Raw genomic sequence first — 65,881 nt, forward strand, 5'->3', positions numbered from 1 at the left:
GTCACCGCACCGTCTTCCTCACCGTCACCATCACCGTCTTCCTCACCGTCACCGCACCGTCTTCCTCACCGTCACTGCACCGTTTTCCTCACCGTCACCGTCTTCCTCACCGTCACCGCACCGTCTTCCTCCCCGTCACCGTCACCGTCTTCCTCACCGTCACCGTCACCGTCTTCCTCACCGTCACCGTCACCGTCTTCCTCACCGTCACCACACCGTCTTCCTCACCGTCACCACACCGTCTTCCTCACCATCACCGTCACCGTCTTCCTCACCGTCACCGTCACCGTCTTCCTCACCGTCACCGTCACCGTCTTCCTCCCCGTCACCGTCACCGTCTTCCTCACCATCACTATCACCGTCTTCCTCACCGTCACCGCACCGTCTTCCTCACCGTCACCACACCGTCTTCCTCACCATCACTATCACCGTCTTCCTCACCGTCACCACACCGTCTTCCTCACCATCACTATCACCGTCTTCCTCACCGTCACCGCACCGTCTTCCTCACCGTCACCATCACCGTCTTCCTCACCGTCACCGCACCGTCTTCCTCACCATCACCGCACCGTCTTCCTCCCCGTCACCGTCACCGTCTTCCTCACCGTCACCACACCGTCTTCCTCACCGTCACCACACCGTCTTCCTCACCGTCACTGTCTTCCTCCCAGTCACCGTCACCGTCTTCCTCCCCGACACCGCACCGTCTTCCTCCCCATCACCGCCACCATTCTGCTCGCCCTTTCCCACATCCAAACAAAGCTGCAGAGTGCAGTCCATGTTCCTTCATTATCCCATTTTGACCATCGCTGCTGCCATTATTCACTCTTACAGTTAAGGATGCACTGGTTCAGAGAGGCCGAGGGGCTAACCCAAGTCACATGGCCTGATGAGGTGGAGGTGGGGGAGGATGGATTGGGAAATCTGCCCTGGAATCCCTTTTAGACAGTGTCAGCAGGGCACAGGTGGGGTCTGTGTATGCACTTGTGTAAGTGTGTCTGTCCTGATCATCTCTATGCACCTGAATCTGGGTACATCCTGAGTGTGCGGGGTGCTTGGGCAGTCTGTGGTGCCTTGGTAGGTGTGGATGTGCGGAGCTGTGCTGGGGGTGTCCTCAGGGTCCAGTGTGTGTATGTGGCTGGGTGCTGATACATGCATGCACATGGTTGCTCCACCCCCTTCTCAGATGCCTTGGCTCCGGGTTTGACAACTGAAACCCAGCTGCGCTCTGGCCGGGAAACCTAGGAGGAGTCAACAGTCCCTAAAGAGGGGCTCCACATGCCGCCAGCAAGCGCGCCTGGCCCAATGCCTAATTCCCTGCAAATGCTCTTTCAATCTGTTTCTAATTTGGACTCTGCCTTCCCCTGCCCCCACCCATCCCTTCCCACCCTCTCGACTTGCCTGAAACCAGTCAAATTATGCTGAATAATGGCTGCAGAGTGGGGAGAGTGCTAAAGGTCGCCAATGGGCTGTCGGAGGGTGTAATAATGTCACATTTTAATTTACACAGGGAACGGCGCACGAATCAAAACCAGTAAATAATTTGGGCTTCACCAGCAGCTGTGGCCCACAGTAACTCCTACAGGTCATGCCACTTCCCGGGGAGAAATCACTAACTGTCACACCCTGAAGTCCACCATGCTTGAGAAAACCCATGTGCATATGTACAGATGTAAAATACCACATTTTCTCTCTGCAAGGGGACCATATTTGGAGACTTGCAGCATCAGCAAGAATCTCTCCAGTTGTTTGAGTATTACCCAGACGTTCTGGGTATTAAGATTCTAAAACAAAATATGCCTTCTGTATATTTTGCTGCCCTGTGAAATACTCAGCTCCAGGCTGACCCAGATGCATGGGAAAGTGTATACAAAGCAGAGTGAGGAGCGTGGAAAGCAGGGCTGTGTGTCCACATTGACAGCAGCTCTGAAAAACCAATCTACATGCAGAGAAAGGCGGGAGGGGCTGCTGGGGAGACGTCTGTGGGAGCTTTTTCATGCTGAGGGGTTGGGGGTATGATTTGAGGTACAGTTGTTTTAATAATTAATATGATCTTAAAAAGAATGCATGTGGTTGGGTGCGGTGGCTCACGCCTGTAATCCTAGCACTTGGGGAGGCTTAAGTGGGCAGATCATGAGGTCAGGAGTTTGAGACCAGCCTGGCCAACATGGTGAAACCCATCTCTACTAAAAATACAAAAATTAGCCTGGCGTGGTGGTGGGCGCCTATAATCCCAGCTACTCAGGAGGCTGAGGCAGGAGGATCGCTTGCACCCGGGGTGTGGGGCAGAGTTTGCAGTGAGCCGGGATAGCGCGACTGCACTCCAGCCTGGGTGACAGAGCAAGACTGTCTCAAAAAAAAAAAAAAGGAAAAAAAAGAATGCATGCATTCTTCGAAGGCAGGGGACTTGCTCTACTGACCCCTTTTGGTCCCTTGCGGACCGATGAGTTAGCTGGGAGCCCCAAAGTGGGGAGGTCTTGAGATGGTTCTCACCTGTGTTTTGTGGCTGAGTAACCCGGGAAGGTGGAAGGCGGGAGGAGGACAAGCTGTAGGTTTTCACAGCATCTGGAGGCCTTTGCTGGGAGGCCCTGCCTGTGGTGTTCTGGTGAAAACCCCGTTCCCTCCCCCGAGCCTCCGGAGCATCCGCAATTGGTGTGTGCTCCAGGGGCTGCGGAGGGGGCCTGGCGTGCTGCCCACCTCTCAGCTGGCTCTGCAACTGCAGGAAGGTGGGGTTTGCACCCCGCGGGGCCACTGCCTTGGAAGCTGTGAGGCTGTCAAGACTCTGGAGCTGCAGCTTCTCCATCTGGCTGGAAAGGAAGCAGGGGAAGAAGCTGCTGGGGTTGAATGACACCCTGAGGACTTTGCTCCCCTCTTCCTACCACACAGCAGACCCGGGCCACCAGGATGCCTAGTGAGAAAGGGGCGGGGCGGGGGGCCCACACTTGTATTGCACACCAGAGCCTGTCTCCTGTTTCATCCTTCAAGGTGCTTCCCATTCATATACTTTTTTCCATTTTCAAACTGTTACCATCTATTTAGTTGTGTGTGACACTAAGGACACTGCCTGTGCCAAAATCCTCATTTAATACTTAGAACACACCTGCGAAGTATGTGTGGCAAAGAAGGCTAGCTGTCCACTGGCCAAGGGCGGACTTCTCCTTCCTTTAGGGTTGAGTTTCTGCTAAGGAAATAGCTGCAATTTTCCAATTCCCTTATAATTAGGTCCAGCCCTAGGATCGAGTTCCGACCAATGGAAAGTGAGCAGTGGAGTGGGTTGCTCCATTCCAGAGCCTGCCCTCTGGAAACCTCCCAGAAAGCTGTCTCCAAGTACCGCCCCTTCTTCCTGGATGGAGCATGGGCACCCCACCATGACCTTCGAAGCTATAAACTTAAAATGGCGGAGCATCTGCCACCTTGGGGATTTGAGTGACTGTGTGGAGACAGACTGCCCAGACAGCATGTTCCCAGCCTTGTCCTGAGCAAGAAATAAACTTATACCCTATTGTTTCCCAGTCATTATACTTTTGGAGGTTTGTTTTAGCAGTGAACATACCCTAAGTAATTGATTAGAAATTTTCCTCCCTGTTGTACAAATGAGGAAATCGAGACTCAGAGAGGAAAATTCATTGCCCAAGGTCACATATTCAGTCACTAGCAGAGTCACGATGCCAGCCTAGGCCTTCCTGGCTTCAAGGTCATGCTCCACTTATGTGAGTTTCCCCAAGTGTGCTCCACAGAGCGCTGCTGAAACCCCGACACCATCACGACAGCGCCCCGCAGCTCCCATGCTCAAATAAGTTTGGGAAATGCCAGCTTCAGGTCAACGGGTTTCTTCGACGCAGTCCTTTTCATGTCACCATGCTAATGATACCTGTGTATTACCACCAGGGCATCTAACATGAAGGATTTTCCAATGGGTTGAACTGTGTTACTCTCTCAACTCTCTGAAGGATTCATTGAAGTCCTAACCCTCGTATGTGACCTTATTTGGGTACAAGGTCTTTGCAGATTTAACCAAGTTAAAATGAAGTCATCAGATGGGCCTTAGTTCAATATGACTGGTGTCCTTAGAATAGGGGAAATTCTATTTATATAATTTTAAATATAATATATATGTGTCTCTTTATAACACAGAGACAAGCAGACACAGAAGGAAGATGATGTGAAGACACACAGGAACACACAGCAGATAAGCCACAGGAGGGGGAGGGCTGGAGTGGTGCGTATGTAAACCAAGGAATGCCAGAGATTGCCAGCAAACCCCAGAAACTAGAAGAGGCAAGGAAGGCAGAGCTTTCCAAGGAAGCACAGCCCTGCCAGCACGCTGACTTTGGCCTTCTCACCTCCATCACTGTTAGAGCCCATGTGTCTGTTGTTGAAGCCACCCAATTTATGGTACTTTGTAATGGCACCCCTGGGAAATGCATACATTGCTTGGGGCTCCTTTCAAAACCAAAATTTCTGGGCAATGTTATCTTACTGATAATCATCCAAATGACAAACAGTGGTGGCTTTGGTTTACTGACAAACAGAGGAAGGAAAGGAGAGCCTGGAGGGACAAAGGGTAGCACCACAGAGCTGCTTGGAGCTTCAGCTTTGGAGCCGAGGAGGCTGCTCTGCACCCTGCTTTTTTCACATCCTGGGGCACAGTCCTCCACCGCTCTGGACACAGCTGCCTTTTCTATAAGGGTGGGGCTAACACGTATGTCATAGGTTGGCAGGAGGGTTAAACAAATTAACATACCCTAAATGTCTAGTCTGGTACCTGGCAGATACCCAGTATCTGTTCCTTTGAATCACACAAGCAGGACTGAATCCAAACTCTGCTATTTACCAATAATGTTGCCCTGGGCAATTTGCTCAATCTTTCAAAGTCTGGGTTTCACCATCTAAGCAAAGAGAAAGTAATGCCTGTTGTTTAAAAAAACCATTTTAAAACAAGGTAAAATTCATGATTCTGAAATAGATAAAAATGAGCACATTATCATTATGAATGAGTGAACCAGTGACATTACAACTGATTCAAAGAAGAATCCAAAGACCAGATGTGTTTCTAGTTATGGAGTGTTGATGTTCAAGTGGCTGCGGTGATCTGGCTTTTGCACTGTGTGGGAGGGTGGATGGAGCTCGTTTGCCGGTCCACAATTCAGGGTCACTGTGCGTCCTCTGTTCCCTTGAACTTTCAGAGCAGTAAATTAGCCCAAAGTCTAGAATTAGATAATCCAGAGAGTACGCTCTCAACAATAAATAGTTTTCTCTTGGAGAAACCCTGTAATCTTCTTTGCTTATTTCAGATTTCCTTATAGTCTCATATATTTATATGCGTAGGATTGAGGAGAGATGGATACATGAAAAAAGGAAGTTGCTGAATCAGGTATAATCCTATTTTTATAAAAACAAACAAACTGTGTGTATGGGTATACATATGCACACACATGAGTGGGTGTGTATATGTAATGTTGATTAAATATAGACAAATGTCAGGAAGTATACACAAGGATTGTAAACAATGGCTACTTCTGGAGGGCAGGTCTGGTGATGGTGATGGTGATGGTGGAGGGAGACTTTCATGACTTATTTTCTAAACTTCTGTGTTGTTTGAATAAAAACAAATACCTACTCCACAGTATATTGTGAATAAGGAATGTCTGCGTGAGAAAAAAGAAGTGTCCATTGTGCTTCACACAATGGGTAGCATTCAACAAATCACAGGTTTCATCATTGTTCTTATTTTACATTCAACTATCCCAGAGCCCCCTAAGCCTATTCCAGGGAAGGAAATTACAAACAAGAACAATGCTATTGTAGCCCAAGGACCTCTCCCTTTGTGGTAGGCTAGTTTTGAAATCCTTGACTTGCATTTTGACTCCCTGGAGGTGGGAGGAGGTCTCCATTCTCCATCCTGAGATACAGCCTTGGAGTGGCTCCTGTCTGTTTCATTTCCTTAGCCCCCACCAGCAGCCCCACTCTCAGGCCCACCCAGTGTTTAGCTGTGACAAACTCCTTGGCCACAGGAGGGAGGCCTGACTGGGGCCAAACTCTAGGGTGAAGGGTTGTCTATGCCCTGTGCCATCTTCTTGCCCATACGGGAACTAGGAGACACCTATTTGTTCCACTGGAGTCTGGTTACCATCCCCTACCCAGGGAGGAGGTGCTGGTCACAACAGGTGAAGAGACAAAATAAAGTTTTTTTTTTTTTTTTTTGAGACAGAGTCTTGCTTTGTCACCCAGGCTGGAGTGCAGTTGTGCGATATCGGCTCACTGCAACCTCCCCTCCCGGGTTCAAGGAATTCCCTGCTTCTGCCTCCTCAGTAGCTGGGATTACAGGTGCCTGCCACCATGCCTGGCTAATTTTTGTATTTTTAGTAGAGATGGGGTTTCACCATGTTGGCCAGGCTGGTCTTGAACTCCTGACCTCATGATCCACCAGCCTCCGCCTCTTAAAGTGCTGGGATTACAGGCGTGAGCCACTGTGCCCAGCCTGAAATAAAGTTTTTATCACATGAAGCTAAGGATCTAATTTCAACCTCTGACTCATCCTCCAAAGGGCAGCTTTGGTGCTTCCCAAAGGGCTTGAGATGGAGTCAGGAGACCCAATCCTCGTGCAGGTTTGGCTACTAACTAGCTGCATCTCCATGGACTGTGTCTCAGTTTCCCTATCTGCCTAATGACAGTAAGAGTAAGGTTTATCTCCAAGGGCTATCATGAGGCTCAGCCAAGGTGATGTCTGTGAGCTGTGGGGTTCTGTAGAGATTTAGTTTTCACTGATGCAATGAGGTACTCAGGATGTTTAATATGCTTTAATAGCAAATGTTACATGGCACTTACCATGGCGTGCAAGGCCCTGTTATATCTGATTTACATATGTTTAGTCATTCAATATTCACAGCAGTGCTAGGAGGAATGCACTGTTATACAATCCCCATTTTACAGATGAGAAAATAGAAACAATGAGTGCCGAGTAACTTTCCCCAAACCTTCCCATGGCAACAGTCACATCTGGACAGAACCCTTCCTCAGGAAGTCCTCTCTCAAACTCACAGACTCCTGGGTTTTCTTTTCTTTTCATTTTTTTTTTTTGGTCCTTTCACTGTAGAATACTTCAACTGTATGAGAGTAAAAAGAATATTATAATAAATTTCCAGGCGTTCCCATTACCTAGCTTTATTAATTACCAATTCATAGCCATCATCACTCCCCTTCACTCCCTGAATTATTCCACAGCAAATCCCAGACATCATATGTACATATAATTTATTTTCTATTTATTTACTTATTTTTTGAGCTGGCCTCACTCTGTGCCTGGCTGGAGTGCAGTGGCACCATCATAGCTCATTACAGCCTCAAACTCCTGGCTCAAGCGATCCTCCCACCTCAGCCTCGCACGTAGCTGGGACTATGGGCATGTGCCATCATGCCTGGCTACCTTTTTAAATTTTTGTAGAGATGAAATCTTGCTCTGTTGCCCAGGCTGGTCTTGAACTCCTGACCTCAAGCAATTCTCCTACCTTGGCCTCCCAAAGCGGTGGGATTACAGGAGTGAGCCATCACGCCCAGGCTTTATTTTCTATTTCGATAAGACAAGAGTCTCCAGAAAACATTTAGCCATAAGGTCATTAGGCCACTTAAAATATTTTAACAGTAGTTCAGTAATTCCATAATATCATTGACTATTCAGTCATTATTCATATTTCCCAGATTTTCTTATGCATTAAGAAAAATTGGTTTTCTTTATTTGAATTGAGATTCCAAAGAAGTTCCCATATTGTGATTGGTGGATAGGTCCCTTAAGACTGTTTTAATCGACAGGTTTCTCTTTCAGTTTTTTCCTTGCATTTTTGTTTGCTTATTTGTTATTATTGTTCTGAAGAAACTGGGTCACTTGCCCTATGGAGTTAACCACAGTACAGATTTTGCTGAATGCGCCTGTATGTTTTGTTTATAGGGTTACAATTTCTCTGCAACAACAGCAGAATAGACATTCTTCTCAAGGTCACATGGAAAGATCACTTGAAATCAGGAGTTTGCAACCAGCCTGGCCAGCATGGCAAAATCCCGTCTCCACTAAAAATGTACAAATTAGCCTGGCATGGTGGCATATGCATGTAATCCCAGCTACTCAGGGGGCTTGATGCAGGAGAATTACTTGAACCCAGGAGGCAGAGGTTGCAGTGAGCCAAAATCATGCCACTTTACTCCAGCCTGGGTCAGACTGAGACTCTGTCTCACAAAGAAAAATAGGAAGTTCACCAAGATAGCATTCTGGGACATAAAGCTCACCTTAACAAATTTAAGTGAATAGAAATCACACAATGTTTTGTTTTTTTTTTTTTTAATGGTAGTTATATTTAGAAGGCTGCCCAGATTCAATCTAAAAAAAGAATCTAATTTTTATAGTCGTTTTAGGTTCACAGCAAAATTGGGCAGAAGGTACAGCATTTTCCTATACGCCTCCTGCCTCAACAGATGCATAGACTTCCCCGTGAACAATATCCCCCACCAGAGTGGTATTAAATACATTTGTTTCAATTGATAACCCTGTATCGACACATCCTTATCACCCAGAGTCCATAGTTTACATTAGGGTTCACTTTTGGGGTTGTCCGTTTTATGGGTTTGGAGGAATGTAAAATGACATGTGTCACCATTACAGTATCATACAGAGTAGTTTCCCTGTCTTACAACTCCTCTGTGCTCCACCGTTCATAACTCCCTCCCCACTAACTCCTGGAAACCACTGGTCTTTTTGCTGTCTCCATAGTTTTGCCTTTTCTAGACTGCCATATAGTTGGAATCGTAAAGTATGTAGTTTTTTAAGATTAGCTTCTTTTCTTTCTTTTCTCTCTTTCTTACTTTCTCCCTCTCTTCCTTCCTTCCTTCCTTCCTTCCTTCTTTGCTGCCGCGTCTGTTAAGGTTTTTGTCTATTTTTTAATCAGGTTTCTTTTTTCTTTTCTTTTTTATTTTTGAGATGAAGTTTCACTCTTGTCACCCAGGTTTGGAGTGCAATGCAATGGTTCGATATTTCTTCTCTGATTCATGTGTTATTTAGAAGTGTATTGTCTAATCTCCAAGTACTTGGGAATTTTCCAGCTATCTTTCTGTTGTTCATTTCTGGTTTAATTCCACTATGTAATAGCAGACATTGTGTGATTTCTATTCACTTAAATTTGTTAAGGTGAGCCTTATGTCCCAGAATGCTATCTTGGTGAACTTCCTATTTTTCTTTGTGAGACAGAGTCTCAGTCTGACCCAGGCTGGAGTAAAGTGGCATGATTTTGGCTCACTGCAACCTCTGCCTCCTGGGTTCAAGTAATTCTCCTGCATCAAGCCCCCTGAGTAGCTGGGATTACATGCATATGCCACCATGCCAGGCTAATTTGTACATTTTTAGTAGAGACGGGATTTTGCCATGCTGGCCAGGCTGGTTGCAAACTCCTGATCTCAAGTGATCTTTCCATGTGACCTTGAGAAGAATGTCTATTCTGCTGTTGTTGAAGTAGCCTACAGATGTCCATTATATCCAATTGATTGATTGTGTCATTGACTTCAACTATATTCTTACTTATATTCTGCCTCCTGGATCTGTCCACTTTTGATAAAAGGATATTGAAATATCCAGCCAAAAGAGTGGATTCATCTACTTCTTCTTGCAGTTCTATTGCTTTTTGCCTCACCTATTTTGATGCTCCGTTAGGAGCATAAATTAAGGATTGTTATTTCCTCTGGAAGAATTGATCTCTTTATTATTATATAATGCCCCTCTTTATCCCTGATAACTTTCCTTGCGGTGAAGTCTACTCCATCCAAAACTAATACATCTATCCTTGCTTTCCTAATTAGCGTTACTGTGCTATATCTTTCTCTATACATTTACTTTAAATCTATATGGATCCTTATATTTAAAGTTTGTTTCTTGTAGACAACAGGTAATCAAGTCTTGTTTTTCAACCCCCTTTGACAATCTCTGTCCTATAGTGGGTACATTTAGGCCAGGCATGATGGCTTACACCTATAATCTCAGCACTTTGAGAGGCTAAGGCAGGAGGAACGCTTGCATCCAGAAGTTCAAGACCAGCCTGGGGACCACAGTGAGACCTCATCTCTATGAAAAATAAAAAATTAGCCAGGCATAGTGGTGCACACCTGTAGTCCCAGGTATTCTGGAGGCAGAAGTGGGAGAATTGCTTAGGCTTTGGAGGTGGAGGCTGCAGTGAGCCATGATTGTCCCACTACACTCCAGCCTGGGTGACAGAGTGAGACCCTGTCTCAAAATAATAATAAAATAATGATAATAATAATAATTTTTTTTTTTTTTTTGAGACGGAGTTTCGCTCTTGTTACCCAGGCTGGAGTGCAATGGCGCGATCTCGGCTCACCGCAACCTCCGCCTCCTGGGTTCAGGCAATTCTCCTGCCTCAGCCTCCTGAGTAGCTGGGATTACAGGCACGCACCACCATGCCCAGCTAATTTTTTTTTTGTATTTTTAGTAGAGACGGGGTTTCACCGTGTTGACCAGGATGGTCTCGATCTCTTGACCTCGTGATCCACCCGCCTCGGCCTCCCAAAGTGCTGGGATTACAGGCGTGAGCCACCGCGCCCGGCCCCTTTTGTGTTTTAATCGAACATTTTATTATTCCATTTCCTCTTCTTTCTAAGCATATCAGTTTTATTTTTTCACTTTTTTAGAAGTTGCCCTAGAGTTTGCAATATACATTTACAACTAACCCAAGTCCACTTCAAATAACGCTATACTAGCTGGGTGCAGTGTCTTATGTCTGTCATCACAGTGATTTAGGAGGCCGAGGTGGGAGAATCACTTGAACCCAGGAGTGAGCCACGATGGCGTCACTGCACTACAGCCTGAGTGACACAGTATGACCCCATTTCAAACAAAACAAAAAAATCCAACACACACACAGACACATACACCACACATACACACACACACACACACCCCCCAAACAATACTATATCACTTATGGGTAGTAGGAGTAACCTAAGATAAAATAATTTTAATTCCTCCCCTCCATCCCTGGTATTATTGCTGTCATTCATTTCACTTATACATCAGCATATATGATTAAATACATTGCTGCTATCATTATCTTGAACGTACTGATATCTATCAGATCAATTAAGACTAAGAAACAAGTCCAGGAGCAGTGGCTCATGCCTATAATTCCAGCACTTTGGGAGGCCGAGGCAGGTGGATCACCTCAGGTCAGGAGTTCAAGACCAGCCTGGCCAACATGGCAAAACCCCATCTCTAATAAAAATATAAAAATTAGCCAGGCACAGTGGTATGCCACCGTAATCCTACCTACTCAGGAGGCTGAGATGGGAGAATTGCTTGAATCTGGGAGGCGGAGGCTGCAGTGAGCAGAGATCACAGCACTGCACTCCAGACTGGACAACAGGGCGAGACCCCATTTCCAAAAAATAAAAAATGAAGGGGGAATAAGAAAAACAAAGGTTTTTATTTTACTTTCACTCTTTCCTTCTCTGATGTCCTTCCTTTCTTTATGTTAATCCTAGTTTTTGATTTGTATAATTTTTCTTCTTTCTAAATAACTTCTTTAAGTTTCTTGCAAGGCAGTTGGATTGGAAAAAAAAAATTCTCAAATTTTGTTTTTCTGAGAAGGTCTTTACTTTTCCTTCTTGTTTGAAGGATAATTTTGCAGGGTACAGAATTCTAGGTTGGTGGTTGTTTTCTCTCAACACCTTAAGTATTTTAGTTCATTCTCTTCTTGGTTGCTTTGTTTCTGAAGAGAAGTCAGATAGAATTCTTACCTTTGCTCTTCTGTAGATAAGCTGTTTCTTCCCTCTGCCTTCTTTCAAGATTTTTTTTCTTTATCTTTGATTTTCTATAGTTTGAATATAATATGTCTGGGTGTATTTTTTGGGCATTTATCCTGCTTTGTGTTCTCTGAGCTTCTGGAATCTGTGGTTTTGTATCTGATCTTAATTTGAGGGAAATCCTCAGTCTTTATTCTTTCAAACGTTTCTTCTTTTCCTTTCTCTCATTCTTCTCCTTTCCTTATTCCCATTTACACCATTTGTAGTTGTCCTGCAATTCTTGGATAGTCTGTTTTATTTATTTCAGTCTTTTCTCTGTTTTTTTTTTTTTTTTTTTTTTTTTTTTTCAGTTTTGAAGGTTTCTATTGAAATGTGCCCAAGCTCAGAGATTATTTTCTTAGCCATGTCCAGTCTACTAATAAGCTCATTGAAGGGATTCTTCTCTTCTGTTACAGTGTTTTTTATCTCTAGCATTTCTTTTTAGTTTTTAGAATTTCCATCTCTCTGCTCACATTGCCTATCTCTTCTTGCATGCTGCTTACTTTATCCATTAGAGCCCTTGGCATACTAGTCATAGCTGTTTTACATTCTAGGTCTGATCATTTCAACATCCCGGTCATACCTGAATCTGGTTCAAATGCTTGCTCTGTCTGTTTGGGCTTCATTGTTTTGCCTTTTAGTATGTCTTGTAACTTTTTCTTCAAAGCCAGGCATGGTGTCTTGGGTAAAAGAAGCTGTTGTAAATGGGCCTTTGGTGATGTGGTGGTAGGGCATTGGGGGAGGAGTACTGTTCCACAGTCCTACGATTTGGTCTCCATCTCTTGGGAAGCCTGTGCCTCTGGACTGTGAACTCTACACCTGCTTCTCGGCACCCCTCCTCTCCTGAAGATTTGAGTGGGATCCAGTTGGGTATATTTCCCTTCCTCCAGGTCAGTTAGGCACTGATAAAGCCCCAGTAGTTTAGGCATTGGTAAAATAGTTTCTCTTAAGGGCAGACCTTGTTAAGAAGAACAGAATGTTTCGGTGTATTCCAAAATGGCCCCTTTCTCCTCCCTGTACTGGAGACATGAGAGGATTTTTCTCCAATATTTAATGTGAACACCAGGTCAAGCTCTTGGGGGTAAAACTTACAAATGCGTAGGACTCTCCCATCCCCATGACTAGGTCTTCTGTAGGGAGAAAACCCCACAAGAGCCAAGGCAAGGGTCTGAAGCCTCAGCATGTTCTCATATAAATAGAGAATTTGAAACAAATTAGAAATATAGTTACATAGTTATTCCTATATATAATCATATAGCTACTCATATGTAATCACAAATATATACATGTGTGTAATTATATAATCTTTGATTTTCCTAATAAGTCTCAGGTCAAGAAGCGTTGGACTGAAGTGACATTGGAAAAGAGGTGACCCTAAGGCAAGATGCTCTAAGCCCTCTGTCACGCCCACATAAGGGCTGCTGGAGGACACTTTGGCTGTGTGGCAGTGCCAGCGCTGTGAAAGCGCCCTATGCTTAGCCAGCTAGGGAAGGGGACATCCAAGATGGCCGAGACACCTCCTTCCCGGAGGAGTTAGGAGAAAACTCCGCTTCTCCAAGCTCTTGTGGTGGGCCTGACGGCTGTCAGGGAGGCCCGCAGACATCTGGGGACTTACCTGTCTCTGTGGTGCAGTATTCGGCGGTCACGTTCCATGGCTAATTTCAAGTTCTGCTTCTGCACCTGGTTCCTCTTTTCCTTAGAAGATAAGAATTAGTAATAGTAACATAAATCTTAGTGACTTTGTTATTTCTTGACAAGTATAAAATAAGTGCTGACACCTTAGGTTTTCCCCTCGCCTTGGCTTCTTCAAAGTCTTGGGCCCCTGTCTCCAAGACCCGTGATTTACCTGACCCTATCACTGACCACCATCACCTCATCCTGCCTGCCCTTCCCCCTGCTTTGTACTCAGTAAAAGTCAGAGTGTCCAGGGACTCAGGGCACTGCTGGTCTCCGCGCCTTGGGTAGCAGTGGACCCGTGGGCCCAAACTCTGTTTTTTTCTGTCTCTGCGTCATGTGTCTTTATTTCTAATTTCTCGTCTCCACACCAGCAGGGAGGGACTCACTGGACCCTATAGGGCTGGACCTTATAATCTTCTTAGAGTTTTTAACTCTTAGAGTTAGCCACACTGAGCCTCCAGCAATTAGTCACTTACAGTGTAGGGTTTCTGCTCTGGTCTGTTGTGATTCTCTGTATTCACCTGCCTGACTCTTCAGTTTGGGAGTGGTGGTTTACCCTGTAACCTCTCTTCTCTTATGGATCTAAGAAGAGCTGTTGCTTTTTCAATATGTTCAGCCAGCCTTTCTTCTCTCCTTCCTTCCTTTCCTCCTTCCCTCCCTCCTTCCTTCCTTCCTGACAGAGTCTGGCTCTATTACCCAGGCTGGAGTGCAGTGGCATGATCTCAGCTGACTGCAACCTCTACCTCCCAGGCTTAAGCAACCCTCCCACCTCAGCCTCAGGAGTATCTGGGACCCCTGGCATGTGTCATTATGCCTGGGTAATTTTTGTATTTTTTGTAGAGACAGAGTTTTGCCATGTTGCCTGGGCTGATCTCAAACTCCTGGGCTCAAGTGATCTGCCTGCCCTGGCCTCCCAAAGTGCTGGGATTACAGGCATGAGCCAATGTGCCCAGCCCAGCCTCTTACCTTTTGTTAGGGTAGCATGATGGATTCCAAGCTTCTTCTTTGCTGGGTTGGAAACTGGAAGTCCTCTTCTGGTTGCTGCTTCTTCTTCTTCTTCCTCTTCTTTTCTTTTTTTAAAGGAAGAACACTTCATAGGTGCTGCCCTTTTCCTCCATCCAGCCCCCAGCCCAAATATTAGTCTTTCTTCTTCCTAGTATCTAGGATGCCACCTGGAAAGAATGTGTGCTGGGACTGGGAATGCCTGGGGTCTATCTGATGGGCGAGGCTAAAAAGGAAGTGGCTCCAGACTTCATCTGGAGAACTCAGTCTTCACCTGTACCTGCTATTTAGTCAGGAAGTCATCACTTCATAGTACTCTGAATCATAACCATGACTTCTGGAGTGTTTACAACATGCCAGCCACTGTTGCAATTGCTTTTGATGTAAAAACTAATTTATTCTTCTCAACCACCCCATGTGGTTGGTACTGATGTTATTGCCATTTAGAAATGTGGAACCAAGCCCAGAGAAATGAAATCGCTTGTCTAAAATGTCACCACTGTGCTTGCCAGAGAGAACAGTCCTATCTTGGGGAGTCCTTGACTTAGGGCCTCTCTGGGCTTCCATCATCAACACGCTTTGATGCACTGCATTCTCACCCTGATTGACCTCTTGTGGCCTCAAAATAGTGCATCAGTTGCAAATTCCTCTTTTATCTTGGAGGCGGTTTGCCTGCCAGGGCAGCCACTCACATCCAGGCTTCTTGTCTCAAGGTCTCCTATAGACATAAGAATTATGCCTTCTCATCAGGCAGTACTTTCCAAGCTAGATACAGGAAAAATGGGCCATCTGCCTCTTAGAGCTCTTTCCCTTCTGGAAATGACAGCTGCTTACCTTTCTTTCAGTGCTGGAGGACCACAGTAATGCTTTCGCATCAAGGCAATCTGTTAGGTACTGTTTAGTTTGACCACTTTACAAAATAACTACTCCCCTCCACCACCACCCACACTCCTAAAAAACAAAACAAAACAAAAAACAGTTCCCCTCCCTCAGATTTTAGGGTTGGAGCTGTTCCTAACTAGCCCTGGGGAACTGAGGTAGTGATCTTTGTACCTTCCAGGGATGTTGCTTGTCCAAGATTCTTCCTCAGAAAAAGGGAACTAGTAATAAATTATGTAAAGACTTCAGAAATTAAATCTCCAAGTTCTATTGGGAGCCAAACCTCTCTGCTCCCAAACCATGGAGTAGGAGGAGTGTGGGGTGAGGCCCAGAGTGGCACCAGGAGCTGTGAGCAGGACCAGTGACCCAGTTTGCCTAGGGCCTAGGACAAATGAAAAATGTGGGGCCCCTTATTAAAAAATGATCAAGAAGCAATTCCTGCTTCAGGGCAGGAAGCGGAGGTTGTGGGGGCACATAGAGTATGAAAGGTCCATTTATTAACTTAGTCATTAGTCACAAAAACCATGGAAAGTAAAGCCCCTAAAAGTCTTGTTGGCCCATTCAGATGCAGAGAAGGTAGGGTGAGAAAGCATTGTGCAGGGTTGGCTTAGAGGAGGCTGAGACTGTGCCTTCGCTTTTTATGTTTACTTTCTTAAAAGAACAGCAATGCAAGGAGAAACACTCGGGGGATGGAAATGGGAAACAGCAGATGCAGATGATATTGTTCTAAGGAAGGATTTTGCTCCTCAATTTCTTTAGGAGAGCCCGCACAGCAGAATGGAAGCTTCTGCTGGCCAGTCTTTCACTTCTCTTGCGGAGGAGACACGGATCACCATGAAGACCGGCCGTAAACTAAAGCTGGGGCAGAAACGTCTGGGTTGTGTACCAGGCAGTTGTTTCCAGCTCCCTCGGCAGGATCTCAGAGCACTTCCCCGAGATCACCAAGGGGCAGGAGTCCACAGTGCACACCTCCGTGGGGCCCTGTTCACATGTTCGTCGGCCAGGGAGTGGTGCCCCAGGGCACCTTTCACGTGGGCTACAATGGGGGTTGTATGCTGTGACTCAGCATTTTTCCTCTCTGCATTTTATAGGTGGCTCTGGCATTCTATCAAATAATGGCTTTTCCACACGTGGCCCTGGCACCTCCGCTGGACTTTAGTGGGTTACTCCCTGCTGTATCGTCTCATCTTCCTGCTATGGCTGGGTCTAGGCTAGTGAGAGAAGGAATGAGCATATCATTCTTCGTTCTTTTCTGTTTTCTGCTAAGCCATGAAGGACTCCAGTGAATCCCCACAAGCAGCTGAGACCAACTTAGAACAAAATCCTTCCACTCCGGAGAGTGAAACTAGGTCTTCCTGGAAAATTACTTAATAGAGTTTTAATGCTCATTGAATCCTTAAATCTAGCTAATTTTTAGAAACTTCTATTTACAAGGTTACATTTATAATCTTCTCTCGGTGCCTCAATTTTCTCATCTGTAAGATGGGCTGTAATATAATGGGTTATTGAGAGAATTATATGAGTTAATATAAGAAAAGTCCTGTCAAGTAATAAATGTTATTATTAAATGAGAAATGTGATAAATAAATAAACATGTACAACGATTGTTTTTTCCTTTCCTGTTTTTTTTTTAAGAGATGGAGTCTTGCTCTGTTGCTCAGGCTGAAGTGCAGTGGCATGGTCTTGGCTCACTGAAACCTCCGCCTCCCAGGTTCAAGCGATTCTCCTGCCTCAGCCACCCGAGTAGCTGGCACTACAGGTGAATGCCCCCACTCCCGCCTATTTTTTTTGTATTTTTAGTAGAGACGGGGTTTTGCCATGCTGACAAGGCAGGTCTCGAACTCCTGATCTGAGGTGATCGAACTGCCTCGGCCTCTGAAAGTGCTGTATTACAGGCGTGAGTCATGGTGCCCGGCCTTTTTTTCTTTTTTCTTTTTTTAAAATGAAGTGTGGTCTTGCTACGTTTCTCAGGCTGGTCTCGAACTCCCAGGCTCAAGTGATCCTCCCGCCTCTGCCTCTGAGGAATTACTGGGATTACAGGTGTGAGCCACCACACCTGGTCTACAATTACTGTGAAATCAAAAAGCTTACCTGTAATACTGGTTTGGTAGTAGCACCTGGTAATGTTTTGGCCTGTGGATGAAATGTTGAGTATTACTATCCAAAAGCAGGTTCCTGACTGACTCAAAAGTCACCATCTCTTGCGTCCAGATGAGCAGAGTCTTTCCTGCCTTCAAAGAAAAATGAGAAGAAAAGAACTGATTTCTTCTGTGGCGTTGGACACTTTCCAGCACTTGATGGCTATGCTTTAAATTGACGAATGGCTGAATGCCATTGGAGACCCTGACAGGCTAGGACTGCTGGGATGTTAAAATAATGATAGAAAATGAAGACAATTCAGCTTGAGTTTCCACAGGGCCATTTGATCTGACCAGAATCCTTTCCAGAGCAAACGAGGCCAGAGGGAGCCAACATCTGTAACAACATTGCTGGTGTCCCGGCCTGAAGGGTGGCCACTGGAGACAGAAGGGAAATAAATAGTCCACGAGGCAGACAAAGGAAAGACACAGGCCTGGGGACCCAGCTGCCTCATGCCACCTTTGAAATGACAATGAGGATTTTAAAAACCTACTGCAATTTAAAACAGGAAAAGAAGAGTCTCCCTACCTGTAAGGTGATGCTCCGGCGGGGGCCACCCTCTAGGGCCTTGGGCCTGATCTCACTCGGGACGTCGCCCTCCAGGTGGCTGTTCCAGAGGGAAGCAGGCTCCAAACAGAGGGAGGTGACCTCATCTTCATTACACTAGACACTGAAAATCTGACACTTTATCCACAGCAAGTAAACAATTTAAGAAGATTATTTTAAATAACAAAATAAAATTAAAAATAATACACTTTGGGAGGCTGAGGCAGGCAAATCACGTGAGGTTAGGAGTTCGAGACCAGCCCAGCCAACATGGTGAAACCCCATCTCTATGAAAAGACAAAAAAGGCCGGGCGCAGTGGCTCACGCCTGTAATCCCAGCACTTTGGGAGGCCGAGGCGGGTGGATCACGAGGTCAAGAGATCGAGACCATCCTGGTCAATACGGTGAAACCCCGTCTAAAAATACAAAAAATTAGCTGGGCATGGTGGCGCGTGCCTGTAATCCCAGCTACTCAGGAGGCTGAGGCAGGAGAATTGCCTGAACCCAGGAGGCAGAGGTTGCGGTGAGCTGAGATTGCGCCACTGCACTCCAGCCTGGGTAACAAGAGCGAAACTCCGTCTCAAAAAAAAAAAAAAAAAGTAGCTGTGTGTGCTGGCGCATGCCTGTAATCCCAGCTCTTGGGAGGCTGAGGCAGGAGATTCACTTGAACCTGGGAGGCAGAGGTTGCAGTGAGCCAAGATCATGCCACTGCACTCCAGCCTAGGCGCCAGAGCGAGACTCTGTCTCAAAGAAAAATAATAATAATAAAAATAATAATACATGTTGGAAGAAGTTTGGAAAATATAGAAAAGTAGAAAAAAAGAAGAAATTCTTTATGTCTCACTACCTGTAGCCAACATTTGTTAAACGTTTGGTATGCTTTCTTCCTGATTAAAAAAAAAATCTTAGAGAGACAAAGGAAAGACTATACCTTATTTAATATTATTTTATAATCACTCTACATGGTATGATGAAATTTTATATAGTTGAATGGCTGTGGAATTCTATCAAATAAATTAACTATTAGTTAATTAATATTCTTTTCATAAAAGGATATTTTGATGCTTTTATTTTTTACTAGTATAAATAATGCTACAATGAGCACTTCTTTTCTTTTTTGAGACAGAGTCTCACTCTGTTGCCAAGCTGGAGTGCAGTGGTGTGATCTCAGCTCACTGCAACCTCCGCCTCCTGGGTTCAGGTGATTCTCCTGCCTCAGCCTCCCTAGTAGCGGGGACTACAGGTGTGCACCACCACACCCAGCTTATTTTTGTATTTTTAGTAGAGATGGGGTTTCCACATTGTCCAGGATGGTCTCAATCTCCTGATCTTGTGATCCACTTGTGTTGGCCTCCCAAAGTGCTGGCATTGAATAAATGCCTTTTTTTTTTGGATGAAGTCTAGCACTGTTGCCCAGGTTGGAGTTCAGTGGTATGATCTTGGCTCACTGTAACCTCTGCCTCCTGGGTTCAAACATTTCTCATGCCTCAGCCTCCTGAGTAGCTGGGATTACAAGCGCTCACCACCACACCCAGCTAATTTTTTGTATTTTTAATAGAGACAGGATTTCACTACATTGGCCAGACTGGTCTCGAACTCCTGACCTTGTGATCCGCCTGCCTTGGCCTCCCAAAGTGCTGGGATTACAGGTGTGAGCCACCACACCTGCCCACTGTACAAGGTTTCTAATATTTTCACAACACTTGTTATTTTCCTTTTCAATTTTTTAAATATCCATCATAGTGGGTATGAAGTGGTATCTCATTGTGGTTTTTATTTTCATGTTCCTGGTAACTAGTATGTTTAACAACTTCTCATGTGCTTATTGGATGTTTGTGTATTTATCTTCTTTGAAGAAATGTTTATTCAAATTCTTTACACAGTTTAAAATTGTGTTATTTTTCTTTTTATTGTTATGTTACAAGAGTTCTTTTTATATTCTGAATAAAAATCCCTTATCAGAAATACGGAGTAAATGCAAACATTTTCTCCCATTCTGTGGGTTATCTTCTTACTCTCCTCATGGTGTCTTTTGCTGCACAATAGGTTTACATTTTGGCTGGGTGCGATGGCTCATGACTGTAATCCCAGCACTTTGGGAGGCTGAGGCAGGCAGATCACGAGGTCAGGAGATCGAGACCATCCTGGCCAACGTGGTGAAACCCCATCTCTACTAAAAAATACAAAAATTAGCCAGGTGTGGTGGTGCGCCCCTGTAGCCCCAGCTACTTGGGAGGTTGAGGCAGGATAATTGCTTGAACCCGGGAGGCAGAGGTTGCAGTGAGCTGAGATCATGCCACTGCACTCCAACCTGGTGCCTGGCGACAGGGCAAGACTCTGTCTCAAAAAAAAAAAAAAAGTTTTACATTTTGATGAGGTCTGATTTATCTATTTTTTTTTCTTTAGTTACTTGAGCTTTTGGTCTCCTATCTAAAAATCTATCGTCTAGACCATGGTCACGAAGAGCTACACCTTTGCTTTCTGCTAAAAGTTTGATAGTTTTCATTTTTATATTTAGACCTGAATCTATGTCACATGGAAACATCTAGGATTGTTTTCTAGAAGAGACTTTGCTGACTTAAATGGTATGAACATTCTGATATAGTCAAATTGCTTTCCAAAGTGGTTGCACCAATTTACATGCTTATTAGCAAATGAGAGAGCCCATTTCATTGTATACTGTAAAGCTTTTTAAAGGTTCCTATTCATCTTGTTTTACTAGATATGACCAAATTCTTGCTACGGATCCCCCAACTTAGCCTTTCATTCTTTTCTGACCAAAGTGTCTAAGGCACTAAGGTGTTCAGTGATGAGTGGATATTTTTTTGTGTCATCATAAGTGATGTAATGACTAAAATGGAGATAGCCATAAAATGATTTAACTCATTGTTGAAAATAAACATCTACTGAGCATCTGTAGGGGGCGGGGGAAGGGTGGAGGGGAGGAAAAGAGGGGACAGGCTGTGAAGATGAATGAGGCGCAACCCCTAGTACAGGGAATACTTACATTTGTAAGGAGCACTTTCACAGCTGTGTGCCTGGGGGGCCTCTCAAACAGCCATGGCATTACATAGACAAGATGTCATCCGATGGCCGGGCTCAGTGGCACACACCTGTAATCCCAGCACTTTGGGAGGCCAAGGCGGGTAGATCACGAGGTCAAGAGATCGAGACCATCCTGGCCAGCATGGTGAAACCCCGTCTCTACTAAAAATACAAAAATTAGCCAGGCATGGTCGCACGTGCCTGTGGTCCCAGCTACTTGGGAGGCTGAGGTGGAAGAATCGCTTGAGCCCAGGAGGTGGAAGTTACAATAAGCCGAGATTGCGCCACTGCACTCCAGCCTGGTGACAGAGCAAGACTGCATCTCAAAAAAAAAAAAAAAAAAAAAAAAAAAAAGAAAAGATGTCATCCCTGCTGTAATGGTGAAGAAGTTGACTCTCAGAGGTCGTATGAATTGTGCAAGGTCACAGGGCTAATGAGGGAAAGGAGTCAGTGAGCCAGTATTTATTTACTGATGAGCCTCTGTGTCATGCATGCATCTAGAGACACCGTGTTGAAAAAGGAGCCTCCATTCTGGTTGAGAGGAGACAGGCACAAACAGTCAAGAAATAGATCAGGAAGAATTGCATGAGGCGGGTGGAGGGATACCGTTTTACCTGGTGTATTAGTTAGGGTTCTCCAGAGAAACAGAACTAATAGTGCATGTATATATATAGAGAGAAAGATGTATTGTAAAGAATTGGCTCATACAATTAAAGAGGCTGAGAAGTCCCACAAAGCCAGCAAGTTGGAGGCAGCTGGTGTAGTTCCAATCTGAGTCTGAAGCCCTGAGAACTAGGAGAGCCAATGGTGTAAGTTGGAGTCCAAGGGCCGGCAGGCTTACGAGCCTAGAGGAGCAGATGTCTCTGCTGGAGTCTGAAAGCAGAGGAAGACTGGCGTCTCAGCCCAAAGAAGTCAGGCAGAAGAAAATTCTGTCTTTCCTAAGGGACGGTCAACCTTTTTGTTCTACACAAGCCTTCAACTGACTGGATGAAAGCCGCTCGCTCACATTAGGAAGAGCAATCTGTTTTACTCAGTCTATCAATTCAAATTGTAATCTCATCCAACAACCCTCCCGGATACACCCAGAAAATGTTTGACCAAATATCTGGGCACCCCATGGCCCAGTCAAATTGACATACACAATTAATCATCACACCTAGGACTGGTGAAGGCTTCACTGAAATAGTGACATTTGAAATAAGAAATATGAATATGTGGGAAGAGCTTTCTATGTAGAGGGAGTAACAAATTCTGAGATGAGAACAAACCTGAGTATTTTAGGAACAGCAAAAAGACAAGTGTGTTTGGAAGAAAATAGCAAGGAGAGGATAGTACAGGAGGAAGCTGGCAGGGCCTGACTGCATGAGGTCTGTAGACCGCGATTGGAAGTCTGCACTTCAGCCAGGCACAGTGGCTCATGCCCATACTCCCAGCACTTCGGGAGGCCAACGTGGGCGGATCACTTGAGGTCAGGAGTTTGCTACAAGCCTGGTCAACATGGAGAAACCCCGTCTCTACTAAAAATACAAAATTAGCTGGGTGTGGTGGCATGTGTCTGTAACCCCAGCTACTAAGGAGGCTGAGGCAGGAGAATCGCTTGAACAGGGGAGGTGGAGGTTGCAGTGAGCCAAGATTGTGCCACTACACTCCAGCCTGGGTGACAAGAGTGAGACTGTCTCAAAAAGAAAGAAAAAGCAAGCAAGAAAAGAAGTTTGCACTTTATCTTAAGTAAAGTGGAATGGCTCTGGAGGAATATCAGAAAGATCAAGGTGGTAAAATGAAAAGAGCACATTATGTGTGGACACGGAGACCCGTTACGAGGTCAAGATCATGGTAGCTTGAAGTGGGGTGGCGGCTCTACAGGTGATGACGGTCAGAGGCTGGGCATATTTTGGAAGTGGAACTTGTAGAATTTGTCAGTTAATTGAATGTGGGATGTGAGATTTATGGCGAATCAGATATTACTCCTAGATTTTGGTCTGAGCAACCAGACGGACGTTGGTGCTACATTTATCAAGATGGAGACTCTTTGCTGGGGCTTTGGGATGAGAAATGTAGTTTTGGAGAAAATCAGAAGTTGTATTTTGGCCTTGTTAATTTTGGGCTTGTCACCTCTGACTAGAACACAGGCCTTTTGTCTTAGTCTGCTGAGGCTGCTGTAACAAAATGCCATAGACTGGGTGACTTATAAACAACGGAAACGTAGCACGGTTCTGGAGGCTGTGAAGTCCGATATCCAGGCACTCGCAGAATATGTGTCTGGAGAGGATCCACTTCCTCATAGACAGGCTTCTTTTTACCCTAACTTCACATGGTAGAAGGGGTGAGGGAGCTTTCTCAGGCTTCTTTTATAGGAGGAGGAATCCCATTCAGGAGGGCTCCACCCCTCAGGACCTAAGTGACCAGCAGAGGCTCCACCTCCTAACACCATCAATTTGGGAGTTAAGATTTCAACATATGAATTGTGGAAAGGGGGTCATAACCATTCAACCCATTGCATATTCTGACCAGAACAGGTGTTTTACCTACAAAGATACACTATGTATCCATAGAGAATCGATTTATTGAACCCTCCCCATGTGCAGAACCCCATCTTAGATGCCGAGAAGACAGCAGAGAACACATCAGGGGCATTATTGCCAATGGTGCCGAACAGAACCAGCTCTGTGCTGGGCATTGTGCAGAATACAAAATGAGTCAGACACATTCCCCGTGCTCCAAATTGCTTTCAACTTAATTGGACAGTTTAGGCAGAGAGACAAATAACAATTGATAGCCATGAATTAGTTCACAATACAGTTATTGAATACACACTATATCCCAGGCACTATGCTAAACGTGCTACGTGCTGAGAATGCAAAGATGAGTTAGAACGCATTCCTGTCTCCCAAAAGCTCACCTTCACATAGAGTGGAGATCTGGGCAAGCCCACGATCTCAGTTCCGTGTGGTCGAGGGAGGACAGTATGGAAAAACATGTATGAGGCTTAGCCGAGGCATTGTCTGGCATTAGGCAAAACACCAGAAGGGGTAACACCTCAACTATATCTTGCAGAATGCTGCAGACCGGAAGAAGACTGATGGCATTCCTGGCTAAGGGGACAGCTGCGAACAGGACATTGGGGGCTTGGGGACAGGGGAGCAGAGCTGAGGGGCTCAGGATTTATCCTGAAAGTGACAGGGCACTGCAGCAGAGTTCTCAGTAGAGGGTGGGCTCTATGAATGGGTGGGCTCACGTTTTATAGCTTCATCTGTGTGGATAACTGGTGGTGGAGGAGGAGGTATTGGGGGATGGGAGGTGGCAATGCCAGCCAGGAGGATGTGCCCAAGGGTGACAGCTAAGACAGAAAGATGGAAGCCTGAGATGAGTGACTAGCGGGCTTTAGTGGGGCAAGTGAGGACTCTGTGACCCAGCGGACCTCCGCAAGCAGGGAAGGTTTCTCTCTTGAGGGAGGGTCAGAAGACTGAAAGGGGAATTGGAAGAAACTGGACATAAAGTAGATCAAGAAGTTGTCAGAGGAGGTTTAAGGAGGGATGTGGTCCACGACAATAACCAATAGGTACTCCCCTCATTTGTCAACAGTCCCGAAGTCATTGGATCCTCCCAGCTGTGTTGTGGGCTAGGGACACGCCCGGTTTCAAAGGCAAGGAAATGAAGGGTTGGAGGCTGAGTAATGTGCCTAAGGTCACAACGCGCAGTGGTGTGGGTTTTCAGGCCCTCACTTTGTGTTACTGCCTTTTGTCCAGCATCTCCCCTGGTGGTGTGGGTTAGAACGGAGGCAATGCCACCCTGGGGGCCAGAGTCCCGGCCTCCCCAGAGCCCAGAGGCCCCTCCCCGCACAGGCGGAGCGTCCCCCTATCCGAGGCTCATTCTCCTGCATTCCCTGAATCCCCGCGGGCTGCCTGGCAGCCATCAAGCTCCTCACCTCCTTGGAGATCAGAAAGGCTTGGAGGAGGCCATGAGTTAGGGAAGCGCACAGAGGAGGCTTTAAAGGGGCAGGGTGCGAGCCTGCCTTTAATGATTTGCAGCTGCAGCAGGCAAGCACCCGCTTCCCTCGCAGGCTCTGTCCTGCTGCGGGGGCTGCCTGCCTGTATTTCACATCCCGACCAATTAGATCCCCATGTGTGCTGCAGGCGTGAAAAAATAGAAAGTGAATAATCCTTCATTCGCCTCTGCATGGCGAGCAGCTTTGATCCTCTTGGTGAGGTGGCCCTGTTTCATCGGAAAGTTCATCTCTTCTCAGCTTCCTTCCCGTATCCCCCCCACCATGCCCCCCAGTTTCCTTGTCTCAAAATGACATTAACCTCCATCCAGAGACCTGTGAAATGACCACAATTCATCTTCAGACCCTTCTGATCAAAGCTGGGTCGGATTTTTTTCTCCCTCTCTCTTTAAAACTTCTGCTGCACAGTCCCTCCTTTCTAACATTGGTTTGCTGCCAATGTTTCCAGGCTGAAATCAAAAGGAATAGTCTATTAATATCAGGCTCCTGTACAAGGCCACCATTGTTTGCTTCATTTCAGAGTACCTATGGTCTTCTGGTGAGAGACAGCGAGCGATCAGGAGCCCGTGTGCGGAGCCTGCCCGTGTGTGTGTGTGTGTGTGTGTGTGTTTAGATAAACAATTTCAAAATGAGTGAAAATAGGAGTCGATCCTGGTTCATTTCAAATGTATACTAAATCTCAGTGACTCTGGCTATGGATTAAAATACTGATCACCTGTTTTGTTTTGACGCTTCAAAGTCTTAGAGGCATATTTGGTTAGAAGACCTATCTTTTTTCTTTCTTTTTTTTTTTTTTTTGAGACAGAGTCTCCGCCCAGGCTGGAGTGCAATGGCACAATCTTGGTTTACTGCAACCTCTGCCTCCTGGGTTCAAACGATCCTCCTGCCTCAGCCTCCCGAGTAGCTGAAATTACAGGCGTCTGCCACCACACCCAGCTAATTTTTGTATTTTTCATAAAGACAGGATTTCACGATGTTGCCCAGGCTGGTGTCGAACTCCTGACCTCATGATCCACCCACCTTGGCCTCCCAAACTTCTGTGATTATAAGTGTGAGGCACCACGCCCAGCCTAGAAGACCTGTCTTAATGTTATAAATTAAGTGGTGGTGAGGCTGCTGCTGGAGGTGGTGTGGCAGTGCCAGCAGCGGAGGAGGAGTGGGGAGAGGAGCGGCTGGAGGTGTTGCTGGAGAAGGAAGCAGAGCTGGGGCAGTGGGGCTGGTGTGGGAGTTCCAGCAGGGGAGGTGGAGGTAGGGGCGGTGGGGTGCTGGACGGGAGGGGCATTAGTTGTATTGGTGTGGAAGACGTGAAGGAGGTGGTGGAGGTGGCAGAGGCAGTGAAGGAGGAAGTGGAGGAGGCTGAGAGGGGCGGAGGGAGGTGGAGAAGGAGAAAGTGAGGCAGGGATTGAACGGTGCTGGTGGTGGAGGTGTGGAGGAGATGGAGGAGGGAGTGGAGGGGGTGGTGATGGCAATAGAGGGGGAACTAGAAGAGGGATGGGAAGGAGGAGGGAGAAAATAGTGGGGAGGGGAGATGATGGGCCAAGTAGAGTGACTGAAAACAACGCGCTGCTGTCCTGCTTCCTTCGCCCGTCCCAGGGATCCCACGGGCTGGGGAGACTCCAAAGGTTATTGCGGGAATCTCAGGGCAGGTTCAGCGTGGTCACTCCCAGCCGAGGCCTCTTCAGAGAGCCCATGTGAAGCAGCGCTGCCTGCATCAGAACCACGTAGACAGGTTTCTATCCTTCAAGTTTGTGACACAGACCATGACAGTACAACCCTTCTGGAAGTGGCGGCTAGGGTAGGACTCACCCGGCTCATCTAAACAGAATGTGCCTAGGACTCATGAGTGAACTGCGTGGTTCAGTGAGAAAAAGGAACTGGGAGTCCCAGCGCCTGGGTGCCAGCCCGGCCTCTGCCAACCTGTGTGGTCTTTTCCTCTTCATTTTCCAGTCTCCCATTGTGCGGAATGAGGTTGTTGAATTAGGAGTGCCAGCCCTAACGGACACTCTGTTTTTGCCTAGGAGGAATTATGTAACCATTAGAGCTTTGCTTGAGGTCCTTCCTGGCCTTTTGAGGAGAGAGTCCTATTTTCCATTTTTTCCTGACTGGTCCTTTTCTGAAGATAGGGAAGAGTGGGCCTTAGTTTCCCTTTTGACAGGCTTGGATAACTGGATGAGCCATATCACCCAGTGCCCACTACCCTCCAGCCATACCCCAAACCAAACCCAGACCAAAGCCACAGATTCTTTCCACACTTAACTTAGAGAAAAGATTGCAAGTTTGAATGAGAGGGTTCCAAAGTGGCCCGATGGCTGGGCACAGCGGCTCATGCCTGTAAATCCAAGCACCCTGGGAGGCTGAGGCAGGAAGATCACTTGAGGCCAGGAGGTTGAGACCAGCCTGGACAACATAGTGAGATCCCATCTCCGTTATTTACCAAAAGGGTAGCCTGTTACCTGTGACTACTCATTGCCAGAGACAAGAAATGCAAGTCACAGCCCCAAAGTAAAGTCAGACTGCCCTGAGACCAGCCAGTGGGCAGTTACCATCCGTCTAGAAAAGGTGGCAGAATCGGGCAGCGGAGGGTTGAAGCAGGGAGGGCTATTCTGGAGTAAAGTTTCTGCTGCTGATAAGGAATCAGCCACAGTTTCTCTGTTGCCTGCTACCGCACATTTTGAAACCATGAGGAAGGCTTTTAAAGGGTCAAAGCCAAGTTGTTCCTTTGGACAAGAAGTCAGTCCCAAGATGTCAAGATGGTTGCTGGTGGTGAACTTTTCCAAGATGAAATTGCTCAGGATACTGTGATGTGGTGGGAACACTGAGTTTACAGATTGGCACTGAGAGGCTGGGTGTCGTGGCATACTCCTGCAAGCCCAGCACTTTGGGAGGCCAAAGTGGGAGGATCTCTTGAGTCCAGGAGTTTGAAACCAGCCTGGGCAACATAGTGAGACCTCATCTGTATAAAAAATAAACAAAATTAGCTGGACGTGGCAGCACGTGCCTTTGGTCCCAGCTACTCAGGAGGCTGAGTGGGGAGGATCACTTGAGCCTCACAAGTCAAGGCTGTAGTGAGCTCAGATCTTCATGGTCCAGCCTGGGTGACAAAGTGAGACCCTGTCTCAAAAAAAGAAATAAAAAAGGCCGGACGCGGTGGCTCAAGCCTGTAATCCCAGCACTTTGGGAGGCCGAGGCGGGTAGATCACGAGGTCAAGAGATCGAGACCATCCTGGTCAACATGGTGAAACCCCGTCTCTACTAAAAATACAAAAAATTAGCTGGGCATAGTGGCACGTGCCTGTAATCCCAGCTACTCAGGAGGCTGAGGCAGGAGAATTGCCTGAAGCCAGGAGGCGGAGGTTGCGGTGAGCCGAGATCGCGCCACTGCACTCCAGCCTGGGTAACAAGAGCGAAACTCCGTCTCAATTAAAAAAAAAAAAAGAAATAAATAAAAAACAACAATTGACATTGAGGCTTGGTTCTGAAACTTACTTCTGAGACGTTGAGTATATCATGTCTCCTATAAAGCTCAATGTCCTCATCCCCTTTGTAATGGGAACAGTAATAATGTTAGCTTCTATGTTGGGAAGGGTGAGGGTACTTTGGGAACTGCTCAATATTGTACACATGGTCAAGGCTTTTTTTTACTATAGCTTTCCTTGACTTCTCTGACTTGCCTTGATGGGGCAGGTAGGAGGTAAGACGAACTGAGTGCAGCTGCTTCTGACACATCTGAGCAGCCTGAAGCCATCACTGACTTAATGATAGATTTCCAGCAGCCGGAGCACTGCTTGCAGACCTAACTGAAATGTTCTCTGAGGTTCACTGGCTAGATGTAATCACTGAGGAGCCAGGCCTTGAAAGGAGGAGAGCCAACATCTCCTGAGTATCCACTATACAATCAGACTAGGTGTGGTTCACAATTAATCACTATTCATTCCTGGAAGGTAGATATTATCATCCTTATTTTATAGCTGGGGAAACTGAGGCTCAGAGAGATTAAGTAGTATGCCCAAAGTCAAAGAATTGGTCAGGAAGAAATGTGATTCAAATCCAGTTCTGTCTGTGAACATCTCTGCTATACCTGTTGATGTCTTGCCAAGACAAGATGAAATCTTTTTGTGATTAATTTTTTTTTGACAGAGTCTCCCTCTGTCACCCAGGTTAGAGTGTGGTGGCAAGATCTTGGTTCACTGCAACCTCCGCCTCCCGGTTCAAGATAGTCTCCTGCCTCAGCCTCCCGAGCGGCTGGGATTACAGGCACCTGCCACCACACCTGGCTAAATTTTGTATTTTTAGTAGATGGGGTTTCACCATGTTGGCTAGGCTGGTCTCGAACTCCTGGTCTCAGGTGATCTGCCTGCCTTCTCCTCCCAAAGTGCTGGGATTACAGCTGTGAGCTTCCAAACACAGTTCTCCTGACCACAGATGAGCCACCAAGGAGGGCAGTAGAAGACGTGCAAGGGAAGCCCAGAGTGCTATTTTCCAGCATTAATTCTCATTCCCCAAAAAAGGAGAATCTGAAGGTGCCTTACAAACAAACGAGTACATACATTAATCAATAAAAAGGCATGCCTGGACAAACTGAGGGAAAGGGTCCCTTATTCTTGGTTTTGTCTTCTTGAGGGCGGGGGCAGAATTGCTCTAAAGCTTTGTTAATGATTCACGCATAATGGGTCTGGGTGGCCAGTGCTGTTGCAGAGAGACACTCGGGATATAGCAACCTTGGGAGCTCAGTGAAAGTGGCAAACAACCCCCTTCCATGTCCTGGGTTCTCAGCTAACTAAGATCCATAGTGACTGCACTAGGTTGTCTGGAAAAGGATATGTGATGCTCAGGAGCCTCTGTTTAAGAAGGAGATAACTCTTGCAATCCCAGAACTTTGGGAGGCCAAGGCAGGCAGATTATTTAAGGTCAGGAGTTCGAGACTGGCCTGACCAACATGGTGAATTTTTGTATTTTTATTCTCTACTAAAAATACAAAAAAGTTAGCTGGGCTGGTGGTGTGCGCCTGTAATCTTAGCTACTTGGGAGGCTGAGGCAGGAGAACCACCTGAACACGGGAAGTGGAGATTGTAGTGAGCCGAGATCGCACCATTGTGCTCTATCCAGCCTGGGCGACAGAGTGAGACTATCTCAAGAAAAAGGAGATGGAAGCAAACGTCGCATTTTTGGTTGTCCCTCTTGTTGAAATGCTGCTTTCCATTCTCCTGTCCATTTGGCTCCTTCTTGTCTCTCAGGTTGTAGTTTATTTTTGTTTATTTATTTATTCATTTATTTATTTTTCAGACAGAGTTTCACCCTTTCGCCGAGGCTGGAGTGACGTGGCAAGATCTTGGCTCACTGCAACCTTCACCACCCTGGGTTCAAGCAATTCTCCTGTCTCAGCCTCCTGAGTAACTGGGACTACAGGCGCATGCCAGCACGCCTGGCTAATTTTTGTATTTTTATTAGAGATGAGGTTTCACCATTTTGGCCAGGCTGGTCTCGAATTCCTGACCTCAGATGATCCACTCACCTCAGCCTCCCAAAGCGCCAGAATTACAGGTGTGAGCCACCATGCCTGGCCTCAGGTTGTAGTCTAAATGTGCCCTCCTCAGAGACGCCTTCTCAGATGATCAGATGGGAACGCTGTCTTTCTGTCCGGCTCTCTCATTGCACACCACGCTTTCCCTTCCAGGTGCACACATCACAATTGGTAATCACATGTTTATTCCCCACCCGTGTGATGTTTGTCTCCACACCAGCCTATCTGACCCATGAAGACGGGTCTGTTTCTTCACCATGTTCCACTGAGTGGCTAGCACACAGCAGGATGAATGGGTAAGTGAGGGTGGTTTGCATAAAGGAGTTTTTGTGCTTGAAGGGGAAAATGTGAGCCATGTGGGAAACCTAAGTACACCAAACGAAGAGAAGACCCAAGTCTAAGCAGCTTGAAAAATAAGGATGTTGGCCAGGCATGGTGGCTCACTCCTGTAATCCTAGCACTTTGGGAGGCCGAGGCAAGTGGATCACCTGAGGTTGGGAGCTCAAGACCAGCCTGACCAACATGGAGAAACCTCATTTCTGCTAAAAATAAAAAATTAGCCAGGCTTGGTGGCACGTGCCTGTAATCTCAGCTACTCGGGAGGCTGAGGCAGGAGAATCACTTGAACCTGGGAGGCGGAGGTTGCAGTGAGCCGAGATTGAGCCATTGCATTCCAGCCTGGGCAACAAGAGCGAAACTCCATCTCAAAAAACCAAACCAAAACAAAAGAAAATACCAAAAAATGCCCTATCTGATTCCTCTCTGTCCTTCACAGTGCACATCCAGTCCATCAGCAAGACACGTTAGCTCCACCTCTAGAACACATCCCACAGCCAGGCACCCCTCGCTGCTTTCCTGCTCCCTGCCTAGTCCTGAGCACTCTTCTCCGGACTGGACCAAGGCAGCAGCCTCTTGATTTGTCTCCCTGCTCTCTCTTCCCCACTCATGAGCCATTCTCTACATGGCAGCCAGAGTGGTCATTTTGAAATGTGAAAAGATCACATCACTCCCCTACTTAAAATTCTCCAATGGCAGCTCCCTGATACCCACAGAATAAAATCCTGTTGGCCAGGCGCAGTGGCTCATGCCTGTAATCCCAGCACTTTGAGAGGCTGAGGTGGGCGGATCACGAGGCCAAGAGATCGAGACCATCCTCGGTAACATGGTGAAACCTTATATCCACTAAAAATACAAAAATTAGCCAGGTATGGTAGCAGGCACCTGTAATCCCAGCTACTCAGGAGGCTGAGGCAAGAGGATTGCTTGAACCTGGGAGGCGGAGGTTGCAGTGAGCTGAGATCACACCATTGCATTCTATCCTAGGCAACAGAGAGAAACTTTGTCTCAAAAAAAAAAAAAAAAGAATAAAATCCCGTTATCCTTACAGCCTGCAAAACCCTCTGTGATGTGCTATTTGCCCACCTCACTGACCGTACAAGCTTCCTGTGCTCTGCTCTGGGAAAATGGCCAGTTCCTCCGGGCCATCTGCTAGAATACTGTCCCCAAGAACTCTGCAGGCTGGCCTTCCAATTCAGTCTCAGCTTACATGAGGCCTTCTCAGAGAAGTCTTCTCTAACTCCCAATCAAAAATAGCACCCCAGTCGCTAACTCCTTACCATATTTTATTTTCTTGAACTCCTGACCTCAGGTGATCCGCCCGCCTTGGCCTCCAAAGTGCTTGGATTACAGGCGTGAGCCACTACGCCCAGTCTGCCATATTGTATTTTCTTCCTAGCACTTGTCATTATCTGAAATTAATTTATTTGCTGGTTTATCTTTATTGTTTTACCCTCTGCACTGGAACAGTGTCCGTACCTGTGAGTATTCAATGAACATCTGCTGAATGAGGATGAATCTTAAAGACTTCGACTCTCATATTAAAAGATGAAACTCTTTACAATAGAAGAGAAAGCCATAATCTTTTCTTGGGCATTGGAAAGACTGAGACTAGGGGACAGAAGGCACCAAAAACTTAGATAAGAGGGACTTGTGACAATACTGAAACTTGTGAGCTGGAGAGCATCAAGGAAGGACAAGGTGGTTTTATGAACAGGTGGGAATTTGGTCTTGGTCTGTGTGTGATGAATCTGGAGACTGAAAATGATAGAAGAAGGAAGTCACTCAGTGATCTGTCTGGAGTCCTTGGCTTTAGCATGGGCTTGACCACCAACTCTCTCTGGAATCTCAGGCGGTTGTTGAGCCTCACTAAGCGTGGGCTCCTCAGGCCACTGGGCTGTGTGATCGCGGAGGTTTTGCCAACTCTGATTGTTCCATGCTCATTCGGCCATGGTTCATTCAATCACTCAGGAAGTATAACTTGAGCACTGTGTTCCTGAAATTGTGCTACGTACTAGGCATGCAGCAGGAACAAGGCTTAGTCCCTCTCTTCATGGAGCTTCTAACAATAGGAGACGAATAGCAAATAATTATGCAAATAAAGAGGTCAGTTCAAATGGTGATAGGAAGCGGAAGTGGAAGGTGCAATGAGAGTGTATAAAGGGGTGTCTTTTGGGGATTGCAGGGTCAGATAAGTCTATTGTTTTTTTTTTTTTTTTTTGAGATGGAGTTTTGCTCTTGTTGTCCAGGTTAGAGTGCGGTGGTGCGATCTCGGCTCACTACAGCCTCTGCCTCTCGAGTCCAAGTGATTCTCCTGCCTCAGCCTCCCAAGTAGCTGGGACTACAGACATGTGCCACCATACCCAACTAATTTACTGTATTTTTAGTAGAGATGGGGTTTCACCATGTTGGCCATGCTGGTCTCGAACTCCTGATCTCAGGTGATCCAACTGCCTCGGCCTCCCGGAGTGTTGGGATGACAGGTGTGAGCCACCGTGCCCGGCCTGATAAGCCTATTTTTTTAAAAAAAGTTATTTTCTTATTTTTACAAATGTTCAAGCTTTGGGGGAAGGAAATGAGGTAGCTTTGGGGAGAGTTTCTGGCTGGGCTCTGGCAGTGCAGCTGAACAGATCCTTTTCCCCCACACAGTGACGGATTTTAAGGCTCCTTGAACATGACATGGTGGATCCTCCTGGAGTGAGGAGGGGAGCTCAGCAGATTATTCCCGGGCCAGGGGTGGGGTTGGGGGAGAAGTTTTTGATAGTGTGAAGAATCATTTTCTTCTGTGTAGCAGATGAAAGTGAAATTGGGCATTATCAACTTTTTATGCCCATACCCTGACCTCACCCAGCCAAGCTCCTACCAGTAGGCTGAGCACATAGAAGTGAGAGGTTGGGGGACCGCCTACTTACCTGCTTTGTAGCGGGTATATATCTTAGCACATAAATTTATTTGTGGAGAAATACCACTTTCTTTTGTTTAAAGTGACCTTAAATCCTTCTTTATGCTCCCATCCTCTTCCAGGTAGAGGAATTAAATTCCTGTCATGACTGAGGTCCTCTCCTCTGCTCGACACAACGGGTCCCGGGGGATGCTGAGAACCCCTGAGCCCTCCTACTGGTGGCCTTCCTAAGGCATCAGGGAGCCAGGCCCGGCAGGCCCTGCCACCTCCACGAACAAAACTCCAGAGCGCCCCTCGTAGGCTGTGAGAAATTTCTCATCACTCTTCCTGGGCTAGTTTAAAAGGTCCATTTGGGCACCCAGCATCATCTCCGCATTTTGGCGTCCACAAAATGCAGCAAGAGATTTAATTTTCCGGTAGCATTTTGCTTACTGTCCTACAGAAACCCCTGAGGCAGGACTGTGTAACTCTGCTGTCTAACTCTGTGGAGAGCTTGTGAAAATTCAGGAAACACACACACAAATCACTACTTGTTAAAAATTATAGCTGGGCGTGGTGGCTCACCCCTGTCATCCCAGCACTGTGGGAAGCCGAGGCAGGTGGATCACCTGAGGTCAGGAGTTCAGGACCAATCTGGCCAACATGGTGAAACCCCATCTCTACTAAAAATACAAAAATTAGCTGAACGTGGTGGTGGGCACCTGTAATCCCAGCTACTCGGGAGGCTCAGGCAGGAGAACCGCTTGAACTCTGCGGGTGGAGGTTGCAGTGAGCCAAGATCGAGCCACTGGACTCCAGCCTGAGCGACAGAGTGAGACTCCGTCTCAAACAAACAAAACAAAACAAAATTTGCCACAGAAGTGAGACTCCACAGTCAGGAAAAAGCTGCATTTGTCTGAGTCCCAGCTTTACCTGGGCTAGCGGCCACCTCTTTCAGCTTCATTTTTCTCATCTGTAAATCAGAACACCATAGAGATTCCTTTGTGGAATTGTTGTGATAATTTAATAAGGATTGCCTGCAAAATACTTAATACAGTGTCTGGCACATGGCAAATGCCCAGTAAATATTATCTATGATTCACGGATGCACCAGGTTGGCGATGGTATAAGATGTACTATTAATTATTACCCTCCAGCGTAGAGATCATGTATAAAGACTTTGCACAGGGTGGTCCCCCCTGGTGCTGCAGAGCCCTTCCCACCTTCCACCCGCTGGCAAGGGGGCTTGGGGAAGCAGGCAGCATTTTTCAACCTCCTTGAAAAACAGGTGCAAGTCCAGTCACGACTTCTCTCCATTAACTTCTTGTCAAACCTGCAAAAAATGAACTATCCTCCTCAGAGATTCCCGCTTACAACGTGGCAGCTTCTAAATTATGCCTCTCTTGCTCAGGTGAATTTTTTCCTTTCCTCTACCACCTGCTTCTCCTCCAAAATACTACAAGTAAATATCATTTATATTGATTTTTATAAAACTCCCTTCCCACCCATTCCCACTCCCTGAAAGTCTGGGAAGGCAGCCTCTGATTATATTTTTCCTAAGGCTGAGTCCAATTTTTGTTTGTTATAGAGACGTTAAATCTTTTTAAAAAATTCTTAAGTCTTTGGGACAAATATTGGTGTGGACTATTTATTTGTTTGTTTATTTATTATTTTTTGAGATGGAGTCTCGCTCTGTTGCTCAGGCCGAAGTGCAATGGCGCCATCTCAGCTCACTGCAACCTCCGCCTCCCGTGTTCAAACAATTCTCCTGCCTCAGCCTCCGGAGTAGCTGGGACTGCAGGCATGTGCCACCATGCCCGGCTAATTTTTGTATTTTAGTAGACGGGGTTTCACCATATTGGCCAGGCTGGTCTCGAACTCCTCACCTCAGATGATCTGCCTGCCTCAGCCCACAAAAGTACTGGGATTGCAGGCGTGAGCCACCACACTCAGTAGTGTAGACTAATATTTGTGCATCGACTAATGACCAGAGAGGCAAGGACTGGAGTTTAGGGAGGCTTTTATTGAAGAGGAGCAGGGAGAGGGAAGAAGCAACATTTGGAAAAAGGGGAAAGAAGAAGGATTGCCTCTGGGCCTGAGGCAGACAGAGACAGAAAGAGACAGAGATATTCAGGGATGAGGACCTGGGAAAATTAAACAAAGTCAGTTGCCTGTAGGTTTCTGAGGCTCAAATCTACAGAACAACTCAACACTTGTATCCAGCTTGTCAATCCTACTATGCAGCTAATCCCTGAATGAAATTTCTTGCACCTGCGTGTAGGTTTTGAAGACACAGTCAAATTTTCCATTAAAGCCATTTTCTTTACATGCACTTTTGTTCTCATTTCTTTCTGATGTTGAGTCATTCTATAGGCTCAAATAGATGATCTTCACAAGTATTTATACTTTTAAGAAACAAGAAATACTACTGACCGTGTTGCTTCCACTGATGGTGTGTTTGCGGGCTGGTTTTATTCAGTGCCTGAGATGCATTAAGCGTTTGGTAGCAGAGGCTTTATAAGTGTGTCTGAATCAAGCATAAAAACCATCCTGTGTGGGAGATATTACTTTTCTCTTCTATAGATGTGGAAAGTGAGGCTGAGAGTAGCTAAATCGTGTGGTTAGTAAGTACAGCAGCTGGGGTTCAAACTGGGACTGATTCAGGCTCACTTTCGAGTCCTGTCTCTCTCGATGGACATTACTAGGATTATCTCCCCAGTGTTCTACCGCCTTTTCTGGCTTCCAGACTGTCAATGTTTCTCAGACCAATTCCTCATGCCCCCTCCCTTTCACAGCTGCATCCACTCAAGACATCGCCCCTCCCCTCACCTGTGAACGTCCTTACCTCTTGCTCCACCTCTCAGCAACCCACAGAAGTGCCAGAGCATCCCAGGTAAGCTCCAGTTTGGCCTGACAGCCTCCCAGGGACATTGTTAACCCCTAGACAACAAGCACAATGTCTTACTTTAACAATTAAATTCATCAATAACTTTCTGAGTTTCTGTATTTATCAAAGTTACACATCCACATAATTTGGAGAGTCAAATAGTTCCATAAATGTTGTCCCTAATATACTTGTGTTTCTGTGTTTCGATTTTTTAGTTTTAAGCACGAAGCCTTGAATTCCCACCATGAAAGATGCGTCTAGCTTTTTCTTCTTGTGCGGTGGCCTCCCCTCACACACACTCTTTCACTCCGTATCCTCCCAGTACTGTCATACGTTAATGTCGCTTATTCATCATTCTTTGTTTACATATGAAAATATAAATTCAATTTATCACTGAGCCTTGCAGGTCAGTGTGGTTGCTTTTCCTTTCCTGGAGTTAGTAACTGTCTTGTTCATCCATTTGTTTTGTTTTTCATTATTATTGGTTTTTGTTTGTTTGTTTGTTTGAGATGAAGTCTTGTTCTGTCACCCAGGCTGGAGAGCAGTGGCTCCATCTTGGCTCACTGCAACCTCTGCCTCCAGGGTTCAAGTGATTCTCCTGCCTCAGCCTCCCTAGTAGCTGGGATTACAGGTACCCACCACCATCCCTGGCTAATTTTTGTATTTTTAGTACAGACGGGGTTTCACCATGTTGGCCAGGCTGATTTCGAACTCCTGGCCTCAAATGATCCACCCATCTCGGCCTTTCAAAGTGCTGGGATTACAGGTATGAGTCCCTTTGTTTTGTTTTCATTGTGTAAAGTAATAGTTAAGGTTCAAACTCTGCCAAAGTTCTCCCAGGAGGCGAAGTTTGCAGTGAGCCGAGATCGCGCCATTGCACTCCAGACTGGGTAACAAGAGCGAAACTCCGTCTCAAAAAAAAAAAGAACTCTGCCAAAGTTCTCAATCTCCTCTGTGGTGATTTAGATGATCAGGTCTCCTATCGAATTTGTCTTTCTGCTGAAACCTGTCCCACTGCCTTGCAGCAGTGTGGGCCAGCTGCCCTCCCTACCCACTGGGCACACAGCCTTCCTCTGGAGTCCCCTGCAGCGTCCGGGGATGCCTTCATCATCCTTCTATGTTGGAGCTGCTGTCTCCCACAGCCCTTGTCTTCCTCCTTCTCCTCCTTATCTTTCTTCTTTTCTTTTCTTTTTTTTTTTTTTTTGACAGAGTTTCCCTTTTGTCACCCAGACTGGAGTGCAGTGGCGCAATCTCAGCTCACTGCAACCTTCCCCTCCTGGGTTCAAGTGATTTTCCTGCCTCAGCCTCCCAAATAGCTGGGACTACAGGTGTGCACCACCATGCCTGGTTAATTTTGTATTTTTTTTAGTAGAGACAGGGTTTCTCCATGTTGGTCAGTCTGGTCTCAGACTCCTGACTTCAGGTGCTTCGCCCGCCTCAGCCTCCCAAAGTGCAGGGATTACAGGCGTGAGCCACCGCACCTGGCCGTCTTCCTCCTTCTTGGTTTACTCTCTCATTTGTGAGGAGCTCATTTTCCAGCAATGTCACAAGAAAAGGGCATCTGGCTATGTTTTTAAAATCTGGGCATCCCCATGTGGCGTCGTAGTTGTTTAATAAATGTTTGCTAAATTAATGAAAGAATAAAAGAAGAAAGGACAGCAAGAAAACGTCAGCAGAGATAGATGGCAAGATAGATGGCATTACCACAAATTGAGATGAAAAGGAAACACTCATTCTGATAATCTGATGTTTTGATAACTGACCTAAGCTTTCTGTTTTTGTTGTTGTTGTTGTTGTTGTTGTTGTTTGTTTGTTTGTTTTTTTTAAGAGAGACAGGGTTTTGCCATGTTGGCCAGGCTGGTTTCCAACTCCTGACCTCAGGTGATCCACCCGCCTCGGCCTCCCAAAGCGCTGGGATTACAGGCATGCCGTGCCTGGCCCAGGACCTAAGCTTTAAATTTATGATTTACATCTGTAATAATAAAAGTTCATGAGAACACTTAGATTTAGAGAACTCATCTTTTCAAATGGCATTCTGATATAGGAAAGAATATCCGCTGTGAATGAGTTATTTAACCTTGCTGTGTCTTGGCTTCTTTGCCTGTAAAACTAGGGATGATAATGCCTACTTATGAGGAAAACTGTCGTGTTGGGTGAGAACTGATGGTGGCTGAGCCCTTTCACAAGTCATCCTATGAAAATGGCATTTAAATGGATCAATTGTATGCAAAATAACACAGTGCATAGCCTTTTGTAGCGCTTGACAAATGGGATTGACTTCCATTCTTCTCTGCCGAGTGCAGGACCTCTGATTTGCCAACTGCAGCAGTTACTGTGTTGAAAAGGGTTATAAAAAGGTTAGATTGGGATTCAGATGTGGTAGTGGACAGACAGCAGTGAGATGCCTTGTTTTAATCTTGGCTCTCATAGTGGCTTGCTGTGTGTTCTTGGGCAAGTATCCTTCCTTTCTAAGCCTCTGGGCTTTCTTCGGTAAAAAGCCTGGGGACTAAGGTCTGACTCTGTCAGGCTCTGCCCTTATTCTGTGAGTTGCCCTTCTGGAACCCAACAGACTCCACCCAGCTGCCGTGAGCATCATTTGTCTTCAAAGTAGATGCTATCTGTGTCCCTGGCACCAGTCTCCTTAAGAACCTGGGGCCCCGAGGTTGATATCCTGTGCGGCTGACTGGGAAGAAGCCCACATCACATTCTTCTGCAATGTAATGCAAAACAGATCCGGCCTCGGCTCCAGCCAGCACCAGAGAAGTGGACTTCATTGTAAAAGCCACCTTGTCAGCGTCAGGCCTGGATGATTAATGACTCTTTAATCTCACAGCAGAATACCTGACAAAATACGCCTGGGCCAAAAAGGCAGAACAAACCTAATTAGCCTATTGGACCCTCTCACAAGGTGTGGGTTGCTAAGGGTCCCAACAGCTTCGAAAGGAAGCCTCTCCCTCCCTGTCCCTTTTAGGTCTGTGAAAGAATCAAGTGGCCACAATGGGGAAGGGGCTCCATTAAAAGGAGGGGGCTGGCCAATGAATAAACATGCAGGTTACCGTGTTGATATTTCGCTGAATGCTGTTCTGAAGTGAGGTGTTTGGGGCCTCGGAGGCCGGCGCCCCTGTATTGTGCTGGGGGAGGGACTGGCCATTTGAAGTCAAGGTGAGGACATACTGGGGCAGATGGAACCTGCTTTGTTTGTGAAAGAGTTTTTCTGCTATTTATGCTAATGAGTGGGAAACACTTCTCAAGCATTTCAGATGATTCTGTAATGAGGCCCTGCAGAATGTGCCAACATTGTTGGCCCAGGACAATTTCAAACTCCCACTCGCCACATTAGCAGCCCCTTTCTTTACATGAAGGCCCTTGGAGGGTGAAAGGGGACAATGAAGGAAGAGTGAAAACATCACAAAGAGGGGCTTTTGTTTCGCCTTCCTTTGAACCCTCTCAAAAGCCCAGTTTCAAGGGGTGTGTTGGGCCTGCCTTTCAACGTTACTGAACCCAGAATCCCCTGTTGTTTAGCAACATAGAAAGCTGACCTTAATTGACTCCACTTCTGAACAGGCTTTGTAAATCACTCTGCCCCAGAGTGGAATTTCCTGATGGCGTCCGTGTGTGATACATAATGTTTGTACACAGCATACCAACGTGCCAGTGCAATATACATGCCTTCACATGTGCACAGTGATTTACAGCTTACAACTCACTTTTACATGCATTCCGTAGTTTCATTCTCACAAGGACCCTACCTCTGGATTAGGAATCATTATTCCCATTTTACAGATGAGAGAATTGAGGCTCAGAGAAGTTAGGTGACCTGCCCAGAGTCATCTGATGGATGGATGGACAGATGATGGATGGATGGATAGATGATGGATGGATGGATGGATGAATGGATGGATGAGTGGATGATGAATGGATGGATGGATGATGGATGGATGGATGGATAGGTGATGGATGGATGGACCAATAATGGATGGATGGAAGATGGATGGATGGATGATGAATGGATGGATGGATGATGGATGGATGGATGGATGGATGGATGATGGATGGATGAATAGATGCATCAAGAAGGAATCCGAACTTAACTGGAAGTTAGATTTCCTTGACTCTTTCTATTACACAGCAGTTATTCCAGGGGTTGTATTAAATGGATTGTGTAAATGTGTATTTGAAAGAGATATTTTCAACAATGAGTTTCTTTAAAGCATTATTTTGTGGGTAAAGAAGAACATCGCTAGGTGATAATAACATTTTGGATTCCCCCTTTAATTTCTGATCATAATAGCATTTTCTTGACAAGACTTCTTCCACTGTGCTCTGGCTGTGCCCAGCTGATTTCTACTCTCCCCCATTCCTTCCTCATCCTCAAGTCACCGAGCTATAGGGACATGGCTCTCAGGTGGGGCAGTACTGGGAGTTCCATCTTCCCTCTGGGGTTACGCTTCACTGAGTCCCATCAATTTTAGAGATGTTGTGAGGAAGGTGCTCCACCCTGGAATTTATCTAGAAGTTCAGCCACAGTTCAGGTCTGAGAGATACATCTGTACTCATTTTTTTTTTTTTTTTTGGAGAAGGAGTCTCGCTCTATCGCCCAGGCTGGAATGCAGTGGTGTCATCTCAGCTCACTGCAACCTCCACCTCTAGGGTTTCAAGCAATTCTCTCTGCTTCTGCCTCCCAAGTAGCTGGGATTACAGGCACCTGCCACCACACCCAGCTAATTTTTACATTTTTAGTAGAGATGGGGTTTCACCATGTTGGCCAGGCTGGTCTTGAACTCCTGACCTCAGGTGATCCGCCTGCCTCGGCCTCCCAAAGTGTTGGGATTACAGACGTGAGCCACCCCCCCAGCCACATCAGTACTCTGGAAGCCTCTAGATTAGGAATACTCATGGCTGACTTTGGCATGTGTCCATGAAGTTCTGTTACTGAGGACTCTGTGCTGAGAAGTGTCACGTGCTTGGCTTAATACTCTTCTGTCACTGTCTTGACATTCTTGATCATTTCGTCTTTGAACTTCGTTTTGTGAGTGAAGCTCAATGAGACAGTGGTGCAGAGGAGAGCCACGCAGCTGCAATTCCTTGCTATGCCATTCATGCAGAGCTTGATCCATGCCCAGAAGTACAGGAGTCCAGTGGGCCCCAGATGCCCAAGAGTTCCTCAAGACTCAGGGAGGTAAGCATGCTCTGCCCACAGCTGAGTAAGCCAGCAGTCATGGCCCTGAGAAACCTGGCACTCCTTGCAAACCAAAGCAAAAGAATGAAAATTAATAATAATAAAAAAAGACAGTGGCAGTCTAAGAAGCACAATTGATCAAAGAATCCCATCATATCCTTTCTTAGTCACCTAATGTCCCTATGTTAGCAAAACAGATCCATTGAAAATGCCAAGAGAGACCAGGCATGGTGGCTCACATCTGTAATCCCAGCACTTTGGGAGGCCAAGGCAGGCAGATCACCTGAGATCGGGAGTTTGAGACCAGCCTGACTAACATGGAGAAATCCCGTCTCTACTAAAGATACAAAATTAGCCATGCGTGGTGACACATGCCTGTAATCCCAGCTACTTGAGAAGCTGAGGCAGGAGAATTGCTTGAACCTGAGAGGTGGAGGTTGCGGTAAGCTGAGATCGTGCCACTGCACTCCAGCCTGGGCAACAAGAGCGAAGCTTCGTCTCAAAATAAATAAATAAATAAATAAATAAATAAATAAATAAATAAAATAAGAAAATGACAAGAGAAGGAAACAGAGAGCTAGGACGATACATAGCTCCTTGTCCTTTCTGTTAGTCTCAACGTAAGCCAAAGGTACAGAGGGTTGAGAAATGTGTGTGTATTACCAAGAGAAATAAAAACAGCAGGGTCAGTTTTGTACAGCACTTTCACTGTTCTGAAAAGAATGTATACACACACACACACACACACACACACACATACAGGCTACAAAATAAAAATTCTGCAATTTTGGTGATCCTGCATAGGAGTTAAATGTTCTTATATTTGCATTTAAAATGGCCCTTTACAAGTTAAAGATGAATTGTAAAACTCACGCTAGCCGGGCGCGGTGGGTCACGCCTATAATCCCAGCACTTTGGGAGGCCGAGGCGGGTGGGTCACGAGGTCAAGAGATCGAGACCATCCTGGTCAACATGGTGAAACCCCGTCTCTACTAAAACTACAGAAAATTAGCTGGGCATGGTGGCGCGTGCCTGTAATCCCAGCTACTCAGGAGGCTGAGGCAGGAGAATTGCCTGAACCCAGGAGGCGGAGGTTGTGGTGAGCCGAGATCACGCCATTGCACTCCAGCCTGGGTAACAAGAGTGAAACTCTGTCTCAAAAAAAAACAAAAACAAAAACAAAAACTCACGCTAATAATTTAAAATTTTAATTTTTCTTCACCTGGAATGACATTAAATAGCAAATAAAACAGTAAATAGCAAGTAAAACCCACAAATTATGTAGCTAACCGTTTCTGGCAGAAGACCTATAGAAATGAATATCTTATGTCTAAAAACAGTTCTGTGAGCACAGATCTTACAATCAACACCGAAAGAGCTACTATATTAATGCCTTCCTCCAGTTTTCTTGGTTTCTGTGTGGGACTATCACATGGTGCCATACTGCTCTTTGGGGAAGGGATGGTGGGTGGGGACCACTAGCTATGTGATCATGGACAAGCCTCTGTCTTCTCAACCTGCAAAAGGGAGGTAGCATATACATTGCCATTTATCAAGAGTTCCTGTAAAAGAATGCATATAAAGGTGTTTTGGAAAACATAAAATGTTGTGTATGTATAGAGTGTTTTAGAATTTTTATTACTATTAAAAAACTACAAAGCAGGAATCGTGAACATTGCTGTTTTTATTCCCTCTAATTTGTAAATTAATTTTGAAAGCATTCCTGCAAAATTTGCATAAATCCAAATTCATTTTTTTCTTTTAAACAAATTTGTCAACATCCATTTGGATGGTAGTATGGAAATTCAATATATTCACAACTTTCTCCCACTTTGCAGTAATATAATATACATCAGTGTTTTTATAGGGTATAGGGGTTTGTCCAAAGTAATGAAGTTTTTTATTCCATAGAAAAAAAGCAGAATAAATATAAAGTTGTTTAAACAGTTTTCTATGATTAAACACTTGTCAAACCTGTGAGTAGAGAAATGATAGGTCAGGGGCGGTGGCTCACACCTGTAATCCCAACACTTTGGGAGGCTGAGGTGGGCAGATCACTGGAGGTCAGGAATTCAGGACCAACCTGGCCAATATGGTAAAGCCCTGTCTCTACTAAAAAAAAAAAAAGAAAGAAAAGAAAAAGAAATTAAAAAAAAATAGCCAGGTGTGGTGGCTCACACCTGTAGTCCCAGATACTCAGGAGGCAGAGGTAAGAGAAATTGCTTGAACCCAGGAGCTGGAGGTTTCAATGAGCCAAGATGGTGCCATTGCCTAACACTTAGAAAAATAAACAACTTGATATAGAAGATGAGTGAGTCATAATCACATAAGGCCCTATCATAACATGATCTACTGTTTTTATCATAAAGTTTAGATAACTTCTGGATTAAAGATGTGTCTCTCCAAATGCAACAGCTGCTCACAGGTAAAGTCTGATTAACCTGCTGAGACTACAGGGAATGTGCTAATCTTATCCCTTCAATGCTAACATCGTGAATAAATAAAGGTCTCTATTATGTAATAAGAACTTATAATAAATGACGGACTGACACAGTAGAATATTAATTGTAGTGAGAGACAAACATGTTCACCCTGTGATTTTGAGACAGTAACTTCCCTTAGCTTGAGACTCTGTTTCCCCATGTGTACTTGGGATGGAGTGAACTGTGAACTCTAAAGGGCCTCCCAGCACCAACATTCTGTGTTCTGATGTCTTTGATTTGACTTGGAAGCCCTAGTGCCACCTGAAGTCAGGTGATAAGGACACATGGGGACACCCGGCAGAGACAGGTTCTGTGTCCCAAGGTGATGCAGCAGATCTGGGGTTTGGGATGCCTGTTCCAAATCTAAATCCAACCTCTCCCTTGGCCAGATATCCTCTTTCCTAAACGGAACTCATTATCCCGGAGTGGGAGGCTCTTTTCCCTCTTTTCCCATGATTCAGAGGGGTGGGCTTCACTTTCTGTCTGTGTTTGTCTACCCATCTCCCTCCACGTCAGCATCAGCCCAGAGCCAGCGCAGCAGGTGACTCCCAAGTGTTTGTTGAAGATTGACTTGCGGTTTCATACTTTATTACTTATTAAATTTCTCCTTCTAGACTTGCAAGCATTTATTTATTTATTTATTTATTTATATTATTTTTGAGACAGAGTCTTGCACATACGCCCAGGCTGGATTGCAATGACACAGTCTTGCTCACTGCAACCTCTGCCTCCCGGGTTCAAGTGATTCTTCTGTCTCGGCCTCCCGAGTAGCTGGGATCACAGGTGTACACCAACACGCTGGGCTAATTTTTGTATTTTTAGTGGAGATGGGGTTTTACCATGTTGGCCAGGCTGGTCTCGAACTCCTGACCTCAGGTAATCCACCTGCATCAGCCTCTTGAAGTGTTGGGATTACAGGCGTGAACCATTGCCCCTGGCTGCAAGCACTTTAAAGACAGAGCCTTCATCAAATTCGTTTCTCTCGCCCTATGGCTCCTTGTGCACCCACAAGGCGCAGCACACAGTGGGAGCTCAGTAGATGGGAATACACATATTTTGAGTAAGCTGGAAGGATGCCAATACCCATTTTGCTGAGATGGATATTCTTGCTCATGAAGACTCCCAGGATGCCCTAGATCAGTCTCAGTATATGCCTTCTGCCCACTGGTGAGAGGAACAAGGATGCAACTTGGGCTGTCTGGGGAAGGTGAGGACAATAGCTAGAAACTGTCAAGTCCCAGAAAGTCTTCCCAGTTTTGACTGAAGATGACACCTTTCATGACCTCAGTCTTTTCTTGCTTTGCAGCCTTGTTTAAAATGGCATTTGGAATATATCCTCATCCTATGACTCAGAAATGGAAAATATTATCAGACTGTTCATAGCAGCTGTATTCACAATACCCTCAAACAGGAAACAACGTAAATACACATCAGCAGAAGAATGGCTGGGCAATCTGCGTCTTGCTCTCCTAGAGAATATACTCAGCAATAAAAACGAGCAAACAACATGGGTGAATCTCAATAGCATCATCTAAATAAAAGGAACCAGACACAGAAGAGTACATACTGTATTATCCTATGCAAATGTAGTTCTAAAAACAGACAAAACTAATTGAGAGTGATAGAAATCAGAACAGCAATTGCCAACTAGGTACAGTGGCTAATGCCTGGAATCCCAGCACTTTGGAAGGCTGAGGTGGAAGGATTGCTTAAGGCCAGTAGTTAGAGACTCCATCTCTACAAAAAAAATATCAAAAATCTAGGTGGTGTGGTGGTGCACACCTATAGTCCTAGCTACTGGGGAGGCTGAGGCAGGAGGATCACTTGGAACCCAGGAATACCAGGTTGCGGTGAACTATGACCCTGATATTGCACTTCAGCTTGGGCAACAGAGTGAGAATCTGTCTCTTAAAAAAAAGAACACTGATTGCCTAGGAGGTGGAGTGGGATGTGATGGGCTGGAAAGGGGCACTAGGGAACTTCCAGGGTCAGTAGAAATGCTCTGTATCTTGACTGGGGTGGTGGATACAAAACTTATTGTGTGTTAATTAACCCTCAAATTAAAAAAAAACCGTAGTATTTGGAGCTGAGGTTCTTAGCCTCTCAATGGCCGCCTGTCTCCTGAATCAGACATCAGGAGAGGCAGCTGTGATTCGTGCAGCTGTGGCCACACTACTGATTTCCTCACATCCGCAGGGGCGGCTCCAGCACGTGGCCCATTTTTCATCCAGGCACTTTGCTGGCACTTGGTGAACGCCTGTCTCTCCCTGGGCTCTGTCCCGAGACCCACAGCAAACTCTCATCCTTCTTCCCATTGGCACTTCTTCAGCTCCCAAATCCTCTCTGTGTTTTCTCTTCTCCAGGCAAGTCCCTGGTTTTTCCATCCATGCTTTACCGGATGTGGTTTCCAAACACTTCTTCCTTGTAGTTTCTCTCTCCTGGATATGCCCCAGCTGCCCAAGGCTCATTTCAAGGATTGTTTTGAACGCTTTTGCTGATGAACTTGACTTATACCTTCAAAGCGATTTGGGAGGAGGTGGACTGTGAACCTTTGTCAAGCCTATCAGTTTAAATTTTATTTTTTCAAATAGAGAAGAGAAATGAAAATGTGGTGGGAATTCCACAAAGGCCCCTGCAAATGACTGACATACATTTAGGCAGACAACGTCTTTGTGTGATGCCGGGAGGCTGATACATTAATAGATATAATTTGTAGGCTCCCAAGGAGAGGTTAAAGAGGAGAGCGCAGGTTCCTTTGAGTCCACTTGGTGCTGCTGTGTCATCTGTCCCCAGACTTAATCAAGTTATCATATCAACCCGGTGTTTCCTGGACCCCAGCTCTCTGTCTGAATGAGGAAAAAATTTGCAGACAAATTTCTAGCAGCAGGAAGTTGGTGCTCTCCTGCGAGGCTGGATAAAAACTACGTGTAACCTCTCAAGGCCTCCCTCCCGCTCCTGCTGGGAGTTCAGTTCAAGTGGTTCCCTTATTTGATTACGCCTCTCAGGCCTTCTCTGGTGTAGGTATCCAATTCACTGCCGTGCCCACCGGCTCCCCACGAGGCAGAAAACATTAGAGTCACTCTTTTGTGAAATTATGGGGAGGCCGAGTGGGCCAAGCACTTTTGTGTGTGTGTGCGCGTATGTGTGTGCATGTATGCCTGTGTGTGAGGAGACACACAGATGTGTATAAAGAGAGGAATACCGTTTATTAGCAAATGTGGCATTGATTTATAATCATTTGCTTTAGACACAGAATGACTGAGTGGTATCTTACATTCTCACGATAAAGAAAAAAAAGAGATGGTGAAAAAAAATCCTTCCTCAGCGCTAAATATATATATTGTTAAGAATAATTATTATTCTATAATAAAAATATATGTTATTATTCTTAAGAGCTTGCAAAAGCCTTATAGCATGTATGATTTACAATTAATGGACCTAATTTTTCCTATACAGTTTTCTTCCATGACTATATAATTCAAGTTATGCTGCTAAATATTTTATAATGAGAGTAAAAATTATCATGGCCTTTGTAACTGTATTCATGGGTGCATTTATTATTGGGCTGATATTGATGTGTTAGAAGATTTGTGCCTATTCGTCTCTCTTATTCGTTGCTTTATGAGTGTCCAAAAAGTGTGGGAATACATGCTGTGAGCTGTGCCCACTCTAGATTGCCTTTTTTCTCTTTTTAGTTTTCTCAAAAATATAAAAGACATACATTTATTTCCCTGCAGAATCACAAAAAAAAAAGAAAGAAAGAAAAGAAAGAAAGGAAAGAAAGAAAAGAAAGAAAGAAAAGAAAGAAAGAAAGAAAGAAAGAAAGAAAGAAAGAAAGAAAGAAAGAAAGAAAGAAAGAAAAATGAAGGAAGGAAGGAAGGAAGGAAGGAAGAAAGAAAGGAAGGAAGGAAGGTTAAAAAATCTTTGCAAGGCAATGTTTTGTATTCCTTTTCAGGCAATGTCAACGTAATCGAGGAAAATAATAGTAACATCTTTTTTTTTCATCTGCAGGTGCGGAAGACCTACTTACAACCCGAGAGGCGCTTTCAGATCACCCGAGTCTTCTGCAGCGCGCAGGAGCTAGTCGTGCTGAAAAGAATGAAATTGGACTTGTCCAGGAGAGTTGCGGACAGCGCTGGGCTGGTAAGAAACGGAGTTACCATTCATCTATTCATTCCCAGAGAAAAAGGGAAATACACCCTCCCGAACTCAAGATGCCCATTGATTTATCCCCTTTAGCTGGCAAGACACTCGAGCCCCAATGTCTTCGGGCTCGTAAGCGTTTGTACTGAGAGAAGGTCCCTCCCGGTTCCCACAGGGGCTCGGAAGTCAGGGGAGCCGGGAGGGGCGGCGGGGGCCGGGGCAAGAAGCGGGGCGGCTTTTATTTTGCGCCATAAAGGGCTGCACAACGTCTGCTGGAATTTCAACAGTTAAAGAGAGCCCAGTGCACAAAAGGGCGCTCCGGCTGTAATCGGGAAATAAATTTGATTTTCTGAATTCTTTGGCAGCTGGTGACAAAGGGCCAGGTACGGCGCCGCGGCGGGGGTGATCCTTGCAGAAGGCGGCGCGCGGGGGGGCGTGCGGGCCAGGGGGACAAAGGCGGGCGCGCCCGCCGCGCCACAGAGGCAAGGCCGGGCCAGGGGGCTCCGCGCTGTCCCTCGTCTGGGCCCAGGGCCGGCGCGGCCGCTGTGGGCGGCGTGGGGCAGAGACACGCCGCGCCCGAGCCCCCGAACCCCCGAGTGTCCGGGCCCGGGCCGCGTGTCGAGCTTTCCCCGCCCAGCCGTGGGTTCCAGCGCTGTCCCCTCGGCTGCCCTCGCGGCTCAGGGGCCGAGGCCAGGAGACCGCCTGAGGGACACTTCGCCGTGTCACAAACCTGGGACTCCAGGGGCCTTCTGCTGGGGCCGTGAGCAACAGACTTTCAGAGCTTAAATCACTTCGTCAAGAAATGCCCATTAACCCAGCACTTCGGGAGGCCGAGGCGGGTGGATCACGAGGTCAGGAGTTCGAGACCAACCTGGCCAAATATGGTGAAACCCCATCTCTACTAAAAATTCAAAAATTAGCTGGGCGTGGTGGCAGACACCTGTAATCCCAGCTACTTGGGAGACTGAGGCAGAAGAATCTCTTGAACCCGGGAGGTGGAGGTTGAGTTAACCCTTCCCCAATTCAGCCTTTTGCTGGGGCTTTCAGGGGGCCACCAGAGATTCCCCTCTCTGTGAGGTTTATCCAAATCCCCCTGGCTCAATGAACTGAGTTTGCCCGCTTGTCTGTGTTTCTCAGGTTATATTTTGTCATTTAATGTGCCTTACATGCCTGTCCTTCAAGTTCTTCTTTGGCAGAAGTGGATCATCCTTTAATGACAAAGCAGGTGTTGGGGGGACGGGTTATCCCCTGAGAAAATAATACTACGTACTAGGTCTCTCAGGGCAGAAATTCATCATTCAAAAGCATTAAACTCTGCCCTCCTCACTCCCAGCCCTGCTCCGATCTTCTGGGTGTCTTCACCTCTTCCTCTGGCTCCTGAGTTGGCTGCTGCACCAACACGCATCAAACTCTCCTGGAACAGGAAGTGACAGCTCACCAGGAGCCCAGAAGGCCCCGTGGGCAGAAGCATGGACTTCCTTCTCCTTATGGAGACACGGCTGAGCCATGTTTCCTTGGCACCACTCTGGAACCTTCGGACAGCCACCACCTCAGACAGTAGCCAGACTTTAGGTCCATTCCTTTCATGTCTAAAATGAGACAGTCCACAGTGTTGGTTTTCTTTATAGGGGACATCAGGATTCCAGAAAAGCAGACTTGGGAAGCAACAAAATGTTAGCATGCAGCTCACTGAGGCCCTTACACTTGGTCTGGGCAGCTCTGTATGTAAAATCCAATACCTTTAGCTGCTGGTTATAGGTGACCATATGTTTTGGTACAGAAATGAGGCTCCCTTGCTAGACTAATTCTTCCACAGGCTTCATTCATTCACATTCTTCTACTTGACCCTGCCTGTCAGGACCAACAATACCAAATAAACCAAAGTCTCTTGCCTCCTGTCCTCAGAATCTCTCAGAAGCATCCTCTTCCCTGCTGGAGCCATTTTATTTCAGGTTGAGCCTTAATTAAAATCAGCCAGATCTGTATGTGTGAGTGTGGATCGTGTGAATGTGGATCAATGTGTATGAGTGTGGACCTGTGTGTGAGTGTGGACCTATGTGTGTGAGTGTGGATCTGTGTGAGTGTGGATTGTGTGAATGTGGATCTGTATGTGTGAGTGTGGACCTGTGTGTGTGAGTGTGGATCGTGAGTGTGGATTGTGTGAATGTGGATCTGTGTGTGTGAGTGTGGACCTGTGTGTGTGAGTGTGGATCGTGAGTGTGGACCTGTGTGTGTGAGTGTGGACCTTGTGTGTGAGTGTGGACCTGTGTGTGTGAATGTGGACCTGTGTGTGTGAGCCTGGTGTTTACGATCAGCAGTAAGAAGACTGGAAATGAGTTCTGATTAAATGAGAATCTAAATGCAGAACAAGTACCCTAGGAATTGTAGCTAGATGAATAATTCTTAACCCAGCACAGTAACAGCAGCTTACAATGTGTGTGTGAATGTGGACCTGCTTGTGTGAGTGTGGTTTTTGTTACATGTGTAATGCTGATATCATAAGGAGAGTATTGTTGTGCTCACAGGATGTCAGGTATAGAAGGTTCCAAATGCTTTGTTGTGTTACTTATCTATTGTTGCATAACAAATTACCACAAACTTAGTACTTTAAAACAACACATTTATTATTTCACAGTTCCTGTGGGTCAGGAGTCCAAGCACAGTTTAATTGATTCCTCTGTTTTAGATTCTCTTATAATGCTTTAATCCATGGGTCAGTCAGGGCTGGGGTCTCATCTGAAGCTTGACTGGGGAAGGATCTGCTTCCAAACTCAGGTGGTTGTTGACAGAATTTAGTTCCTTGAGGGTTGTTGGCCTGAGGGCCTCAGCTTCTTGTGGGCCCTCAGCCAGAGGCCACTCTCAGTTCCACTCTGGGACTTCTCTCTGTGGCAGCTTACTCCATCAAAGCCAGCAAGGGAGACAGCTGATAGTGAGAGCCGGCTAGTAAGATGGGTGTTCAAGTCTGCTGTAATATATTAATATCATGACACTGACATCCACCACCATTGCCATATTCTGTTGGTTGGAATCAAGTCAAAGGCTCTGCTCACACTGGAGGGAAGGGATCCCACAAGAACATGTACACCAGGAAGCATGGCCCATGGAGTCTCCTGGGAGTCTGTCTACCACATTTGCCTTACCCCACAAGTAAACTGAGGACCCCAAATGGGGGTGTGTCCTGGTCACAATCTCAGTGAGTTAGTTCAGTGGCTAGACTCAAATCTAGAACAATTATTCAAAGTCTTGTGCTCTTTCCTCTGTAACATGCCTCCATAAGACAAGTTTCAAATATGTGAAGCCTTTGGTTCTGAAAAGCAGATCATAGTCTCTACCCACCAGTCTTTGCTGCTCAGGTTAACTGTGACCACAACCACAAAGTCACTGTGGTCCTCCCCTGAGGAATTCAAGGAACCCCTGCACCCTGGGCCCTATAAAATATTCCTAAACCAAAATGGTGGAAACGATCCCTTTTTCAGATCAATTAAATCAGAAAATTTTCAGAACATCAGGGTTTGCTCGGTCTCCCACCTCCACTCCCTTAACAAATGAGAAATCTGAGGTCTAGAAATGAGAAGTGATTTATTCAAGCACACAGTGATGACGCAGCCTCGTCCTCTTTCTTTTCCACGAATTTCAAGCAACCACAGAGAATGGAGTGGCTTGCCTAACCTGGCCCAGGGAGGGCTGGCCAGCGGGACACGTGGAGTCAGGACTCAGAGGCCCTCGGGGCCACTCCTGTCACATCTCTCCCTGCAGCCTGCAGCTTTCAGTCTCCAGCTGACCCTGGACCCCAGGGTCGGAGACCAAAAGGAAAACAATCGAATGAGGAACAGTTCGGATTCCCAACAGGCCAAGTTGTCTCTTTCAGGAAAAGTCTGCTCAGGTCATGAATTCTGGACACGTAATGGCTGTTTAGTTCATTCCCAAAAGACCACCCGTCACTCACAGACATGGCTTTGTGTAATACGACCTTAGCATTGTCTCTGTAATTTCAGTGAGATTACAATTCCCACCTCAAGAGGTGGAAGTGAAGTCTGATTTTCCATGAAGAGTGCGTGTGTGTGCATATGCGTGTGTGTGTGTGTGTTTCTTTTTCTCTGGGTCCAAGTCTTTATCTTGCTAAATCCATTACATCTCTCTGCCTGTCTGCTCTGGAGACAAAAAGTGGCATTTTCTGGCCTCAGGTCACACTGCATTTGGCCAAACATTGTCCCAGCAAAGCTATGAACAAAATTTCCTCCTCCATGTGTGCTCTTCTGAAAGAGACCTCTGGCTGCTTTCACCATCCACTGTCCTCAGAGAATAACTGAAGGAACAAATGAAACTAGATATAATGAGTTCTGTGCCAGCTCATCTTGAGTTTCAATGAACTTACCTCTCTGCTGGCTTTGAAGAGCTGAAATCACTCCATGTGCTGGGAATAGTTTAGAGAATACGAAGAATTTGATCCTTGGATGGGCTACGTAGTTGTGATCCCGGGCTACTTTTGAGATTTTTTTTCTCCTGGGCTGAAACAGACTTTCTGAAGGCACTTGTTTTCAAGAGACGTCAGAAATATGCTTCAGAAAAATAATCATCAAATCATTTGGGAATAAATAAGAAAAGAGCATTTATATTAGCAATAAGATAATCTCTTCTGGGATGCATAACTAATTTAGTGGAAGTGTTTTTCTTTTAAATAAAATCCACATCAGTATTAGAAGAAGTGGACTGATGTTCAGTGCCGTTTAGGGCCACCAACCTCAGCATTTGCCGGATACGGACTCAGGGACTCTGTCTCTTTGCGCACGCTGCTTGCTGTTCTTGGAGAAGCTTCTACCTCCTCTTTCTGACAACCTCTTCCTACTCATCCGTCAGAGTCCAGCTGGAATGCCCCCTCTTCCATGAGGGCTGGTCCTGTTCCCACTTCCCCAGTCTCTCCTCACTGTGCACAGGGGTGGGTGCCCCCCTCTTTGTTCTCTCACAACCTCTTTATATAGCTCTATCTAGGTCTTTGCTATATTTGCCCTGGGAGACGGTGATCAACGTGAGAACAGGGGTTTTGTTTTGTTCATTTTCGTTTTCTCAGGCCTTGGAAGACTCACACAGCTCATCATGGCACAGGCTTGATGGGCAGATGAACTGGCAAATCGCTTTGAGGAAAATCTCTTTGATTGGTACATCTGATTCCTGGTTAACAAATGGCTTACTAACATTCCTGTAATACATGCTGCCAGATAGCTAACACCACTGAAATGATACAGAGCTGCTTTGTGCAAAGATGTGCTTTACGGAAGATAAAGACTGCCAGGTAGAAACAGAGCATATGAATCACTGCACTCTCGACAACTGAAAGAAAATTATGTCCCTGGTACTGCACATTGCTAATACTGTCTTACATTTATTGAGCATTCACAGTATGTCCAGACAATATGCTAAGACTACCATGATGTCTTTTGGAGGTTGGTCCTGTTGTGCTCATTTTACAGATTAGAAAACCAAGGCACAGAGATGAGTTGAGTCGCCCTAGATCACCTGGCTAGTGAGAGAGGCAAGTGTTCAAGCCTGAGCTGCCCCACTCTAGAGCACAGGTCACAACCTCTAAAGGAACACAGAAACTTTGTCTAACATATACATGGGCCGAAATGCAATTTAACATTTATTGAGTGTCTGTGGCACACTGGTTCTTGCCCTGGCACTGTGAATACATAAGTGAAAGGATCAGGTCTCTTCCCTTGAAATTTTCTAAGGAGGGATGGGGGCGAGAGCTCAGATAAAGACACAATTTATTAGAATGCAGGAGGAAATGCAAGTGTCATAAAGAGGGATGATGTGCTATACGGGTTCCTGGAGGGAGCATGCAACCATCTGGTGGCATGGATCGGGAAAGGCTTCCTGGAGGAGGTGGCATGTTAGGTGAGCCTTGAAGGATGAGACATCTATGGGAGAGATCCAGAAAGAGGCTATGGAGGAGGGAATCTTTAGGATGAAGTGGGAGCAGTGGGAAAGAAGGATGAGAAGGCAGGTGGGGCCAGCACAGGGATGCCAAGGGGTCTGCTTGGGAGGTTGGGGCCAATCTGGTGAGAGAGCCAGGGGCTACTTTAAATTAGCAAGGAGAAGGATGCTGCTGCCCTGAAGGATGAAGCACTCTAGTAGGTCTGAAGTCCCCACGACTAGTGTGAGATGCCTGTGTAAGACTGGTTCCAATGTGTCTCTCCTTTCCAAAGTCTTTATCTTCACGGTTGCTTTGTAACAATGCTGTAGACCCCCAGCTTTTCTCCCCTCCCTGAATTACCTCTACATTTTGATTTGAGAGTCCTATGGAACTTTCTTCCTGCCCTTCATGTATTTCCAGGTGATTTGTAGCCTGTTTCTCAGTCACCCCTCCTGATGGCCTGTCACCTGGTTTTGGGTGCTCCTTGTTCCAGTTCTGTGATCATCCTCCAGGCTATCCTTAGCTGCTCCTCTGTGTCTCTAGCAGCACTCAGACATGGGGCCCTGATTTTTTAAAAGTACACAAATGGTGCTTTTGGCCTCTCTTAGCCTAGATAAACATGATTAAAACCCCACTGTCTATAAGGCCAACAGAAACTCACTCATGAGAATCCACTTAATGGCTTTATAATGAAGCTCTGCCCAAGTGTTCAACCTGAAGTGTTCGAGGAACAGAACCAGGGGTTACAATTTCCACCACAGATCACCCTCCACCTCCGACGAAATGCACCCATGTCACCTTCCAGCAAGACCTGGGGAGGCAGCCCATTCTTCCGTGAAGGGCCTTAGCCTGAGTCACTAGCAGGGGTTAAGTCCAAACCTCCTGGAGAAGCTGAGGCCACGCAGCAGGAACTTGGTACACCCACTTCTCTCTGCCCAGTGGCTTCTGCTCACTCATACCTTCCACTCCCTGTGGCTTAAGGAGATTGAACAGAAATCCAAAACATTCTTTGAAGGGGGTACATTGGTCATTCATCTTTGAATCCACTTAGCATGGTGCCCTAAACACAGGAGTTATTCAACACGCACTTATTGACTTGCTTCCTTCCAGCCGACTAGACTTCATGTACTTGAAATCCATTGCCTAGCATTGCTCTGGTGATCAGCTCCATAAGAGCAGTCCCAGGCATCCTACTTCTGTCACCCGGCTTTGTAGGTCTTATTCCCCAATACCGTCACCACGTGCTTAGCTCCTTTCCAGGCCTCCTTCTACTTGCCATGTCCCTTTAAAGCTATCAAGCCAACAACGTGACTCTCCCAGTGGAAGCAATGGATCTGAAAATGCTTCTTAAATTCCAACGTGCTGTGTGAATGTAGAGAAACAGCAAAAAATCGTGATGATGTTTTCTACAAAGGGCTGTGATAGCTGAGACTAGTGACAGGAATGCAGGAATAAGGAACAACTTAAACTATCCAGGCAAGGCACTGAAAGTGAACTGATGACAGTAATCTTCCAAGAATAATCACCTTTTAAAACAAATGTCGGTGAGGGATATCTTGCAGATTTTTAGTTGGAAAACAAAATAGATTTCTATCCGTCGTATATTTATGATTTCTATTTTATCTACTTCCAGAAACGATGTGAGAGACACGGGAGTTATCAGCCAGGAAAAGAGAAAGAACTCATTATGCATTGGCCCTGGCTTTAGAGCTGTGTGACTTGTCCCCTCTCTGTTTTCCATTTATAAAATGAGGGGGTTGGAACAGATAATCTGTAAAGTCTCTCCTGGCCCTGATTTTCTATGGATTATCGAGAAAACCAAACCATTCTCTTTCTCGATTTCCTCCAGGAGTGAGTTTCCTTTCCACGTGCCTTTTCCTGGTGCACATCTCACTATTCGCCATTTTTCCGCATAGTGTTTCCTGACTCACCCATGAGCCCTCGCTGGTCAGGACTGTGTCTGTTTGGCTTCCTGCCATCTTCATCCAGTGCCTGGCCTATAGCAGATGCTCAATACATACTGTCAAATAAATAAATCAGAGTTGCCAAAGGCAGACGATTAAAAGGTTGGGCTATGGAATGAAACTGAACACTTGTGTACTTGGAAAAGACTTTATTGAGAGGAAAAGATTTTAAACAATCAGTCAGAAAACTTTCTTCAGGAACTCTCTTCCCCATGTCATGTGAGGTTGGTAAATAAAGTAAGCCTAAGAGATAAGTATATCTGTGCTGAACTTGGTATTTAAGCTTGTATTAGTTTTCTGCCTTCTTTTTAGATTTAGCTGGTGTTTGTCTGGCCATCCTTGATCTCTGGCAACATTTTAGCACCATAAGCAACTTCACAGGTTGATGGAGACGAGACTGCCAAGTACTTCTAGCCACTCGTTCAAGGGTCCCTGGGAAGTTGGGGTTGGGTGCTTCATCACGCCATCTGAGCTAAGGTGAAGCCAAGACGTCATTTCTTAAGTGGAAAACTCAGCCATTCATCCAGATGTTTTGTCTTTGAGGAGTAAAATCCTGACCTTTGTTTCATATACATATATATATCGCTCAAAGCCCTTATTATTATGAGGCGTATTGACTTCAAGGAATCCAAGAACACCCATCTCCAAAGTGGATACAAATTGTCGAGGCTGTACCAAGACTGCAAAGACCGAAAGCTTTCCTTCCTGTCAGAATGACTGGCAGGGTCTTAGTTTCGTCGCTGCATTTTTTAGGGGAGCTTACACTACGTTTGAATTTACTTTCCCTTTTGAAAAATCAGTTTCATAAATAGGATCATCCAAACAGGTAACATCGTTGAAGGATGCTACAGTTTTGGTAACAGGAAGACGTCACATGCATCAGTGTCTGAAGGCCTCATCTTCCTTCAGTCCTGGAAAGGATCCTAGGCAGCACAGATGCCAAGGTCTATTGGCTGCTGGGGTCCTAGCCAAGGAGGCACAAGTCCTGAACACATTCAGTGGGCAGAACGTACTCTGTAAACCCAAGTCAAGAGTCTGGAAAATGACTGGGCAAGTACTCTGCCTTGCTTGGCTGAGCAGATAGAATGAGGAGAAAAAATAAAGAGAAGATGAGGACTGAAGTCATTCAAAAAGTAAAATTCAGAGGTAGATAAATAGAAAGGGGAAATATTTGTACTGGTATGAAATTGAAGAAATATAGAATTGAGTCTTCAGGGGCCTGTGCAAATGAGTCCAGTCCTCTTTTTAGGTAAATAGGGAGGCAGAGGCTGGGAGAAAGGCTGGGACTGCCCTGGGTCATGGAGCTTGTTAGAGACACACCTGGAATTAGAACCCAGGTGTCTTGATTCCAGTGCTGACAGGACACCATCAAGTCAGCCAAAATTTATTTCACTTCGATCATCTATTTTAACAGAGCCAGACGGTCCGAGAAGAAAAAACAGCTTAATTAGTTATAATCCACCAATTCCACTGTCCCATGGGTTCCAGTGTTTATTAAGGCTCGTCAGTCCAGCTGTCCCCCCATGCTCTCCTTGAAGCTTTGCCTCTTGCAAGAAGAATTGGGTATCTCCACTTTGCATCACAGAGGAAAGTGTAAAAGCCCCAGCCTGAGCGCTCACGAGGGCAGCCCCTTGGAGAAGAAGACATTATCCAATTCTGTTGTTTCTTTTGAAGGCTCTTTTTCAGTCTTTAAACATAGAACAATTCAAACATTTCTTAGGTAGCATGTCTCTCTTTTTTTTTTTTTGAGACGGAGTTTCGCTCTTGTTACCCAGGCTGGAGTGCAATGGTGCATCTCGGCTCACAGCAACCTCCACCTCCTAGGTTCAGGCAATTCCCCTGCCTCAGCCTCCTGAGTAGCTGGGATTACAGGCATGTGCCACCATGCCCAGCTAATTTTTTGTATTTTTAGTAGAGACGGGGTTTCACCATGTTGACCAGGATGGTCTCGATCTCTTGACCTCGTGATCCACCCGCCTCGGCCTCCCAAAGTGCTAGGATTACAGGCTTGAGCCACCGCGCCCGGCGCATATGTCTCTTTATTTGACCAGGTGGCAGATATAATTTTTGAAGAATTAACTGATAGATTCTCATTCTCCCATTCCCCTACCTCTGTCCTGAACAGACACACACATCCAGGATTTCCTTCTGTCTTAAGATCCTTTCTCTCTAGTTTAACAAACTGGGGCCTAATCCCATCGGTGGCTGCTTCCAGGAAGGGTGTGGCAGCTAAAGGCTGAGAGCCAAGAGTCCCTCAATTCCTGCCACAATGTTACCGGGGAGTAGCAGTGAGCAAAGCTGGAAGAGTGAGTGGCTGGCGTCAGCTTATGAAAGCATTAAACGCCAAATGAAAGAGTTTTTTCTTGATGCTATAGACCATGAAATGGTCAGAAAAGTCTTTAAAGGGAGAAATAGCATGATGAGATTTTGTATTTAGAACAGATTGTGGTTGAACTGTGGAGAATGGGGGGAAGCAGAGAGAGTTTAGCAGTAGGCTGACCAATTACTGGGCTGTGTGGCAAATGTCAGAGGAAAATGTGCTGATGCCTTGACCTTGGGGGTTTCCAGAGAGGACTTTAAAAGGAGATGGGTCTAGTAGAAAAGGAAAAAATACAAGGGAGCCTCTAAAGGATCTGGCTATGATGAGCATGGAGAGATGGAGGCAGCCAAGAGGTTGCGAAGGAGGAAGTGGGCGAGGGGAAGTCCATGAGATGAGATGTTAGGGGGAGCACGGGGCAGCGGGGGAGAGGGCTTGGAGAGTTTCACTTTGGGTGCATTGAGTTAAGGAGCTCGTGAGCCCTGAGAGTGGACACACCTTCCAGGGAGTTGGAGACACAGGTCTGGAGTCAGGGAGGGACTCCAAACACACATGCGGACTTGCAGGACAGACAGTGAGAGAAGGCAGCAGCAGAAGGGTCCTTGTTTAGGCCTCAATGAATGCCCCTCACTGTAACCATAGTCTCTGTGTCCTGTACACTGCATTCATGTTTCTAAAGCACTGCTCAGACCTGAATACCCTCCCAGAAACCTTCAGCGCACAGACTTCTGTGGCTTCTTAAATGTGTAACAAAACCTCTCTGTCTAGGTCCTTCATGACCTGACCTCTTCTAGAATTATTTCCCTCTACATGCAAATACTCCTATACACCTTGCAAATTAAACTACGCCTTCTCTTGAATGTGCTTCGATTTTCATGCTTATTATCTTCTCTCTGTTCAGAATGCTTCTCTCATCTCTTTCTGTTGAAAGCCTGTTGATTTTTCAAAGCATCAGATGAAATCTTTCTTGGTCTCTCTGTAAGTGATCTTTTGTGTCCTTATAACTCTTTCAGTGGAGATAAGATGATACTTTTCCCCTGGGACACCCCTCCACCGACCCCACCACATGCTTTGTGATCTTCTCCGACCCCTAAAACTGCTAGGGTCAAATTCCACACAATATACCTCCAGGAAGGCACACCTATGCAGAATGCAGAGGATGAATATACCAGGTCTGGGCTTTTGAGTTGCAGAAGTCAAGGACGTGGACTTACAAGAGCCTGAACTTTTGAGTTTACATTGTACACAATAAATAATGGATTTGGAAGAATAGATTGGAAATCGGGCCTTCTTACACAGATGAGATAAAGAATTATCCAGACTGGGGGAAAGGAGAGTTGGAGGGAATATGATGAGGGAGAGAGGCTTGTGGGCTTCAGGATGAGAGAGCCAGGCCTGGAGGGACTACCCAGACAGTAGAAGAATCAGCCTGCAGGGATCATGCAGCCTTTGTTCTGCTGGGCACTGGCTGGCACCAGCAGTCTCAGTGGTGCCCAGAAGCTCCCCAGGATCCCTCCCAGCAAGTCTCCATTCCACAGCCCCATCGCTGGTGTCCAGGAGCCACAGCAACCCCCCTTCCTATTGGACCATTGCCATGGGCCACCCATCAGGAACAACTCCTGGCAGTGCCCAAAGACTATAGTCTCTGTCTGCATTGCTCATGTGGACAGCTTCCTTTCCTACAGCCAAGAATTCTGCTGTGGAGTCTACTCGTAAGCTCCAAGGTAAAGGGTGGGCTCCAGACATCCAGAGGACTACTGCGGATGTGAATTTCTCTCCCACGTCGTGTTTATACTTCCAGGACTTCTCATGAAACTAGCTTAAAATCTCCCTCTTGCATAAATACACTCTATCACCTATTGGCATTAGATTGTAGATATTTCTTATGTTGTGTATCTTCTGTCTACTTCTCTAGATGTCCTCACTACTCTCTACTCTGCTCTCTTCCCCAGAGGCTCATCAGTGTGGGCTTTAGGCTTTGGGCCTCCTGCTGGGTTCAGCCAGTGATGAGCCCTGGCAGGGGGCTGGGGTCGGGGGTGAGCTCAGGGCCTTTATTCCCTGGTTGCCGCCTTGCTGGGTAGTCCCCTCTGAGTGCTCCTCTCAAGCGAGCTGTCCCTGAACTCTTTTCTCTCTCAGAGTTCCTGTAACCTTCTCTTGTTCCTTCCAAATGGAGGTAACAATTTCTTTGTTATCAGCAGCCTTGGGATACTGTATCAGTCCATTCTTGCATTGCTATAAAGAACTGAGACTGGATACTTTATATATATTAAAAAAAAAAAAAAGAAGTTTGACTCACAGTTCCACAGGCTGTAAGGGAAGCATGGCTTGGTAGGCCTCAGGAAACTTACAATCATGGCAGCAAACCAAGGGGGAGCAGGTACATCCTATGTGGCTGGAGCAGGAGCAATGGGGCAGGGATGTGCTTCCAAACAACCAGATGTCATGAGAACTCATTCACTATCATGAGAACAGCAAGAGGAAACTCTGCCTCCATGATCCAAGCACCTCCTACCAGGCACCACCTCCAACACTGGGGATTACAATTTGACATGAGATTTGGGCAGAGACACAAATCCAAACCATGTCCGATACTGTATCTCTTGTTTCTTTCCACCCTGCTTATAACTGCATAACTAGTGCTTTTATTAATCCCTCCTTGAAATATCCTAATTCAGATGCGAGTTCTGTTTTCTGCTGGAAACCTGTTGCAGATTATGTTTGCCAATGATGGTTACGATACCTCCCATCCTATAGCTCTTCTTACAGTGTGACTGGGACAATTCACCCTCAAGAGGAAGTGATGGCTGGGCGTGGTGGCTCATGTTGTAATCCCAACACTTTGGGAGGTCGAGGCAGGTGGATCACTTGTGCTCAGGGGTTTGAGACCAGGCATGGCCAAAATGATGAAACCCTGTCTCTACTAAAAATACAAAAATTAGCCAGGCATGGTGGCATGCACCTGTAATCCCAGCTACTTGGGAGACTGAGGAGACAGGGCTGCTTGAATGCAGAAGGTGGAGGTTGTAGTGAGCCAAGGTCATGCCACTGCACTTCAGCCTGGGTGACAGAGCGAGACTCTGTCTCAATAAAATAATAAATAAATGAAATAAGAAAAGCTCAGACACTGTGACTTTTGAACTAGTCGTAAATGGGGAAGGGTGAACTGTCATGTAAACAGTTGACTTGAGACCGCCGTACTCTGAGGAAGCTCAAGTGAGCCCATGTGGAGAGACCACATGAAGAATGAGATTCCTGGGTGACTCCCGCTGCTTCAGCATCTCTGAGTGACTACAGGAGAGACAAGAACCAGAATTACCCAGCTGAGCCTTTCTTAAAATCCTGTTCCACAGATACTACGAAAGATACTAACATGATCGTTGTTATTTTAAGCTGCTGAAATTAAAGTGATTTGTTATGGAGTAGTAGTTTACTAGGACAGACCTTGACTGACATGCGACAAACATCTGGAGATGTGCATCTAAAGAGGCAAAAGAGGCCAGGATTGGTGGCACTTGCCTGTAATCCTAGCACTTTGGGAGGCTGAGGCAGGCAGATCGCTCGAGCTCAGGAGTTTGAGACCAGCATGGGCAACATGGTAAAATGCTGTCTCTCCTAAAAATATAAAAATTAGCCAGGTGCAGCGGTGCATGTCTGTAATCACAGCTACTCAGGACGCTGAGGCAGGAGGATCATTTGAGTCCAGGAGGCAGATGTTGCAGTGAGCCGAGAAAACGCCACTGTACTCCAGCCTGGGCAACAGAACGGACACTGTCTTAAAATAATAATTAATAATAATAATACTAATAATAATAATAATAAAGTCAAACAGAAGATTTCCCTTCTGGGCTGGGAGTTTCCTGAATGACGGAATCGTGCCTTCTTATATTCCTAGACTGGCTATCACACAGCAGTCCATTCAGAAGGATTTGTAAACAGGTCCAACAGATGTGGCTAATTTGAGTGTCCATCCTTAAGGAAGATTTGGATGTTCTGGTCACGTGAGAAGTAAGAGAACAGAGAACATGGCGTCATCAGCCGCATGAAGGACAGCCAGTGGCTTCTGCTTCTCATACCCCCAAATGTGCCTCTTCGAACCCCAGTGACCAAGAGCACATGTCCCTCAGAATTAAGATGTTCTTTTAAAATAATATTTGCATGAAGAAGCCGAACACTAATAGTGCCAAAATGAGATTATGGACTTTCCCAGGGACTTATCTAAAGCCCCACAGTAAACGTGGCCTCCCTGTTTTCTCTCATTTGTGTATGTTTTGTCAGTTCAAGTCCAGAGAAAGAAATGTCCCAACTGGAAATGGAGTTAGATGTGGGGAAAGAGGCCACTGCTTGGGTAACATTCCTGAGATGATGGGTTTGGAAACCGGGTGTTCCAAAAATTTCCTGGAAAGTTTATTTTTGCTGAGTTTTAAGCCTGGATAATGCCAGTTTGTTCAAACATGTAGAGAGCCAGCTGTCCCTGGAAATGAGGTTATCTCTTGCCAACTGAGAGTTCTGTGGTCTGGCTCGCCTTTGTGCTTAAACACTTAACTTTTAAAGCAAATCGTAAGTAAAGGTCGGGGAGATGCCACTTTGCCCAGATGCAAGGCTGATAGGAATTCATCTAGACAGGTGCCTGTCCCGGGGGACCCTGTGAGCATACAGATTCTGACTTAGGCTGTCTGGAAGAGGACTGAGATTCCGCAGTTCTCACAAAGTCCAGGTGCAGCCAAGGCTGGTCTGTTTTGAGGAGCACCCAGCTAGAAGGCCAGGCTTACTCATCCTGGGGAGGCCTCTGTCAGACCCATCTCCATGGGGCGGTCTTCCCATTGGGTCTTAAAAGGTTTTCTTGGTTTCAAGAATCTTCGAGTAAAATGAAAATGCCTTCAGAATTGGGGCAGGGTGCAGGAAGGGCCTCCATCTGAATTTTGGCAGCAAATATGTCATTACAATTGTTAAGCAAAAAAAATGTATCCAAACACTTGTTCAAGATGCTAAGGCTGACTTTCTTCAAGGGGAGCTATGGAGCCAAGGGGTGCGGGGACTGCGGGAACAGGGTCCTGAGGTCAGGGGGAGAGGGTGGACTCAACTCCAACGAGGGCAGGTGGAGACTTCTAGCCATGGAGCAGGGTGCGGGTCAGTGGATGGGAAATTGCTAAGAGGAAATACCATGGATAAGGGGTTTCTGGCCGACCTGATTTGATAGGATTCTTGCTGAAGGCAGGCCAGGGTGATGAGATACCTTAAGTGGGAGATTTTTGCTAAAACTGACTCGGCAAGATTCTTGCTCAAACTGGCTTTTGTAAGGATAGGGAAGGAAGCCAAGGTTAAGCAGAGGGACTCAGGGGAGTCTGACTAAAGTTCTGGTTGAAGAAAAACCGTCATCACGATTTAAAATAAAAATTAGGCCAGGTATGGTGGCTCATGCCTGTAATCCCAGCACTTTGGGAAGCCAAGGTGGGTAGATCACCTGAGGTCAGGAGTTCGAGACCAGTTTAACCGACATGGTGAAACCCCATCTCTACTAAAAATAAGAAAATTAGCTGGGCATCGTGGCGCATGCCTGTAATCCCAGCTACTCAGGAGGCTGAGACAGGAGAATTGCTTGAACCCAGGAGGCAGAGGTTGCCGTGAGTCGAGACTGTGCCATTGCACCCCAGCCTGGGCGACAGAGGGAGACTCCATCTCAAAGAAAACAAATAAGTAAAATAAAAGTTAATGATAATAACAACGAAACATTGAAACGCCCCTTGCCAGGCTGTATTCTAGGAGCTTGACCTGTCTTATCGACTCTTCCAGTCCTTACAGTACCCTGCTCCCACTATGTCCTTCTTAGGCATGAGGAAACTGAGGCACAGGAAGGTTCAGCTTCAGGTCCAAAGTCATATAGCCAGCGTGGAACAGCACTGAGACTGGGAGTCAGACCTTGGAGCCACAAGTCCTGAGGAGCCCAAAAGTCCCTGGGAGGCCCCTGCACACAGCTGGAGGGTCAGATCCCAGGGAGGCAGGGGGACAGCATGGCGAGTCAGCCCTTCAACCTCTTAGTATTCCTGGGACGTCACAGCCACATGTGTGTCCTAAAGTGGTATTATTTTGTCCACAATAGGCCATTCATTCGTGTCTTGACTGAGCACTTCCTGAACATGAAATGATGCAGCTCCAGACTGTGCTAGGAGCCAGGGCTGCACAGCTGGATAAGCCACATCCCTGCCCTCAAGGGGTTCAGAGTTCCTGGAAGAGGTTGGACTGGATCAGTGCCAGAATGACAGAAACAAAAAAAATGTAAGCACAGGCTACTAATATCTTTGCCATTTTCATGACCCCGGAACAGACCCTTTTCAAATGCTGACGCTGCAAAGCCTCTGTCCCTGTGCACTTAACCCTCTCAGTTGGTGCCTTGCTGGCATCTCATTAGACACCCCGTGCATATTCCTGTCTCTGTCTTGCTTATTTGGCATCCTCCTTCTAAAGTGCCTTCAGCCCTTTCCCTCATGTCCTATCCCGCCCTCTAGGGGCCCCCCATGACACCCAGGGTCACATGGTCTGTACTCATCTGGGGTGACCAACTGTTCTGGTCTGCCCAGGGCTGGAGGGCTTCCTAGTGCGTTACATTTCTATTTCTGCATAACAGACTTGACAGCTTAGATCAGCACCCATGTTAGCTTCCAGTTCTATAGGTCAGTCAGAAGTCCAAGCAAGACATGGTTGGGCTTTCTGCTCAGGGTCTCAAAAAAGCCGAAATTCAGGTGTCTGCCAGGCTGAGTAAATCCATTTCCAGGCTCATGCAGGTCCCTGGCAGAATGCAGTTTCTTGCACTGTATGGCTGAGGTCCCCTTCTCCTTACCAGCTGTCAACTGGAGGTCACTCCCAGCTCCCAGAGGTCAATCACATTCCTTGCTGTGTGACCCCCTCCATTTTCTTTTTTTTCTTTCTTTCCTTTCCTTTTCTTTTCTTTTCTTTTCTTTTCCTTCCTTCCTTCCTTCTTTCCTTCCTTCCTTCTTTCCTTCCTTCCTCTTTCCTTCCTTCCTTCCTTCTTTCTTTCTTTCTTTCCATCCTTCTTTCCTTCTTTCTTCCTTCCTTCTTCCTTCCTTCCCTTCCTTCCTTCCTTCCTTCCTTCCTTCCTTCCTTCCTTCCTTCCT

General features: G+C 46.1%; 1 long non-coding RNA gene across 2 annotated transcripts; it reads left to right on the plus strand.

Annotated features, from left to right (window-relative positions):
• The first annotated feature begins 1,926 nt into the window (after nt 1-1,926).
• Nucleotides 1,927-50,536, plus strand: LOC116564839. Of its 2 annotated transcripts, none has more exons than XR_004275120.1 (3): nt 1,927-2,025; nt 48,425-48,556; nt 49,890-50,536. It is a non-coding gene; the product is annotated as an uncharacterized LOC116564839 (long non-coding RNA). The 2 variants fall into 2 exon arrangements; XR_004275121.1 differs by lacking the exon at nt 1,927-2,025 and adding an exon at nt 46,895-46,949.
• Nucleotides 50,537-65,881: the final 15,345 nt, after the last annotated feature.

Source organism: Sapajus apella, unplaced genomic scaffold (assembly GCF_009761245.1).
Source record: "Sapajus apella isolate SASKATOON/1434 unplaced genomic scaffold, GSC_monkey_1.0 scaffold38, whole genome shotgun sequence".
Lineage (NCBI taxonomy): Eukaryota > Metazoa > Chordata > Mammalia > Primates > Cebidae > Sapajus > Sapajus apella.